Source organism: Saccopteryx leptura, chromosome 3 (assembly GCF_036850995.1).
Source record: "Saccopteryx leptura isolate mSacLep1 chromosome 3, mSacLep1_pri_phased_curated, whole genome shotgun sequence".
In the NCBI taxonomy this organism is placed as follows: Eukaryota; Metazoa; Chordata; class Mammalia; order Chiroptera; family Emballonuridae; genus Saccopteryx; species Saccopteryx leptura.
In genome coordinates, this window is record NC_089505.1 from 191,403,878 (window position 1) to 191,475,966 (window position 72,089).

General features: G+C 41.7%; 2 long non-coding RNA genes across 2 annotated transcripts; both read right to left on the reverse strand.

The window, feature by feature from the left end:
• Positions 1-12,565: 12,565 nt before the first annotated feature.
• LOC136397767 (uncharacterized) lies at positions 12,566-16,436 on the reverse strand. The gene is made up of 4 exons (XR_010749916.1): positions 16,354-16,436; positions 15,926-15,998; positions 13,165-13,933; positions 12,566-12,963 (listed from the first exon to the last, which is right to left on the reverse strand). It is a non-coding gene; the product is annotated as an uncharacterized lncRNA (long non-coding RNA).
• A 2,066-nt stretch (positions 16,437-18,502) lies between these two features.
• Positions 18,503-24,863, reverse strand: LOC136397768 (uncharacterized). Its single transcript, XR_010749917.1, has 4 exons — positions 24,677-24,863; positions 20,184-20,372; positions 19,869-20,078; positions 18,503-18,838 (listed from the first exon to the last, which is right to left on the reverse strand). It is a non-coding gene; the product is annotated as an uncharacterized lncRNA (long non-coding RNA).
• Positions 24,864-72,089: the final 47,226 nt, after the last annotated feature.

Below are 72,089 nucleotides of genomic sequence, written 5' to 3' on the forward strand. Positions count from 1 at the left end.
TCCCTTCCCATCAATGACTGACAGGTGCTTCCTGGGGCTTTCCCTGCATGTGGCTTGGTGGGTTCACAGAGCCAGAAGAAAGCAGAGTCACAGGGTTTGCAGTAAGCAGCCTCCAGATATAGAGGGGACTGTAGAGGGGACATGAGCAGAGCACTAAGGGCCTATCAAAAAAGTTAGAGAACCCAGACATGTTGCTGCTGGCCGAGCCAGGCCAGACTGGAAGCTGGAGAGAATGTGAGTAGAAAGTGGAGCACAGAGGAATCCCCTGAGTTGAAATAAGACAGATACTCACCTTTTTAATGGGACACCTGAGCCTCTGCTGTGGGTGGGGTGAAGATGTTACCTGCCCAGGTAATGTGCCTGGTCACTCTGGTCTCAATGGGACAAGCAGTACTATTGCCTTTCCTCCTTGTTATGGATTGAACTGTGTCTCCTAAAACTCGTATGTTGAAACCCTAACCCCCAATGTGACTGTGTTTGAAGATAGGGCTTGTGATGAAGTAATTAAGGTTAAGTGAGTCATAAAGATGGGGCCTGAATGTGATAGGACCAATGTTCTTATAAGAAGAGGAAGAGACACCAGAGCTCTCTCTCCTTTTGTGCACGCACAGGGCAAGGCCATGCGAGGACACAGTGAGAAGGCAGCCTGCTCTACGCCAAGCAGAGCATTCTCACTAGAAGCTGGATTTGCTAGCACCTCAATCATGGACTCTTAGACCCTGGTACTATGAGAAACAAGGGCTGTTGTTTAAGCCTCACAGTCTGTGGTACTTTATTATTGGCAGCCCAAGCCAACTAGCATATCCCTCACTCTTTCTAAGCACTCCCAGGAATATTTGGAATTTTGAACATGTCCTATTACTCACAGTTATGGGATAAATTGTAATTAACAGGAAATGCTGTAGCACATGGCACGTATATCAGACATTAAGTCTGTAACTGATTAGAGACATTTTGAGGTTCTGAATGGCCCAAATCGGCAGTTTCTGTTCTTTATACCCACAGCCACTGGTAGAATAGAGGAATTAGCCAAAAGTGGTCCCAAGGCTGTAGGCTCCCAGAATCTTCCTTCTCCTTCTCCCCTTCTCTCACCACCTCCTCATTCTTATCTCCTCTTCCCCCTCCTCCTCTTTCCTTTCTTTCTCCTTCATCAGACTACAGGCCATCTCTAAAGTGGTAAGTTGCTAAAAATTAAATGCAATGACAGAAACAAAAATGTTAAATTTATTAAAAAATAGACAAGTGTTGGGGGTGCAGTTGATTTTGATTTGTTTTAGGTTCTGGGTGCATGAGCCAGTGCTTATTTTCAGAGCTGTCCCTTCTACTTTTTTTTATCTTGTAACATATGCTTCTGTCACTCTCCTACTTAGAGGCCTCCATGAAAAAGAGGGAGCTGGACTATAAAGGCAGTTAAACATTTTTAAGGCAGCTAAGTGGAGAGTTGAGGTTTTTTTAATTTGAAAAATCTTTTAAAAATGATGCTTCATAGATAAAAGTAAAGTGGTTACCAAGGGGTTGGGAATGTGGGGGAGGAGAAAGGGGACCTGAGTGAATAGGGAGAGGGAGAGGATACGGGAAGGGTGCAAAGAGGGACAAAGATAAGGTGACAGAAAATGATTTGACTTTGGGTGATGGGTATACAATGTAATCAACAGTTCAAATGTTATAGAAATGTTTACCTGTGTACTTTTATTGATCAATGTCATCCTGTTAAAGTTAATTTTCTAAATAAAATTTTAAAATAAAAAAAAAGATGCTACATTTTATTTTCATTGAGTGATAAATAAAAATAAATAAGACAACCCCCCCTCCCCCAAAAAAAACAGGAGTTGGTGTATTTCACACTTGGAATTTCTAGGCATGGTCTATCAGATAGTCTCCTTCAACTGATACAACCATTTCTCTCCACCTCCATGCTTTTAGGCTGAGCCACTGTCATTTCCTACCTGGGCCACTGTAACAGCCTCCTTGCTCTTTCTGTCTCCCTTCAGTCAACTCTGAGCTTAGTGGCCAGGGAAACCTGGTAGAAAAGCAAGGTCAAGGCCCCCTCTAATCAAAGCCCTCTCATGGCTTCATGTCTCACAGTGGCTGCTGGGTGAGCTGCCCTCACCCCATCTCTCTTCTTCCTTTCCTACTACTTTCTACTCACTCACTCATACCTCTCCTGCTGGCCTGATCCCTTTGCTACATATTTCAGAATCTATGTATTCACTGTTTATTCTCTGTCTAAAATGTTCTACCCCAGTTATCTATGTGGTTCACTCTCTCACCTCCACAGGTCCCTGCTAACATGTTGCCTGCTACTGAAGCTTTCTCCAATTTCCCCCTTTACTCCCTGTGGTTCTTACCCAGTTTTCTTTTTTTCTCTTGTACTTCTCATATGCTGAATACTTCTCTTACTCATTTTGTTCACAGTCTGTCTTTCCTCAGTGAATGTGCCCATGGAGGGCAGCAATGCCTGCCAAATGCTCACACAGAACAGTGCCTGGCGCAGAACTGGTGTCCCAGACGGAGAGCTTAGTAAGTCTATGAAAGGCTTCAGGGTGGTGGTCAGGAGAGGAACATGTGTGGGGTTTCCCTCAAACTGGAGGTGTAGCCTAGAAGGCCACAGAGGCATACACTTCCACTTGCACAGTGCATTTCATAAACCTGTACTAGTTACCAATCATTAAAAAATTGGTGACTTCACATAAATCCAGGTAATTGGCATCCTCTTAAGAGGCATAGGAAGATCAGATGTGTCTTCCTCTCCATGACAATGATGAGTGAAACTGAGCAGTAGCCACCCACTGAGCACTTTGATGGGACACCTTCTCCTGCTTCTCTCACTTACCCAGCTGCTGGTCCATGGTTGAGTCTGTGGAGGCAGGAGGAGAGGAGGTTATGGGCTGGGGAAGTGGGGGCAGGTACCAGCCTCCATCCTAGATGTTACTTTATCAATGAAGGAAAAGTGTCCCTGGTATTTAACTGCCCAGGTTCCCACTGGCCACTACTCCCAGCTTTCTGGTCCCTCTGATCTTCAAGCTGCAGAACCCTTTGTCACATCCTAGCTCCTTAGCAATGGCAGCGTGAAAGGTAGGTAGTCAAGAATGGATGGAATAAGATGCAATTTGTCTATTGATAAAGTTCATGTGGTTCTCTACACACTTCAGAAGTGGAAAGCAGCCATAAAGCACTGTTTTGCTAAACTGGGTAAACCTTTGGTGTCATCAGCTAAGTCCTCCTGAGCACGTCTTATACATATCAACCAGGATGCTCACTGAACAGAACTAATTAAAAGGAAAAAAAAGACAAGAAAGAGTAAGTTTCCAGCATCTAAGGAGTTATTGTGATTAACAAGTAAAAGGGAAAATGATATTACTATTCTTCACCCTGTATTCATTATATCTTTTGATGTTATGTCCTTTTCTCACTCCTGCCTTACTGCATGTGGTTTTGCTTTTGGAAGAGTTGAGTCAGAAATACTAAATCAAGTTTCTGTTAGTAGATTTGGAAATAATGTAAGACTTGTCAATTAGTTCTATTATTTATGAATATTGCTCTTCCACCTGACATGCTTGCAACATTAAAAAGATACAGAAATGACCTATTAACACATATTAGTTACTGTCACTTACATGTAAGTTTCTTCAAAATTTAAAAAGCACACACAGATCTCCTGTCTCATCCTCTGTTATTAAGGACACTAACCCCATCATGAGGACCCCACCCTTATGACCTCATCTAACCCCAAATACCTCACAAAGGCTCCACCTCCAAATACTATCACATTAGGGGGTGAGGGCTTCAACATATAAATTTTGCAGGGAAAAAGCTTTCAGTTCTCATCATAGGCCACAGGGAAACAAAGATAAATGAGACAATGAAACCCTCTGGCACTCACAGTTTGCATAGAGATGAACACAAAATGCTCTGGGAAATCGTAGGGGTAACAACAGCTCTTGATGAACACAAGGGATAGTTCATTCAGGAAGTGGTAGTCACTGCTCCCTTGGCCCCCATGGCCAGTGCTGGTGGAGACTTGTTCTTCTCCATTTTGCTATCACACCATTCTTCTTGGTTCCCCAGAAACAAGAAAGGAGAGTACACTTGTATTCTAACATGTCTATGAACCACCTTCAGGACTCTGGCAGTCCTTGGGGTATGCCTGAAGGAGGAATGCTGAGGGGAAGGTGGCTTTCCCATGTCTATTGGGTGGAAGCTGTAACTTAGCATAGACAAGCCTTAATTATCTGGCACTGGTCCAGCCCAGTTCTAGGCATGCATCATGGGTCCAATCTAAAGAGATAAGTGAATAAATGAATTTGGAAATATGGGAGGCAGGAATGCTTCATGTCAAGTTATCAAGTTGAAGGGGTGCCTTTTGAGAAGTGTGAGAGAGGAATGGCAGAAATAGACCCCCGGACATTTGTCTGGCTGCAAACTTGTGCTAATGGACTAAGGCAAGGGTGATCACCCATATTTGTCTCTCCTTCTTACACCTGCTGGTACCAGAGCATAACTAACTATCCACTTTTCCCCATTTCTTCAGGAAGTGTTGAAATACTTTAGCAAACAGTAAACCTGCTGGCACTTCCTGGCGTCCCAGAGTTCCATGGGTCTTGCAGGCAAATTAGATCCAAAACATCATACGTTCTTTATTGTGGGACCATCTCATTTCTGCTGAGGGTGGGGTGACATCAAACCCTAAGAGCTAAGGACCCTCCCCATTCTAATATACCCGATGATTGTCAATGCTTCCAGAAGGAGCTTCTCTTAAAGGAACTTTGTCAATAACTATAACCCTTTAAATAAGTCACTGAATTCAAGTTTCCACATCTGTAGCAGGAGGGGATAGAATGAGATAGTCTGTAAGATAGTCAAGTAAAGAGAAGGATACCAGCATGGAGTCAGACTCCTCCTACACACATCGAATCCTGTGAAAAGTAAATTGAAAGGAAATAGGAAGGAGAGACAGCACATATTGAATTTCTCATTAGCTCCACTGCCTGGTTCTCATTAGTGAGCCTTCTGGGTTCTGGGCACAAGGGCCAGGAGTTATTTTTGTGGCTGAATAGCACATGTGAAATGTAGGCTATTTTTAATCCATATTATATAAGCTCCACACTTTACTATCTTATAAAGTAATGGGCAATGCTCAAGAAAAACCCCCACCAGAATGACGGGCTAATCCTTGAGGGGAAAATATTGCTGTTCTGCATAAGCTTTTGCTCTCTGCTTAATTAATCTCTAAAACTTTCAGGCCTTAATGAGAATAATTAGAGTTGACAGTACTGAGCTTAATGCACAGCTACAGACAACAAAAATCGTGTTCGGTTTATAAGCTTCCCCGAGCTTGCTGAAAGACAGGCTAATGTTATTTACAGAGTCTGGAGGAACGTTCCGTCTTGAAATGTGCCTAGAGCTCCCTGAGGACAATTTCTCTGAGGAGCAGGCTCTATAGCCCCCTACCGTACCCCTCTTTGTGGATTCCACTCTATAACAAGCCCTGGTCTAGACAGAACCTGGCTAGAAATTCCCTTAACCACCCGGCCAGACTACATTTATCATCACATTGAGTGTAATGCTCTTGCAAAACCTCCAGGCCTCTCCGGTTCAAATAATGAATCGAGGGAGCCAGAGCGCTGCGGTGCGCTTACTGTACACCGGTTGGCGTTGGCCTGCTTCTGGAAATGCCTCATTTTCCAGAAAAGCATTCATTTGTCAACAGAGGGATAATGCTAACACCTTAAAGACAACTCAGACAGAAGGCAAGAAGAGGAGGCCATGGTGGGCGCAGGTGCTCTGATTTGTTAGCCCCATGCTAACAATGGTGTAAATCTCCTAGGCGGCAGTTTGGACTCCCCTCCCCAGATGTAGAGTCTGGAAGCATCCCTTGGGTGCAGCAGCGGCGACTGAGTTTGTCTATCTGCCCCCTGGAAGCTTCTTACAGAGCAGCAGAACCAGCAGACAGGTGACAGGCTCTGGGCCTTTCTGCAGTGGAGCTGTTGGACTGGACACACAGACTTGGAGAGATGACATCTGGGTCCCTAGGAGTGAGGATGGGATTTTACACATTCAGTTGGGGGTAATGAAAGCAGGAAGCATGAGAGTGGTGGGCAAAGCTTCCTAAACGATCCTCCAGGGTTTATAAGAAGCATCATAATGTCCACTTGGAGACAGTTCTTTCTCTGAATCGAAACACAGCATGTGAGCAAAATGACTGCCCATGCTTCTTAGTTTTAAAAGACTTCAGAATTCTTGAAGATCTATGAGAATAGAGTAAAGGGGTACCACATGTTAGTAGAAAGCCATCATGGGACCCTTTACAAATAAAATTCAGGCCCTGGCCAGTTAGCTCAGTGGTAGAGCGTCGGCCTGGCGTGCATAAGTCCCGGGTTTGATTCCCGGCCAGGGCACACAGGAGAAGCGCCCATCTGCTTCTCTACCCCTCCCCCTCTCCTTCCTCTCTGTCTCTCTCTTCCCCTCCCGCAGCCGAGGCTTCACTGGAGCAAAGATGGCCCGGGCGCTGGGGATGGTTCCTTGGCCTCTGCCCCAGGTGCTAGAGTGGCTCTGGTCGCAGCAGAGCGATGCCCCGGAGGGGCAGAGCATCGCCCCCTGGTGGGCAGAGCGTCGCCCCCTGGTGGGCGTGCCGGGTGGATCCCAGTCGGGCGCATGCGGGAGTCTGTCTGACTGTCTCTCCCCATTTCCGGCTTCAGAAAAATACAGAAAAATAAATAAATAAAAAATAAAAAAAAATAAAATTCACACACACACACACACACACACACACACACACACACACACACACACACACGAATGTAAGGACAGGAACTTTGTCCCTGTAAATGGCACTAGGATAGAGAGTTTGTTTTTAATTTTCAAACAGGGATCTAAAACAGACTTCAAAGGCCATTTAAGCTGATAGTTTTATTTTCTCCTTGAGGAGGAGGAAAGATGAATAAGCATAAAGCCAGATCATTCTCAAAATAATTGCAGCCCTGACATATCTAAATGAGTTTGTAAAAGAAAATACAGTGGCAATTGATCTTATTAATTAGAGATGTACCAGGATCGTAATACCCACTTATTCACAGACTGCCTGCAGCTACAAAAATAAATAAAATAAAATAAAATAAAATAAACCACATTCTCTTGGGGAACACAGTTTCTTTCCCTCCCTGCCCTAGAAAGTCAGTGGGAGAGGAACCCCCCCCCCCCTTGTTATTGCTTTTCCCCTCCAGAGTGGGAAGCAGTCTTTCGAGAACAGTTGGTGCTGGTGTCCTCTCTGCCTGGAGAGCCCAGGGCTTACACTGTATTCTGCAATGCTGTGTCTAGTGCACTGGTTTGTCACAATTGATTGAACATGTAATCTGACAAACAAACAAACAAACAAAAAATGTGCTACAAGAAAATGGGAGAGTGTTTTTTTCAGCCTGTATGTGTCATTCACTGGTGAGTGATGGCAGCGGGAGCGCATGGCAGGTGGACCCAACTCTGTCAATTGCTCATTCTGTCTCCACACCCCCAGAATCCGATTTCTACTAACAACTGCTTAGCATATGGAATCAACTTGAATGCAACAGTCTGATGATAAAATGCAAAGTGGAAATTACCTCTGAAGGGGGCCCAGCCCTGAATCATTGGAGGTGAAGCTTTCGGTTGGCTGGATTTAAAGCTTATGTGCACTTTTCATGTGTTATTGCAGAAGAGTGAGAATGGGACAGATGAAAGAGAAGAGGAAAGGCAGGAGAAAGGGAAGAGGTGGAAGAATAATGAGCTAACTATTTAGCATTGGGAAGAATGGTTGATGCTACTCCAATGATGTCAGTGTGAGTGTGTGTGTGTATGTGCATGCATGTGTGAGTGCACAGATGTTTTACACAGATGTAGGCAGGGGAATCAAAATGGGAGGGCAGCCACGGTACCAACAGTTGTAAAGTGAGTGGGAGCCCAAGCTCAGGGCTGAGTAGGTCTCTGAGATGGACACCCTGTCAGGGACCTGAACTTGCCCATTGAGGAAAGGAGTTCTCTGATTTGCACTAAGGTACAGTGGAGGCCAGAGGTGCGCTGGCAGGCAGAAGAGTGGTGTCATTTGAAAACAAAGCAGGGCAACAGGTTTGATACTAAAAGTGACCCATGTCACCCTTTATCTTCCAACCTGTCTTGATAGAAAAACGCATGGCTCCAGATATATTTTGATATCCCCCATGCAAAATAAAATAAATAAATTGCTAACTAGCTAACTAAAGGAATGGACCTATCAAAAGGATACGACACTCAGACTACAGTGGCCACAAATTGACTTGATTGGAGTAATGAGATTACATTTATTATAAGATTCTGAATAATTTCAGAGAGGACCTGACAGCTTTCACTGGGTATAAAGATGCCAAAGTCCATCTTGCTTTGGTCCTACATCCTGAAGCAGAGCCTTCATTGAGGTGTGATGAAAGAATGTGCCTTCATGTCCCCGGGAGTAGGTACTCACCAGTTCTGATTCCTCTAATTAACTAGGCTATTAACTAGGATGACTGCACATGCAAGAGCTGCTGTGCAGGTGCCAGAGAACAAATGTTGTGGAAAACTACATGCCCAAGAGCAGGACTCCAGTTCTGCCTGGAATAGTCAACAGGCCCAGTCAGGGAGAAGAAAAGAATGCTCCCAACAGATCAAAGCCCTGAGTCTCTTAAAATGGAAATGAACATTTTTAAAAAGGCTTTTCTCAAGGGAGGAATATGTAGTAAATCAGAACTTTTGAAAGACAACTGGTACCTGTGCTGGTTTTGTATAACTTGCCATTTAATACAATAGAAGTTCTATTTTTGACCCTTTAGGGAAATATACAGCCCCATCTGAAATTTACAGAACAAAATAATTTAACTTTTTTTTTAATCTCATTTTTTTAAATAAATTTTTTGATGGAGACAAATAATCTGGGAGCTTTCTTTTTACAGCTTCATGATGAGGCCAGGTCATTTAACAAGAGAGAAATGGTTTTCTGTGCATACCAATTCATCTTAGTCAGTTTTTGGCAAGTTGCATCCAGCGTCTGAGATCTCAGGATCTGTGAAGAGAAGCCAGTGCATAGAATGTCAAAAAAAACTATTTTTGGATGTCCTTCGTAAGGCCTTGATGATAATGAAAAGCACTGATAAGCTCATTGCATATTGTGTCTTCTATGATGTGTGTATACACAGAGAATTTGAAGCCAGAGACTATAGTATTTCATTCATTCCCAGTGCTGGAGAAAAAACAAAAGTACTCAGTAGACATTTGAATTCAGTTTTTGGATGTTTTCTTTTTCTTTCCTAATCCCTGTAATCCTGGGTACACAGTCTATCCACAATATATTCTTGTCCACAGTCTTGTAAAATCTTACCTGTCCTTGATCATGTTTGGACTGAATACAGTTGATCTGTGAAAGTAGTCACAGATCTACTTTCTTATAACCAGAGCCTTGAATTGATCAAAGTCTCCTTCTACTGTTATTTCAGAGATAGAGCCTCGTTTTCATGAGTAGGTGCAGCAGATGCTGCAAGAGACGTCTTTCATTGACTCTCATCACTACATTCCATCTTTCTGCCGAGTCTGGAGAGTGACTGTCTCCACAGCATCCAGCTGGCATTCCGCGACACCAACTTCGATTCCAGGGCCAAGAGATGGCAGCATCTGAGGAATGACTCAAAGACCACATGGAGTTCAGTGTTTCATGTTTTCTTTGATTGCAGGCCAGTAAAGACCATGGCCTCACATAATTTTTCTGCTGGGTGTGGAACAGTGCCATAGGAAGATAATTCATGAGAACAAATTATCAAGTTTCTGCTCAGAACTGAATGGAAAAAAACTTGGTCCAAAAAAAAAAAAAAAAAAAAAAAAAAAAAAAAAAAAAAAAGAAAAGAAATCTTAGTCCAGCAAAAGAGACAAAAAACAAAATTTATATCTTTAGCTTTGGGAATCTACATTTATTATTTCTCTCACTTGACTTGAAAAAGGATAAAAATCTGGCCACAAAGCTCTTGTTGGGTTATACAATAAATAAGATTTTTAATTATGCGTTAGAGCCTGAGCCATAGTAGTAGCTAATATTTGCTTTGTGTTCCTCGGTTCATATGTATTTTCCCTATATATTTAAACTTCATATTATCCTTGAATGCAGATATTTTTCTTTTGCCATTCATTATTAACCGATAAGAAAATTAAATCTTTATGAGAGGTCACATGAACAGTACCAGTATGAGCAATTTAACCCAAGCCCTCTGAATCCTGGGACCTTTGTTTCAGCAACAAGGTGATTTGTTAAATCTTACACCAATTCTCCAGCACCACTGGGTAGCCACCATTCAATTCATTTCTGACACTACCCAGAGTTTGTATGAGATCTCATAAGTTCAAGGTGAAGGTTCCCAACAAGACTGAACTTCCTTCCAACGCCAGTTACAGGTGGGGTCCCAAGCTACCTACAATTCTCTTTGACTTGGCTACAAATTTGGGGTTTCCCACACCTCCTTTGGTTTGAGAATTCACTAGAATGACTCACAAAAAAACAGGAAAGTGCTGTACTTATAATGACCATTTTATTGTAAAATATACAAATGGACATTCAAACAAAGAGAGACATAGTGCAGGGTCTTGGGGAATGGAGGGTGATTCAGATTCCATGCTCTTTATTCAGAATCCAGATGTATCCCCTTCTGGCACATCAATGTATTCACAAACTTGGATGCTCTCTGACCCTCCTTGTTGCAGTATTTTCTTTCTTTAAATCAAGATTTCATTATATAATTATAATTGATTAAGTCATTGATTATGTGACTAAGCTCAATTTTCAGTCTTGTCCCTTCATGGGGTTAGAGGCTTAGGCTGAAATTCCAACCCTCTAATCATGTGGTTAGTTCTGGCCATCAGCCCTGCATCCTCAACCTGAAGCTATTTAGGAGCCCTAAAATGTGTCATCTCATTAGCATAAACTTAGGTATGGCAGAAAGGTGCTGATTATAAATAATAACAAGACACTTGGATCACCCAGGATCACCCAAGGGCTTTTGAAACTCTGTGCCAGAAACTGGGGACAAACACTGGTTATATTTTTTATTATATCACAGTGGTCTACAAGTAGGTAAATTTCAACTAGGGATACCCAACACCTTTCCTCACTCTTGAAGGTGCAAGCTGCCCCCAACTTCCAGATGTAGATCTATTCCCTTTCCTTGAATGTAGGCTGACCACATGATGTGCTGTGACTAACAGAATGCAAAGAAAGTGACATTCTACAACTTCTGAGCCCAACCCTTAAGAGAACTGATGCACCACTTTTTCTCTCTTGGAACCATTTACTTTGGAAGTCAGCAGCCATGCTTTGACTTAAATGTTTGCCTGACCTGTGGTGGTGCAGTGGATAAAGCATCGACCTGGAAATGCTGAGGTCGCCGGTTCGAAACCCTGGGCTTGCCTGGTCAAGGCACATATGGGAGTTGATGCTTCCAGCTCCTCCCCCCCCTTCTCTCTCTCTGTCTCTCCTCTCTCTCTCTCTCTCTGTCTCTCCCTCTCCTCTCTAAAATGAATAAAGAAAGAAAGAAAGAAAGAAAGAAAGAAAGAAAGAAAGAAAGAAAATAAAGTAAATGTTGAATGTTTGCATGACCAGAGACTATATTGAGAGAGAGTTTGGAGGAGGAGAGGCCGTCTTAGATGCTCCTTCTCCCACCAATCTCCTGGCTGAACATAGCCATGTCAGTTACCCAGCTACAGCAGGTAGAGAGGAAGAACTCCTAAATGATCCCAGTCAACCTACAGCATTGCGAGAAATCATATATTTTGGTATTAAAGCTATATATTTAGGACAGTTTGTTACACAGTAGCACATAACTGAAACATGGATCCAATGAGATCCTTCTAATAGTTTAGTATTTTGGCAACAAAACCTCACAAAATGTCCTTCCCAGAAGCTTCTCAGTTATGCAGAATTCTGTTATATAGAGAAGAATGCTAAAGTGAGGTCAATGTAAGAAAAAGATAGGGAATCATGTCTTGATTAATGTTTTAAAATTTATTTATTGATTTGAGAGAAAAAGAGAGACAGAAACATCAATCTGTTCCTGTGTGTGCCCTGACCAGTGATCGAACCCTCAACTTTTACATACTGGGACAATGTTCTAACCAACCAAGCTATCCGGCCAGGGCCGATTAATTTTGGTAGTGCTTTCCCCAGCATTTCTTTTATCTGTCTGCCTCTCATTGCCTTCCATGTACTTCCTGTGTCCTTCCAGTTCAGTCCTTTGGTGAACCTAATACAAGGACAATTGTAAACTAATAAAACTTCTTCCTAAACATCCATGCAAGGACTTACTTAATCAAGGAGTTTTTGTTACTCATTATTAGAACTATTTTTAGTCAACATTTTGGAGAACTTATAACTAAAGACCCACCAAAGTAGTGGAATTTTAAAAAGAAATCTACCATCTTCTATCTATCTATCTATCTATCTATCTATCTATCTATCTATCTATCTATCTATCTACCTACCTACCTATCATCTATCATATATATATATATAATATATTATATAATAGATACAGTTTTTCTAAAAAGTTCAAGAAAAGAGAATACAGTTAGTTGGCACTATACTCAGTATACTCCATACAGTCATTCAGGGACCCAGGTTCCTTCCATTATGCTTCAGTGCCATCTCCGAGGGTATGGGTCAATGTCGGGTTCTCTTGGTTCCTGAAGGATGATGTAAGTCATGTAGAGTTTGTGCACAATATTTTAAATCAAGGTCTGTAAATGACCCAACAGCACTTCTATTTTCCACTGAGAACTTTGTCATGTGACCATTTCTGGTAGTCATCAGCAGGGTAGCTATGTGCCCAGGGGGCATTTGATTATTGCAGAAGTCACATACTCAGCTTCTACACTTCTCCAAGTGAAGAAACAATGGGTTTTGGTAAATAATTATACATACTTTCAACAGATGTCTTACAGCATCTAAAGACAATTTCAAGAAAATTAGCATTAAAAAGAATTAAACAATAGCAGCATCATTGTAATAATTAGATTGACTATCAACAAGGCTTATATTTTGAAGGACTATAATTCATTTTTGGTATGTATAAAGACTGAAATGTTTGCTGTAAAAACTCATTAAATTATTTCTACTTATACTTAATATGCTACCCTTTTCATTACCTCAGTCTTATCCTGAGAGCCAGGAGTGGGCACAGCTCAGCAGCTTCTGGTCCCGAGGAGATATGGAATGATTGGCATGTAGCAGCTCCCATTCTGTCTTCTAGTTACTTCAAAATGACTCCCCAAATAAGTCTGGAGAGCTGCTTCCTTTTTTCCTTGACTTCCAATACCCTTGTATTTTCACTGGTGTGAAGTTGTGAGGGAAAACTTGCACCTCATCTTATTTTGTGTTACTTAGGAATTGCCACATATCAAATGGACATATTTGATTCAATCGCATACATTTAAATGTTTAAAATGTGAGGAGTGTTCAAGGGATGCCATTTTACTTAGCAGTCAATGCTAACATCATTTTTTGAAATGCTCCCCATTTCCATGATGTAGCCAAAGCTTTATTTATCATCAGATTTGCATTTTGCGATGTGTTTTAGAGGCAGCCAAATTCATCTAACAGCAAGCTCATTTAATGCAAGTACATTTAAATGTGGCTGCGTTAAAATGGACCACCCTGTCTAAATGCTCCTCCGGATGTAATTAGAAGAAGCTTGAGTTCCAATGATGGGGGAAAAGAGATAAACTGAATGATCTCTCTCTGCCTGGGTATTTGTTGATCATGCACCAATAAGACTTTATCATGAAATGATTTATGTTTAATGTAATTTCCCCATAAACAGTTTAATAAGATGTAGTTTAGGAATGACACACCACATTCAAACAGACATCCAAAATGAACAAATCATCACATTCCAGTTTCCAGCATCTCTTTTCTCTTCGAAAAAGAGAAAGTAGGAGAAGAGAAAAAGAAAGAAAGAAAAAAAAAAGAGAGAGAAAAAAACAGTTATGAACACTCTATACTTAATTTTGACTTATATTCAAAAGCATCTTGTTATCTCAGCAGCAAACTAAGAGTCTGTCCCTTCTCTTCACTTCCATCCCAGCTGCAATGATTGACGGTAATGTTACTTGGGAACTCTTCACAGAAAAAGTCACCATCCAAATAGGATCTGGTAGAATTAGCATGCTTGTCAAGTCTCTCAGCCCCTACACAATGAAGAACCTCAAAAGAGAGCTGCCACTTTCCAAGTCCTGGTGGATCCAAGCTTGGCACCAACCATTGAAAATAAAAGCCCATTAAGCTTGCAGGACATACTTGCACATTTTTGGGAGCCACCAAGTTTTAAAGAGTTGAGCCAGTTCAGTGGTTATATTACCAGACCAGGATTGCCTAGGCAATGTAAGTAGTTGCCATGGAAACCCCAATGCTGTGCCCATCAACAGCTTTACAATTTTGACGTTTCAGAAAGTGACTATTTAAGAATTTCAGTTAGAGCAGAAATATACACATTTAAGTGAACAAAATGCTTAAAAATTGTATGGGAAATAATTTAGATTTGATTTTTAATTAGAAGGCAGACCCCCTAAATATACTCTTTGTGTGAAATGATCTTTGAGAAGAATATAAAGAAAAAGGATGGCAAAATTCTTTTATCCACTTTCCTTTTTTGGAAAACAAATAGACGCCAAGAATAAATAAGTTATGAAAAATGATCAACAGATTTTTTTTTAAAACAGGGTAGCCACAATATGCCATGCTTATTAAGTTGGAACTCATGTATATTATTAAGAAAAAAATTTAGAATTGTTTTTATTTGCAACTCCCTGTACCTATAGAGTTCTGGCAGGGTATTCTCTTCACAACTCTGCTGTAAGAGATAGTAATCTTACTTTCTTTTTGTGTTAAGGGAAATTGAAGCTTCTGGGGATGGGAGATGGGCTCCAAGCAAGGGAGTGCTTAATATTCCAAATTGGGACCAAATTCCAATCTCATTGGACTCTGGATGCTCTTGAACTCATGGAGGACAGCAGCTCATATGACAACTGTGATATCAATTCATGCTTTAAACAGAAATTCAGGCCCCATTACAAAAATAATATGAAACAAGACATAAAGCCATTTAAGAACAGAACTCAAATCTATTAACAGAAGAAACAGGTCCTGTTACTAGAGATGCCCAAGGTAAATAATAATAATTTACACTAGTTAATACTACTATTAATACTAATACCAGAATCACTACTAAAACGCTGTGCTAGTTATTCTTGGTTAGTCTCCTCCAGCAGATCCATGTTCTGGAGCCCCAGGTCTGACCACAGAGACTGCATCACCTGAATGTGCCCTCTGCTTCCAGTGAGTTTGGGAGATGAAGACATAAGCAGGAGATCAGAGCGAGGAGAAGAGAAAGGTCAGTGTGTTCATTTCCTCAGTTTCTGACTCCCCTCTTCCACAGCTCCAGCCTCAGACTGTTGATGTCTTTGGTCATTTCTCCCTCCCTCATTAACTCCTAAAACCTGCCATCACCTTTGCAAGTAATACTGACACTTGATAGCTCTTCAGTTAAACTTTTTGTACCATCTGTGTCCTGCCCAGACCTGACTGTCAAAATAGCAAACATTTGTATAAATGCTTACTCTATCTTGGCCACAATTCTAAGCTTTATGGATATTAGCTCTAATCTTTGCAATAATAATCTTTGCAACTTATGAGGTAGGTGCTACTACTATACCCATTTTATAGATGAATGATTAAGGCAGAAATTGTTGAAATGCTTTTCAAATCTTCAGAAACCCCCTGTGAATTGGGGGTGGGGAACCGCACTAAAAGAGAGAAAGGTTGGAGAGAGCTCAATGGCTCCATGATTCAAAGGCACTCTCACCTCCCTGCCCAGTGGGTTTCCTCTCTCCACCCTGTCCAGTCACTTACCTCTGGTTTTTGCCATAGGATTCGATGGTACGGTTTTACTCTCCATATCTGGTTTTCTGCCAGAAGCTCTCACCTGGAGAACAGGATAGTAAAGATTCCCTGCTGCTGACGGCAGAGAGCAAAGGGCCCCCTGGTCTCTGTAGGCTTCTGGGAGAAGGGGAGCCGGAGGAACCCATGCATGTACACATACAATAAGAGTGTAAACGTGTTCAGTCCTGGCCTGGTAACACTGGGTGCCCTGTGATGGCTTTAATCAAGTAACTAGAAGTACTTTGGAGTGAGGGGAATGGTGAAGAAGGCAGGGAGATTCTTTTAGAAAACTGGTTCAAAGGTTTTAGAAGTTCTCACACCCAGAATAAGATCTTTTCCCACCAGCCCACCAATTACATCTTCTTCCTTCCCACCCCCCATGCTCCCTCCAGCTGAACCTTAGGCTGCCAGTTGCCCTTTTGGGAAATGTCCTTCTGTTTCTTTCCCAAGGTTTTCTTGGTGTCCATTTTAATTCGATGTTATATTCTGAGAGAAGAGAAGGAAACAGAGAAACACTTGTGAGGCGTCACTTGTTCTGGTCCACTGGTACCTGTGGGTGGATGTTTTTACTAGTGGTAACAGGGACACACTGCACAAGCACGAAGGGTCAGCTACTATCCTGGGCACTGGAACAAAGAACTGAAGCAAACAAACCAACAGACAATATTCCTGGCCTGGAAAGACCGTGAAGGCAAAGCGACTTCTCACTTGGCACTGAAACAAAGACTTGAAACAAAACCAAACCAAACCAAAAACATAACCAAATAAAATCACACAAAAGCATTATAGCAGCATCTCAGGCGCTACTGTTCTCCCAGAGCCTGGCCAGGTCCTGTCACATACACAGTGCTTACTAAATCAGTGAGTGAGTAAAGAAATAAATCTTTGATTCACAGATAAATGCATGCCTGTGGCCAGATATAAAGACTATCAAGGTATTGAAGAGGAAGAACTTAAGACAGGGGTCATTGCCTGCTCCCGTGGAGGTCCTCCTGGCCTCAGACTTCCTCTGTGTCTGTTGCACTCACGGCCTGAGGCTCAGGAGTGGGTGCTCATAGGTGTGTTTGGGAGGTTGTAAACATGGGAAGAGCTCATTCATAACACTCTGCTCCTCTCTCCAAACAGCTTACAGCTGCTGGCCTGAGTCAGGCTGCCTCTGCCCTCTTCCACAGTGATGGGCCTGGGGCTGGGAGGGGCATAGCCCACCTTTGAAGCAAGACAGCCTGGGGCACATGCAGCAGCTTTGAGCCACAGTCATCAAGCTGTGTCCCAGGTCATTCTACCACTTAAAGCTGTGAGCTCAGCCCTCTACTTCTCCTGTATCCTCATTTCTCCTGCAAAGAGGTCACGTTTAGCAGTCTTGTTTCATGGCCAACAGCAGCCTGGATCTGTTTCATTCATTTCACAGATGGGACAGTAAGCAAGAGGCTCAGTCTCTCTGAGGCCCCTCCTTGCACGCTGATGACTTTAGCAGAACACTGTAAACCACTCCGGGCTCTCCTAGGGCCAACTGAGGCCCAGGAGGTCTTGAGCCCAGGGGTGGACACAGACCTCGGCAATGGCTTTAACTCTCAGGCCAGTCTGAAGGGCTGGAGGATCCCTTCCTCCATGGAGAGGGCTTATGTTGACCCAAGGAAATCCTGGCAGGGCAGTGGAATAGGAAATCAACCCTGCTTTATTTTTCTTTCTTCAGCCAAAAAGATGGGCATCTAGAGCTTTCCCTTGGTATAGGAGAGGTAGCTGAAAAATATATATTTGGTCAGAAAAATATAGCATTACTTTTATAATTCATGCTGACCAGAGATCTCAAAACTGCTCACTATTTCTGTCATCAGACTCTGCAGTCCTAACTAACATCAGCTCTCTAATGTACCTTTCTATTTTAAAATGAGGTGGAAAGAAATGATTAATTAATCTTTACTTTTAAACAATTTTGAGATTTTTGAACTTCGATAGCTATAAGACTTTTGGTTAAAAATATTTTGACATGTTGATTTGAAATAAATTGCTTACATTATTTAAAACATCTATGCCATTTCAGTATTTACAATTATATAATGCATCAAAATGTAACTTTTTTCCAAAGAACATTTCTATTCTGGTTCATGGTTTCACTACAGCCCCCCGGGGATGAAGCTCAGCAAAGATACCAACCACTTCACTTTGAAAGAGACCAGTCACACAGACCCGGGGCCACCAGGCTGGCTTGTGGCAAAGCAGGATTTGAACCTGAGCCTGCCTGACTCTGAAGTATGTGCTCTTTAATTGAACTGCTGTATTGAAGTTGTAGTTCCCTTTAGAAACATCTGGTAAACTTCATTCCTTAGTGTCATTATAATTCCATGCAACCAGCATTCTCTCTGCCACTGCCAAGAAGCAAGCCCCGTGTTAGGTCAGGGGTGTGGAGATGAGTAGCTCACAGTCTACTTAAGGAGACAGGAAGCCACAGAGTATTCAGCAATAAGTCTTCTTCATTCTTCGTTCAATTAACTTTGCTAAGAACCTTCAAAACCCATATTAGAAACATTCATGGCAAAACCCACAACATGCACACATGCACACAAACTGTTACCCAGTTGGAGAAGGTTAGGTCAAGTAAACTTATATGAAGCAGGAAAGAATTTTGGACTTCATTTAATTAATTTCATCAGGGGTCACAGTCTGCCGTTAGATGAGATGCAGTCATGACTGCACTTCTCCAAGGAGAGACCTGACATCAGTAAAGTCATTAGGGACCCTTCTGGAATTTCCAAAGCAGTTAATGGAAGAAAGATAGGCATTCAGCTTCCTCGCTTGTGGGAGCCTTCAAGGACTTCAGCCAGATTGATTCCAGAGTCTTCCACCCTTCCTTCCGCAGCCTCTAACTTAGTTTTTGAGTAGGACCTACAATAGGATTGAATTAAATTTTAACGTTTTATATTAGAACATTTAAACTATATGTGTAAGTACAGAGAATAATTTCTACATGTACTCATCATCCACCACTCAGTCTCAATAATCATCAATATTGTACCTATTTCATCTCCTTTTCTCCTCTACTTTGGTGGGTTTTGTTGTTTGTTTGTTGAAGGTATCATTTCACTCCTAAATACTTGCAGGAGTTAACATTTTAAGCAGCAGTTAGACACGGGGACAGGGACCCGGCGCGACATGTGCTGGGTTCCCTCTGGTGCCGCCTGAGCTTTAAGGGCCCTGGTTTCTAGAGAATTTTCCTAATTAAATTGCACCTATTAATCTGAGTGTTGGCTTTCACAATTCCTTCTTGATAGTTCTTACTATGTTTGCTTTGAGAATAAGGTTTTGTACCTCTGTTTAAAAACAAGCCTGAATAGCCTGATTTGCTTTGAGAGAAAAGCAGAAGGAGCCAGTCAACATTTTGAGTGAATAAAGGAAAAGCATAGTCAGATGTGTGTAACTAACAGTCATTGAGCAAAGATCAGCATGATTTAAAAACAGAGGGAAATTTCCCAGACATTGAGATAAACAGATGCTGTTCATTGTACGGAATGCCCCGGGTTGCCCGCCAACCATTGCTAGTGTTAAATCACAGGATTTATTTTAGTATGAAAAAGGACTTTGGAGACAAATTGTTTGAGTCAACATCCTCTCATCAGAGGACATTATTAAGATTTAGAAATTCAGAGATAGTAGTAACCTTAAAAAAATTACTTAGCCACACAGTTTGCTTTGTAATGCTAATGTCTGAGGCACTAACCACTCTATAACTGCCTACAAATACTGATGGCAATATTAGGAGATGAAGAGAGACCTTTCCGAGAACTTGGCAAAGGGTGAGCTAGCCCTAAGCTTCTTTAACAGCCGAAGTTTTCTTCAAGGAAAGGGTTTGCTTCGTTAGTAACTGATACATGGTGGTCTGGTACTACATACATACTAGAACATAACACAAAACTACCTGTACAATAAGGAAATCACCAATTTCAAGGAAAAGGCCTCTCCAGTGGCATGGCTAGATCAGATCTGAGAGTGGGGCTGTCATGACGTTGGACACCCTGAGCCTCTCTGCTCTGGGAAAAGGCAGGCCTCACAAGACACAACTCCGACCCCACTGGAGGAAATATAATTCCAGACATGCATCTAGCTGGCAATAGGTAAGCTACAGGATCTAGAAAGATAAAAGAAAATGAGTTCACTCAGTATAAATGGTTCACAGAGGTGGGTATGACCCCAGCTGCAAGAAATCAAGCTTTGCAAGCTCTTCAGCCCTGACCTGCTTCTGATGCCTCCAAGTTTGTACCATGCCCATTTTCATTACAGGAGCTGGTGGTGGTGCCCAGACTCAGCTTTCATCTGTTCATAAAGGTGTGGTGCTACCTGAATGTCCCCTAGTGCAGATACTATTGATGCAAGAAGGTGAGCCACACTAAATCCCTCTATGCGTGGGGTGCTGGCTGCTGCCCTGTGAGAAAAGAGAAAAATAGCTCTCTGTAATATGGTTTGTTGAACATTATGGGCTACCTCAGAATAAGTTCAATTCTCTTCTGTGACTGGCCATAATTCAGTACTGCAATTCCTCTACTAGACAGATATTTTTCAAATTACTTGGAAGCGCAGAGATAGGCCCAGCCTGGAAACGGTCACGGAGTTCCTCCCTGAGTTAGCGCAGGTCCCAAAGGGGCAAGGTGCAGTGTGTGACCTGTTCCAGGAATACTCTTTACCCTGAAAAACTGAGCCTCAAATATTCTCAGCCTGCTGTCTCCAGGGTAATTAAAGGGAGAGAGTAAATCACACCTGAAACACAGCCCTGAGTGCTTAAGTCCATGTCAGTCAGCAAGACTGACATCCACACAGAGTGGAGGGACCTGGGGTTTGCATTATACACAGCACCCCATGAGATCATTAGGACGACTTCAAGTCTAGGGCTTTCTGGGTAACCACAGCCCCTCCCTTTTGCCCAAGTAAATGCAATCAGATTCAACTGGGAACAAATTAGGGAGGCCAAATAAAGCACACTTACTGAAAACCAGCAAGAAGTTCAACTGTCCGCTCTTAGAAAATATTAGAGACCATTTAGCAACATGAGACCATTTGTGATGGATATAAATAGGCCCTGAATGGAGAGGCCCAGGCTGGAGCTGAGGGCCAGCATCCAGGTGAGATCAAATGTGATCAAGGGCTTGGCCCCAGACTAAGCTGGGCTCGTGTAAGTCCCCATTAGCTGATGAGCGAAGACTGCCCGGCGAACCAGATGTGTGAAAATTGGCCAGGCACCAACTTTCCAAACCCATGACATGTTTTCTCAGTAGACTTATTTGTATAATTTCCCCTGTAAGAGGAAAAATGGCATTGGCAGCATTTTCCAAAAGCCTGGCATGGTGTCAATTTCAGTCCCTTAAAACTTAGGGTTCTAAAGGGGATCCGTAACTGAAGTCCTGGCCAGCCGTTTAAAAAAATAAATAAATATATATATATATGGTTTTTTTTCTTCCCTGTTTCCTTTTAGACCTCATAGTCACACCTCATATGTTAAGATTCTAATTTGTTTAACATCAAGGTGCTGAGCATAAAGGCACCACTAAATACTGATGGACAGGGCAGTTATTGGGAGCAATAAATGCGGTGGGGGAGTGTGGTGAGGGAGAAAAGCACACAGATGATTCTCATTTCCTAATAGGCGTTCTGCCTGGAAACCTGTATAAAGACCTGAAATATGTATTGCTCTAAGGACTGCGAGTGTTCAAAATGTCATCTTAAATTAGTAAGTGTCTTTAAATCTTCACTCTTTTGTCACGTTTTAGTAATGTTTATTACACACCGTAAATCTTACTCATACTCACATAAATCAAGCCCTTCGACACAAGGGAGACAAGTACTTCTCACTGATCTAAAATTCTGGAGTGGTGGATAACATCAAATATTATGACTGAACAAAAGAAAACTCTCCAGAGGAAACTGGTCTGGGGGAAAGAACAACAACTTTTGACCTCCATGAGTAAGGAAATATCTCTAAAATTCTGTTCAGTGTTTTTAGGGGTTCAAATAAATGGTTTGTGTTTCTAACAAAAAATTATTAAATGAGAGGTGGGGAGGCAGAGAGACAGACTCCTGCATGTGTCCTGATGGTATCCACCCGGCAAGCCCCCTGCCAGGTAATGCTCTGCCGCTTGGTGAGAGCTATTTTAGCCTGAGACAAAGCCATGGAGTCATACTCAGCACCCAGGGCTAACTTGCTCAAACCATCTGAGCCATGTGTGGGAGAGGAAGTTAGAAAGAGAGAAGGCGGTGGGGGGGAGAAGTAGATGGTAGCTTTTCCTGTGTGCCCTGATGGGGAATTGAATCCAGGACTTCCACACTCCAGGCCAACACTCTACTACTGAGCCAACCAGCCAGGGTCTCTTAATGAAAGATTAAATAAGTCATTTCAGATATGCCTACATTTCAGACCAATTTCAGTAAGTATGGTAATAGTAACACTATTAATAAAGTAAGTTGACCAGTTATAAAAATTTGTTAAGATAGTACCCTAAAAAGGAGTAAATTATGATGCATCAGGGTTATCTGCAGTATAATTTGAGCAGCTGCAAGAGCTAAAGGTGTGTGAGAAGAGAATTTGGTTAGAAGGCTTGGCATGGCTTCTCCCAGACTTCCAGGTGTCAGAGACCAGGGAAACCTTTTATAATTTTTAGAGACCAACATATGTGTGATCGCTTTTAATTTTTCCAAATAAGGACATTTTTAAAAAGTCATTATTATTATTTGCATACTCTAAACAGTAGAGATCCCTCTATTCACAGTTTTAAAAATTAAGCAAATTTAGCTTAAGGGAAAACTGACCTATGGTTCTTTATCATTTTATGGTAAAATGTTCTTAGCAATGGAATGCCAACAATCACTTTGGAATTGCTTTGGGTTTCAGGGCAACCTATGTCCAATCCCAATGAGATCAATATTTTAGGAAGATATTGGCCACCTTGCACCTTGGTCACATGAACTCTGCCCCAAGAGGTGTTAGTCTGCTGACAGCATGGGTCCCTGATCACAGGAACATGCAGCTTGACTACCTCGGTGTTGGGGACAGTTACCCGTTAATTCTGTTCTGCCGGGGAGGTCAGACATGGCTTGGTGGAAACAATGGCTGGCCGAGGTACTCTGACTAAGCCACATCCTCCCTGAATGTTATAAAGTCCTTGTGCTTCCAAGTTTTAGTGCAAGAGACGCCATTCTTGTAAATCAATGCTGACCAACCCCCTCTACCCTGGATAGACTAGAACAAGGGTTGGCAAACTTGGCTGATCAGAAGAACAATGTAGAAATCATTTTAAAAATGCAACTTTGGGTCCCGACCTTGGAAATTCCAATGTAGTGAATCTGGGGGATACTCTACATTAAGCTAGAATTCTTAAAAATAAGACTTCCCAGTGACTCTGGAGCCTCGGTCACAGACCACAGTGTGGAGCCCTTTCTCTCCTGGGTCCTCCTGTCCCAGGACAAACTTGGTATCATAGCTCTTATAAAACTTAAGGAACATACTGGATTGCTTTTCTCCCTTGGCAACTGTCTCACCCCTGCACTGAAGCATGCATGCACATGCATACACACACATACACATCCCAAATTATAAAAACTTTAGGCAAGAAAATGACTAACTCATGTTAGCTTCCACAGTAGCTAATGTAGTGCCTGGCAATTCATAGGGACTAACTAAATCAATCTTTATACAGTGTATATCAGTAAATGAGTCCTTTTAACTCTGTAGTTCTGCATTTCTCTCTTCCCCATTGATAAGCAGTGAACCAGGGAAATAGAAAGTTTAGGCTCACAAAGAATGATAAATAGGGAGCTAGGAGGCCATGACATTACAGAAAGATCTGGGACTGAGTTGCACCACTAGAACTAAGGAACCATAAGCCACACACTTTAACTTGCTTCACTCTAAAATTCAATGAGGAATAGGTGGACATAATTTTCTATAAAAAATTAGATACTGGCCTGCATGTTTTGTAATACTTAAGTCAAGGAATTATATAATTTTAAGGAAAACACAGTTCCAGCCTAAAGGGGTGCCCCTTAAATTAAATTTTTATGATTATTCTTTTAAATAAAAAGATTTTTGGATTTTTCTCTTTCTCAGTAGTACCATACATTTCCTCACTGATGACATATAGAGCAATTACACAAGACTTTATCTGAGTTCTTATTAAAGATCTTTCTTTAAAACATATATCTTGTGTCTGACCAGTGGTGGTGCAGTGGATACAGCACCTAGCCAGGACTCTGTGGGCCCCAGTTCAAAATCCCGAGTCTCCAGCTAGAGAGTAGGTTTGATGACTTGAGCACAGGCTCACCAGCTTGAGTGCTGGATCATTGACATGATCCCAAGGTCACTGGTTTGAACTCAAATGTCATTGACTAAAGCTCAAGGTCAGTGACTTGAACCCAAGGTTGCTGGCTTGAGCAAGAGGTCACTGGATCAGCTTGAGCCCCCTTGTCAAGGTACAAATGAGAGGCAATCAATAAACAATTAAAGTGAAAAAACTACAAGTTGATGCTTCTCATCTCTCTCCTCCCTCCTTCTCTCCCTTTCTGTCTCTTTCTGTTAAAAAAATTTTATATATGTGTGTGTGTATATATATATAGTGACTGATGTTATCAGTTGTCACTAAATCAGCTAATAACCTAAACAACAACAAATAGAAAGCCAGTCAAAAGACTAAAAGCCAAAGTACTCATCAGTTTTAAAAGATGAGAAATTTTAATACTCACCCTAGCATTCAGCACACATCCAGACTGTGATGTGAACATTGCCTTCATTTAGTGGAATATTTTCAGCGTAAACTGAAGTTAATATAGATTGGTGTCAACTACCACCTGTCAGATGAGGCTGGAAATCTGTGTCACCATGTGAAATGGACCACAAGAAATAAATAACCTCCAAAGTGGTCGTCCACAAATATTGACACACAGGGCCAGGAATCTACATAAGTGATAGGCAACGTGGCGTGGACATAAACGTCAGGGCTTGCACATTTATGAATCCTGGATGATCTACTTTTCATAAATCTGCTTAGCACTAATGACTGGAATGCATTTTTAATAAATTAATTTTGAATAGATGGTGCTCTGGAGAGGAGTTGGGACTTGCTTTCATGTTATTAATAGTTAAAATGGAAGCATCAATTTAGGCTCACATCTGCCGCTGTTGTCATAGAGTCCAACCAAAATGACCCCCACGACAGATGACCCTGATCTGTGCAGAGCTGTGTAGCCCTTAAAACTCTTCAATGGATTTTCAAAGACATTATCATTTTTGACAACTGACCCATTATGTTGAGAGTATCTGTTTTAAGCTGTTTCTCTTATAGTCCTGACAAAAACCATCTGATCCACACACCACCCCCTTTGTTTGGTTCCCACTGCAGATCTGCGAGGCAGCTGAGTGGTGCTGGGGTGAAGCGTCTGTTACGATGATGGTGAAGTTTCAACTGAGACAAAGAGGATAGGGTCCACGTGCCTGCTTTATCCAACTGACCTAAAAAGAACAAAGTCTGCATCAATGCCTGCAGGTTAATCCTTAAGATCCCAAACTTTCAAACATAATGTGTATATAAGTGTCAACGTGTTTATAGGTCTGCAATGCCTAAAATTGGGTGAAGCCAGTGTAAGAAAGAGTGAAAGACCTCATTTGGTGGCTGCAACTGCTCCACAACACCTTTCCTGTATACCAGGGGTCCCCAAACTTTTTACACAGGGGGCCAGTTCACTGTCCCTCAGACCATTGGAGGGCCAGACTATAAAAAAACTGTGAACAAATCCTTATGCACACTGCACATATCTTATTTTAAAGTAAGAAAACAAAATGGGAACAAATACAATATTTAAAATAAAGAACAAGTAAATTTAAATCAACAAGCTGACCAGTATTTCAGTGGGAACTATGCTCCTGTCACTGACCACCAATGAAAGAGGTGCCCCTTCCAGAAGTGCAGCGGGGGCCGGATAAATGGCCTCAGGGGGCCGCATGTGGCCCGTGGGGCTGTAGTTTGGGGACCCCTGCTGTATACAGGATGCAACTGGATCTCCGGAGACCTAATTCCCTGTGGTCACAAGTATGCAAACTCCCAGAATGCAAGGTTGTTTCTGCTGTTGACTTGGAAACAGGCAGCACCTATCCCATGGTGGCACTTAGTAGGTACTTGGTACATTTGTGTTCAAGGAATGATTAATAAATGGATTCTCTGATTTCTGTAATAAGCAAAATAGCTTCACATTATTTTAATACCCAATGTCATTGTCAGTCTGTCCCCGTTTTTTGCAGTGACCTATCTTCCCAGACAACTTGGATGGGTGTGATAATTACCGCTTGCCTTACATAAATAAGAGATAATCGTTTTCCTTACATCCACCAAACTCTCAGGGATATCCAGGGAATGTTTTCTGCATAAACACGATGGCCTCATGATATCACCATCAGCACTGTACTGAAAATTAATGACTATTTCATAAAATATTGAGACCTAAGACTGGCACTTAAAACAAGATTATTCTTTTCTTTTCCCTTAAAACCGCTCCCTATTAGATAACTGCCAGAGCTCAGTAATGTTGTGAAATAAACCTGCAAACACTTTGAGATCAGAGTGACATGGCAAGCCTAGCTCTCACACGGGTGGCTGGTGGCTGCTTGGTTATTGCGCCCATTAGCATGAGTTAATGAGTAAGCATTCCCTTCACTGTCACATTCCTCTCCTGTTATTAGCCAAAACCTGAACTTTAGCTTAATTGCAGGAGCTGGCCTGCCCCTGGCAGATGAGGGCATGGTCTTTATTGTTGTGATTGCATTCAAAGTGCTAATTGGGGGGTACTGTGACAGATAACATGCCCCCGCACCACAGAGAGTAGTAGGTGGGGTGCTGGGAATGCAAGTCAGAGATGAAAAAGCGCATCTTCAAAAGCCCCAAGGATTTGATTTTCTTCACACTTGCTCAGCTGTACACACTAAACCGGATTTCCAAGTACAAGAGGATGTTACATACCTAGCTTCTCACATTTGAATTTAGTCCCTCACCAACTTTTCTGAATTTGGAATTGATCATTTCACTGACTCAGCATAAACTTCCCCCCTCCTTGCCAGCCCTGGTGAATTCCCTACATCTTTCTGGAAGCTTCGGTTTGCCTTGCCAGAGATTTTGCTTTTTTTCCGCACTGAGCCAACTGGAGAATCAGAAATATTTGAAAAGAAAAAGACATGAGTTTTTGTACCTGCAACTCTAATTTCTGATTTTTAAGTTGTGTTAAAAACTCTTTTATTTGCTAGGCACTTTGCCTTTGGAATATTTAGGATCTGCTCAGCTTTCTGTATTTAATTTACATGGCTCTATTACCGTCCAGATGCCATTTCTTTATGCTCACATTTATTTATCTTAGAAATGGATACAATCACACCCTATGTCCTCCTACTGCCTGTATCAATGAGGAGTTTTTGACTGTAAATGACAGTGAACAGCCCAACGGGGTTAAGCAAAAAAAAAAAAAAAAAAAAAAAAGATTCTTGACTTGTGTAATTGAAAAGCCCAGGTAACGGGTTGGTTTCAGACACACTGTGATTCAGAAGCTTAAATGTCCTGGGCACTTGTTTTTCTCTTTCTCTCAGTTTATCTGTGTCCTCCTCAGAACTGCTGCATTTGTAGTTGGGATCTCCCTGGAGGGGTCAGTGGGTTGGGCTGTGGCCTCACAAGGCTTTCCTCTGAGTCTTATTTCTAGTGGAGAAAAGAGAAAGTATGATTCCTGGAACTGAGTGGCATTGACCTTGACTGGCCAAACTTGGGTCATGTGCTCACCCCTGAGCCCTTCACTATGGACAGCAAGCAGGTAGAAGATGCTGATTGGATGATCCTAGATCACATGTTTCCTACCCAGACAGAGTCTGAGATGGCCTTCTTTATGAGAACAATAAAGTGAAAGTGTCAGGTGGGTGGGGGGTTTCCCAAATAAAATTAATGTGTTATTATTGCTCCAAGATAGGGAGGTGGATACTGGGTGGCATACACAACAAATACCCACTAAACTGCCACAGAAAAAGGAGCAATAATTGAGATAAGTAAAGCACTTTGTCTTTTGAATTAAAAAAACTGTATAAATTTACAAGATGCAGTGACATTTTCTTTTTTTCAACCTTGACATGGAGTGATAGAAGTAGCATGTCATCTGAACTAAGTGTTTTCTGGCATTTGTCTGAGTGACAGTGTTGTGATTAAATTGATATAATGTTACAAAACTAAGTTCAAACTGAGAATATGGTTCTGCCAGATTGAGGTCTTTCTTTGCAACTTTGCATTTCTCAGCATGGGCTGTTGTAAAAAACTGAGTTTGTTGTAATAAATTGATAGGCATTATCTCATCGTGTTGTTCTTGCCTACTATGGACTTTGCGAAGAAGTCAATTAGAGAAGTTCTTTTGCCAGTATCATAATGAGTAATGGGAGCATTTACATGATTGCTAATGGCTGAGTTTACATGGTGCCTCAAAGCATCAGTGGGGATGTTTGGCAGCAGCACATTAGGACTGTGATTATCACTATAAATTAAGTTTATGTTGATATAATTAGCAGTTAAAAGCTAAAGTAATATTTATACTGATACAAGTTCTATTGAAGCCATACTAGTGCAAACAGACTGTGACTGTTGATACAGTGGGAATCATTCGATTGTGCAAGGCATATTTTTCTAGAAGTAAGATATCCTATTGGGATATAGTTGGCCAAATTTTTTCTGTAGGTTCAAGGTCCATGACTTAGCCAAACTGTCATCACCAAGGGTTCGTGTGACCCTCCTTGGGAGCTCTGGCCTAGAACCACTCATGCTGGAAAGAGAGAGGAGGAGCTGAAATGGAAGGTAATGTCTAGGTAACTGACTGTCAGTCCAGCCCGGCAAGGATGCACACAGCGTTTTGCCACTTGTGGATCATTTGTCACAAGGGCCACCAGTAGGAAGATGAGTTGTTTCATTACAAGAACATGTTCTTCCTTGAGAATCTCTGGCTGGGGCCAAGAATCTTGGACATGTAGGTTTTCTTTTCTGCCTTGGAGGGGTGTGGTGGGGGGAGAGGTTGAAAGATGTGTAGCACCTTGAAATCACCAGCATGAGGATGGCTTTTCTTTCCCCAGAGGGGGCCTGTTGACTCCGGGTCTTCAGGAATACTCTGTAAAGGTGCCAAGCCACCCTGGTTTCTTCTTCCCATGCTACATAGTTTACTTGTACTTTCCTAATCTGTGAGACTATTCCCACACTGAGGGAATTTTCTCTACTTCAGTGATAAGGGGACAGGGTGGGGTAGGGTATGTGACTTTCAAAAAGCCTTACTGCTTCGGATCAGAAGCTGGTTGCCTTGAAGCCATTCTGCCCCTGAAGTGTTCATTCAGTCAGCAGCTTTTTAGTCCTTCAACACATATTGCTGATGACCTGCCACCTGCACTTTCCTGGGAGCTTTGTATGCATTGGTGACCTGAGTAGGCCAAGACCTCAGCCCTGTGGAAGCCTGCATTTCAGGTCTCTCTGAAGAGTGTGTGATCCAGGGAGGAACCTTGGGCGCCCATCACATGTTTGCTCCGAGCTCTTGTTGTGGGTCTGCTTGGGTCAGCACGCTGTCCAGAGCCTTTTACGGTGGTTTTTATGTCTTTCTTTGCCTGTAAAATTGGAGGGGCTAGTTACTTAGCACTTTTAATACAAAAATGGAGAAAGTTGGTAGCCTTTGCAAATTCAGGGGAATAGGAAATGATTATGGCAACTGGCCTTCAGTCTCTCCTTGGGGCAAGAAAAATTGCTTATTGTGACTGATGAAAAGAGAAAGCGAGATGACTAGAATCCTAAACCCTGAATCCAGCCTTGCCCCTCCCTCTGCTTTGGGTTGCTAACACAGTGGTGGAATTCAAATAATTTAACAACTGGTTCTCTGCCTTAAGGACTGTTTTAAGTATGAAAAATGATATACTGAAAGGTAGTTTATTATTTTATGCATTTAATGCTTAAATAAGAACAAAAAAAGAGGTACACAAAACTAGATTATAAGTGTCCTAAAATATTAATGAAAGAATATTAAATAATACCTGACATAAAACAATAAAAGTGTTATTTATGATATTTCCATATTGCTTTTTTTTTTTTTGTATTTTCCTGAAGCTGGAAACGGGGAGAGACAGTCAGACAGACTCCCGCATGTGCCCAACCGGGATCCACCCGGCACGCCCACCAGGGGCGATGCTCTGCCCACCAGGGGGCGATGCTCTGCCTCTCCGGGCGTCTCTCTGTTGTGACCAGAGCCACTCTAGCGCCTGGAGCAGAGGCCAAGGAGCCATCCCCAGCGCCTGGGCCATCTTTGCTCCAATAGAGCCTTGGCTGAGGGAGGGGAAGAGAGAGACAGAGAGGAAGGGGGGGGGGGTGGAGAAGCAAATGGGCGCTTCTTCTTTGTGCCCTGGCCGGGAATTGAACCCGGGTCCCCCGCACGCCAGGCCAACGCTCTACTGCTGAGCCAACCGGCCAGGGCCCATGTTGCTTATTGATTGGCCTCCTCACTTGCAATTTTTTTCACCTATGGACAGAATTATTATGAGCACTTAGAATACACTGTCGCACAGATGAATGTTAAAAAAGAGTAAGGAATGTGAATTTGTAATTTCCACATTGGGTGGCTACCCACGTGCCCACCTTAAAGAGAACCCTGTTTACAAGTGACATTTTAACAATCAGTTCTAGTTCTCTGAACTCAATTAAAAAATTAGGTATTGGTTCTGCTGAACCAGTACACACTGGCTGAATCCCACCACTGCAACCAACATTTCCTGAGGATCTATTAGTACCTATTGCAACAGGTAGCTTATATGCATCATCTCATTGAATACTCACAGATGCCCTAATGCAGTGGACACTGTATCAAACTTTTTTTTGTATTTTTCCGAAGTGAGAAGCCAAGGTGAGGGGTCAGGGGAGGCAGACAAATTGACTCCCCCATGTGCCTGACCAGGATCTACCTGGCATGCCCACCAGGGGGCAATGCTCAGCCCCTCTGGGGTGTCGCTCTGCTGTAATCAGAGCCATTCTAGCACCTGAGGTGGAGGCCATGGAGCCATCCTCAGCACCTGGGCCAACTTTGCTCCAGTGGACCCTTGGCTGCAGGAGGGGAAGAGAGAGACAGAGACAAAGGAGAGGGGGAGGGGTGGAGAAGCAGATGGGTGCTTCTCCTGTGTGCCCTGTCCTGGAATCAAATCCAGGACTGCCACACGCTGGAAGACACTCGACCGCTGAGCCAACCAGCCAGGGCCACTGTATCTAACTTTTAAATGATGAAACCAAGACCTGACCTGTGGTGACACAGTGGATAAAGCGCCAACCTGAAATGCTGAGGTCGTTGGTTAGAAACCCCAGGCTTGCCTGGTCCAGGCACCTACAAGAAGCAGCTACTATGAGTTGATGCTTCCTGCTCCTCCCCCTCACCTTTCTCTCTCTCTCCTCTCTCTAAAATCAATAAATATCATCTCTAAATGAGGAAATTGAGGAGAAGATGATTAACAGGTCCACATAGATTCTATTTATTGATATGGGAATCAGACCCTGGCCTGCCTTACCCCACTGCTGGGCTGCCTCCTGACCTTCCTCACTTGGGCAGGGTGCAGTCAGAGGAAAAATGGTGAGCAGCCACCAACTCCTCCTCACCGTGCTTCCTCGGGAAGCAGTTCCCCTGAAAAGAACACAGGTGACCAGATTTTCAAGGGGAAGCAGGAGAGAATAGAGAGGCGAAACCTGTAGGAAGGAGATTTCTGTTTTCTGCATTAGAAAAACTGCATGAGTGCTAGTGGTCTCTAACATGATATGAAACTCCCCCACACACACCAAGACAGAGAAAGTTAAAAAGTACAGATGCAGACATTTAAGACTAAAAAAAAAGAAAGAAAGAAAAGAAAAAAGGGGACTGGGGGAAGATGCTGACTTCTAAAGTTTTGAGGTTTATCCAAACCAGCAGTATGTGAGAGAGGGGTTCAGTGTTAGAGGCCATGGGTGCCGAGGCTGAGCAGGTTCTCTGCTCCCTCTCCAGGGACTCTGGGCGATCCCTGGGGTAAGGAGTGGAAGGGTGGAAAGGTATATTTATTCCTGAGCTCTACCGAGCTGGGAAGGAGTAGGACTTCAGGCACCATTGGAACACGGCCTGGGCAATATTTGTTGATGTCATTTTCTCCAAATTAAACTTCTTTTAAAAACAAGAGTGTTTTAAAACCACATGATCCTATCAATAGATGCAGAAAAGCCATTCGATAAAATACAACATCATTTTATGTTTAAAACACTCAACAAAATAGGTATAGAAGGAAAATATCTCAGTAAAGGCCATTTATGACTAACCATCAGCTAAAATCATATTAAATGGCAAAAAACTGAAAAGTTTTCCTCTAAAACAAGGAACAAGACAAGGCTCCCCACTCTCTCCACTCCTATTCAATGTAGTGCTGGAAGTTCTAGCCAGAGCAATCAGACAAGAGAAAGAAATAAAAGGCATTCATATTGGGAAAGAAGAAGTAAAGGTTTCACTTTTTGCAGATGACATGATCCTGTACATAGAAAACCCCAAAGACTCCACAAAAAGACTATTAGAAACAATAAACCAACACAGTAAGGTCACAGAATACAAAATTAATATACAGAACTTTATTGCTTTCTTATATGCCAACAATGAAACTTCAAAAAATAAACTCAAGCCCTGGCCAGTTGGCTCAGTGGTAGAGCATTGGCCTGGCATGCGGGAGTCCCGAGTTCTATTCCCAGCCAGGGCACACAGAAGTGCCCACCTGCTTCTCCACCCTTCCCCCTCTCCTTCCTCTCTGTCTCTCTCTTCCCCTCCCGCAGCCAAGACTCCATTGGAGCAAAGTTGGCCTGGGCACTGAGGATGGCTCTCTGGCCTCTGCCTCAGGTGCTAGAATGGCTCTGGTTGCAACAGAGCAATGCCTCAGAGGGGCAGAGCATCACCCCCTGGTGGACATGCCAGGTGGATCCCGGTCGGGCACATGCGGGAGTCTGTCTGCCTCCCCGTTTCCAACTTCAGAAAAATACAAAAAAAAAAAAAACCTCAATAAAATAATTTCTTTTATGGTTGCAACAAAAAAATAAAATACCTAGGAATAAACATAACAAAGAATGTAAAGGACCTATATAATGAAAATTACAAAGCATTGTTAAAGGAAATAGAAAAAGACACAATGAAATGGGAAAATATTTCTTGCTCTTGGATAGGAAAAATAAATATAGTTAAAATGATCATATTACCCAAAGCAATATACAAATTTAATGCAATTCCAATTAAAATTACAATGTCATTTTTTAAAGAAATGGAACAAAAATCATCAGGTTTATATGGAACTATAAAAAACCCCGAATAGCCAAAGTAATCCTAAGGAAAAAGAATAAAGCTGGGGGCATTACAATACCTGACTTCAAATTATACTACAGAGCCACAATAATCAAAACAGCATGATATTAGCAGAAAAACAGATACTCACACCAATAGAACAGAATAGAGAGCCCAGAAACAAAACCACATGTATATGGTCAAATCATCTTTGATAAAGGAGCTAAAAACACACAATGGAGAAAAGAAAGCCTCTTCAATAAATGGTGCTGGGAAAACTGGAAAGTCACATGCAAAAGGATGAAACTCGACTACAGTTTGTCCCCTTGTACCAAAATTAATTCAAAATGGATCAAAGAACTAAATACAAGACCTGAAACAATAAATTACATAGAAGAAAACATAGATAATATACTCATGGACCTTGGCAATAGAGAACATTTTATGAATTTGACCCCAAAAGCAAGGGAAGTAAAGGCAAAGATAAATGAATGGGACTATATCAAATTAAGAAGCTTCTGCACAGCAAAAGAAACTGACAACAAAACAAACAGACAGCTAACTAAATGGGAGATAATATTTTCAAACAACAGCTCAGATAAGGGCCTAATATCCAAAATATACAAAAAACTCATAAAACTCAACAACAAACAAGCAAACAATCCAATAAAAATGGGAAGAGGACATGAACAGAACCTTCTCTCAGGAAGAAATACAAATGGCCAACAGATATATGAAAAGATGCTCATCTTTATTAGCTATTGGATAAATGCAAATCAAAACTACAATGAAATACCACCTCATTCCTGTTAGATTAGCTATTGTCAACAAGACAGGTGCTGGAGAGGCTGTGGAGTAAAAGGAACCCCCATCCACTGTTGGTGAGAATGTAAAGTAGTACAACCATTATGGAAGAAAGTATGGTGGTTTCTCAAAAAATTAAGAATAGAACTACCATATGACCCAGCAATCCCTCTACTGGATATATACCCCCAAAACTCAGAAACGTTGGTACATAAAGATACATGTAGCCCCATGTTCATTGCAGCATTGTTCACGGTGGCCAAGACATGGAAGCAACCAAAAAGCCCTTCAATAGAAGATTGGATAAAAAAGATGTGGTACATATATACTATGGAATACTACTCAGCCATAAGAAATGATGACATAGAATCATTTACGATAACATGGATGGACTTTGATAATATTATATTGAGTGAACTAAGTAAATCAGAAAAAACTAAGAACTGTATGATTCCATACATATATGGGACACAAAATTGAGACTCATGGACATAGATAAGAGTGCAGTGGTTACCAGGGGGAGGGGAAGGGAGGAGAGGGAAGGGATAGTGAGAGGGGAGGGGCATAAAGAAAACCAAATAAAAGGTGATGGAGGGCAATTTGACTTTGGCTGATGGGTATACAACATAATCAAATGTCAAAATTATCTGGAGATGTTTTCTCTAAATCTATGTACTCTAGTTGATCAATGTCACCCTGTTAAAATTAGTTGTCTGAATAAAATTATAAAAACAATAACAACAAAAGAGTGTTCTAGGTGACAAGGGAGAATGGTGGGTGGTCCATTCTAGGTAATGATGGGGGCTCAGGTTGAGTGAAACATGACACCCTCTTTACGTTCCTCTATTTGCCAAAAGTAACAAGTGTGTGTCCTACATGAGGATTAGAATTTGCTGGAACACAGTGGAAAGCCCCAACTTCAGAAACTTACCAGCTAATGTTAATTCTCTCTTGGGTTAGTCTCACCTGACAGTTGGACCAACTCTGCCTCCACCTCTGTCTTTGTCAAAGGCACATGTATAGTCAGAGTGTTCTGGATTGAGGTGGTAGAGCTGGGTACCAGGCCCCACTGTGCCACCAACAGGCTGTGTGAGGTGGACTGTGGACAGGTCACCTTGTGGTCCGAGACAAGATGAGCTCTCACCAAAGTCCATTCTCTTCAATCCAAATGGCCACAGTGTTGGATGACACACACCCTGTGCCACCACACATGCACACTGATACACACACACACACGCACACTTCCTTTTAGTGCTCAAGGAAGTGAACAACTTATTTTCAAGATAAAAAATAAAGTCCCAGACCAGTCTTTTCTTAAACTCTGCTCAGGCTGCCATTTCTCTGGTTAGCTTATGATTTTAAGAACATTCTTTGACCAAAGTTTTGGACATAATTTTTATCCCCTTTTCTTTTACCCAGTTTGCTAAATTGGCTCTGTTCCACATGGCACAGAAGTTCAAGATCTGAGATTGTTATAACAATCTATATTCCCCTCAAAAAATAAAACAAAACAAAACAGCCTGACCAGGTGGTGGTGCAGTGAATAGAGCATTAGACTGGGATGCAGAGGACCCAGGTTCGAAACCTCGAGGTTGCCGGCTTGATCATGGGCTCATTAAGCTTGAGTGTGGGATCACTGGCTTGAGTGTGGGATCATAGACATGACCACATGGTCGCTAGCTTGAGCCCAAAGATCACTGGCTTGAAACCCAAGGTCTCTGGCTTGAGCCCAAGGTTGCTGGCTTAAGCAAGGGGTCACTCACTCTGCTGTAGCCCCCTCTAAAGGCACATATGAGAAAGCAATCAATGAACAACTAAGGTGCCCCATCAAAGAATTGATGCTTTTCATCTCTCTCCCTTCCTGTCTGTCTGTCCCTATCTATTCCTCTCTCTGACTCTCTCTCTGTGTCTCTGTCAAAAACAAACAGAATAAAACAAAATAAAAACCATGAGAAGACCATGCCAGGAGTCCATTTCTACCCCTTATTCAAAACTATTGAATATACCTAAGTTTTCAAGGAGATCTGAGAAAAAGGGGTGGGCCCAAGTTTGTCTAGTGTGTTTTTAAACCAACTTAGCCAACACCCTGACACCACAACATCTCCCTAACTACGGATGTGTATACCTTTCAGGCCCAGGAGACTGCCTACTGACCCCTCCTATGCTGGAGAGTGAGGTTGCGGTGGACCCAACCCCCTCTGTAGACACTGGTAAGTCTCTGAAAAAGAGTCCAGGAAGAGGTAGAAAGGAACAGGTAGATACAGATGCTTCTTTTCTTATGAAAAGGGAGCAGGCCAGGGCTTGCTGGGTGGAGGGTGTGAGGTTCAAATGCCTGGGCCTGACACTGCTGTCTCTCAGGCCGCGGGGTCCTTCCCAGTGACGGTGGGGACTAGTGGTCTCTGACTCACAGGCTGGGGTAGGACTGAGTGTGTTAATACATATGATGCTCCTAGAAAGGGCCTGGCACCCACCAGAAGAAAAAGCTACATGTTAGTTGTTATCGCCTCTCCAAGCCTTATGTGGGTCAGCCTCTGGCTTCATTTCCACTGGGATTTCTTTCCTTTACATCTCAGCTCTTGGTCCTGCCACCTTAGGCTAAGACTTTGTACTGACAACAATCTTTGGGAATTCCTAGCAGAAGTCTCTTTCTTTCTTTTTTTTTTTTTTTTTTGTATTTTCCTGAAGCTGGAAACGGGGAGAGACAGTCAGACAGACACTCCGGCATGCGCCCGACCGGGATCCACCCGGCACGCCCACCAGGGGCGACGCTCTGCCCACCAGGGGGCGATGCTCTGCCCCTCCGGGGCGTCGCTCTGTCGCGACCAGAGCCACTCTAGCGCCTGGGGCAGAGGCCAAGGAGCCATCCCCAGCGCCCGGGCCATCTTTGCTCCAATGGAGCCTTGGCTGCGGGAGGGGAAGAGAGAGACAGAGAGGAAGGAGGGGGGCGGGTGGAGAAGCAAATGGGCGCTTCTCCTATGTGCCCTGGCTGGGAATCGAACCCAGGTCCCCCGCACGCCAGGCCGACGCTCTACCGCTGAGCCAACCGGCCAGGGCCAGAAGTCTCTTTCTTAGCTCTGCAGTCGTCAAGTCACATTACTCAGTTTCAAAAACAAACAAAAAAGGCCAGTCCACACCACCCCCTAAAATCACTTGGAAACACAGATATTAAAAGCCTGTTCTCTGGTGTGGAAGGTGATTTACGGTCTGAGTCCGAGCCCTCCCCCCAACAATAAACACAGAAGAGGAAGGGGTTGGCTGGCAGGAGTTTCTGATAAAAAAAGTTTATGCTAATGGTGGCCTTACTGTTAGGGTGCTGCCCTGTCGCCAGAGCTGGGGGATATTAGCCCACTTTAGAACCTCCCCCCCACCAAGAAAGTGCCCGGGATAGGTGCCATCTGTTGCAGCTTTGCCATGTAGGTAATCGAATGGTCAATTCATTAGGGTGGAGCCACAGACAGAGCTTGGCTTTTGTACTTGGAAAAAGGAAAGGTACCCAGAACTTCCTTTCTGTTGGACTTGCACTTCTGGACTATCATTTGTAATTGTTTCTAGAAAAAAAATGTATATTGATTGTTGAGTCTTCCTTTGATGGTGCTTCCTGTAAGCTTACAAATAAATCAGGCTTGAACCTAGCCTTATATTAGACACACACATGCGCACCCCCCCCCCCCAAATAATCCCCTCCACCTCCAACAAATTGTTTATGTGCTAAGGTCCTGTGTTCCTGCAAGGCTTCAGTTTATTTTAATGGACAAATAATAAGTTCTTCCAAAAGGGGTATTTAGAATGGAAATGCTGATGGGTCCTCTAACTGTGACATGCCGCCAGGCAGGGCTTTGACACGGAGAGATGAGGCACCTGAGGGATTGGATGCCTTGCATCAGGATGACAGGCGGGAAGGGGCTGCTGAGCTCAAACACTGTGCCTGGGCCCAGGGGTCTCACATTAGTGCTATAATCAGCAGCACAAAGCCATGTGTCCTGGGCTCGTCAGAAACAACATGTTGTAAAACTTGTTTTCAAGGCACTGACATTGTCATGGTGTTTATGGCTTGTGCTCTGACTGATTTCCTGCCTCCCCAGGTGGGTTCAGAGTATTTGTTTGACTCTAAGCTAATATGCTTAAAGTCAGCGTTAGAGGTGGAAGGAGTCTCAAAGGTCATCTAATTTCTAGAAGCCTGACTATGGGCTATTGGGACTAGGTGTCCAAAGGAACAACAAAGCAGCCTTGATTTTTCTGACTCTTGTCCCCTTACTCATGTAGTATCTACCAACAGTGTCATCCAAAGACTCCATCTGTCAGCTATTGTCATCTAGCCATTTTATTCCTCTGTAGGCACCCCCACTTGGTGACAGCCTCTGCCCCCAGAGTTGTCTGAGGATTGCCTCACACTGCACCATACTTCTGGAAAACGTCCACACTGCCTGATGTTCCCAGAGGTCTGTGGCTTGGAATGCCAGAGTAGAATCTCGTTCCCTCCACCCTCTCCTGTCACCTGTGAACATGGACTTCAGGATGGCATGTGCTCTGTGCCTCTTCAAAAGAACAGCTGCTTCTACTTAACTTTTGACTGTGAGTTAACAGACATGGCTACTGAAGTAACCACCTAAGTGCCAGGCCATGTGAGGTGGGCCAGGCAGCACTGCTGACACACTGACTCTTATCTCAATCCCTTGGGCACCTGCTAACCTCTTTCCTTTTCCTTAGTTCAAAACAAAACCCATGCAATCAGATTCTGCAAATCGGGTCATTTTTGACTTGTCCACCAGTAACTAGACATGTCACACTCTCTGTGAAAAATAGCATTATTTGAAATACCAGTAAGAAGCCCAAGGCCCGGAGGTTGCAATGTAATCTTACGTGTCAGGAATATCTTGGGGTTTTTTTGTTTTGTTTTGTTTTTGTTGTTGTTGATTTGCACTGGCTTCAATATTTTTCCCCCAAGGCTTTGGTGGCCTGAAGTGCAGGGATAAAAATTAGACACCTGTGCCACCTGCTGAGTCAGGGCCCTCTTTCCTGGACCACGCAGGTATGACAGCAGAACCCCTCTGGCCCCTCTGTTCAGAGGGGTCTCAGGGACCAGTGCACACAGTGACTGTCTCCTAAGTTCCCCAGCTCCTCAACTCCTCCCTGCATGTGAAGGAGGGGCATCTGGCATCTCTGAATTCTCTGAGGATCTGCTATTGGATTCTCCCCAGGTTCTAATAAATCCATGAAAAAGGCAAACATGTCACAATTGATGATGAAGAGAGAGTATCTCAGAAGACATTGCTGTCTATTAGAAGTACTTATACAAGGGTGGACATAGCACATGGTTGAACTGAACTGAGTTCGTGAGTTTTAGGCAGGTCAATTCTCTGAGTGCCAGTTTTATCATTGGTAAAATGAGGGAGGACAATACTTCTGCTCCAGGGACATCCTAGAAATCAAGGGTGAGTTAGGTGGCCTGCACTTGCACATCCCTGTTCACCACAGTGTTATTTGCAATGATCAAAAGCAAACCAAATGTTCACGAGTGGCTGAGTGGATAAACTGGTATAGCCATACAATGGAATAGTGTTCAGCCTTTAAAAAAAATGTCATTCTGACACATGCTGCAACATGTTGATTTGCACTGGCTTTAATATTTTTTCCCCAACATGAACTTTGAGGACATTACTTGAGCAAAATAAGCCAGATACAAAGGGGGAAACACTGTATATAATTCCACTTACATGATGTCTCTAGTTGAATTGATACAGGCAGACAGTAGAATGGTGATTGCCAGGGGCTGAGAAGGCAGGGGAATGGGGAGCTATTGTTTAATGGTATAGAATTTTAGAATGGGAAGATAAAAAGTTCTGGAGCTGGATGGTGATGATGGTTGCACAACCCTATGAATGTACCTACTGCCACCAAACTGCATGCTTAAAATAGTGTGTTTTATGTTATGTATAGTCTACCACAATAAAAATAAAAGTAGGAAGCATACTAGCATAGTGTCTACTACATGGGTGGATGCTCAGCAAATTAACATGCTATTTCATCATCTTTAAGAGAGTGGATGCTTATACCTGGCTCTACTGTGACCCAGCTGGGAAAATTTTTAGCCCACTCTGTTGCATTTGCTTCATTTGGAACAGACACTGACATACCTACCTTCTTTTCTCTGTGAGAGCCAAAGAAGACTGTTGGATAGGTATCGAATATTCAGGATATATTTAATGTAATAGCAACAGTAGCAGTAATGAAGCTAAGAAAAATGAAGAGTTTGTCAATTTGCTCTCTGGAAAGAGAATTTTCCATCCCTCTTCACACTCACCCCCCGGTTGGATAGCTTGGCTTTATCCGGACAAGGAAATGGAAGGTAACGTCTGAGCATGCATGAGGACCCATTCTTCTGTTTGGGCTTGCAATATACAGATACTCCTCTTCCCATTTGAGGGCATTTTCTCACAGAAAATTTTCCCAAATGAGAAAACAGATTTTCTTCTGTACTAAAAAAATGTAGCCCCAGCCTGATCCTCCCCCAAAATGGTCACTAAGAAAGCAAAATGCGTCTAATGCTAACAGAGCCTTAATTCATTGCGTCCAGAGCCTGTAGCATTTTTTACTCACTCTGCAAGCATAATCAAGGGAGCGATTCTGAGCCTTGTTAATCAGAAAGGGCCCTTTAAAAATGTCATGCTGTCAATATAAAACTTTACTAAATTGCATTATAAATGCCAGATTCAGTCAACTAACACATTTAACACCGTTTCTTAAGTACAGTTTAGATTTTATCCATGCCAGGGAGAATGAGAAAAATTCCTCGGTAGAGCCAAAGCCTGCCGCTTCATTGTGTTATGCTCACTGCCCCCAGAGAGGAATTAGAAATATTTTATTTCAAATCCAAGCCGCACTTCCAGCGCTATTATCAATACATTGTCCCTTCCTCAAAGTTGCTGGCTTTAAAACTAGATGATTCTCATAGCTAAGAAGGTTAGAAGAGATGAGTGTCTTAGACTTATTTTTCAATCAGCAGAGAATTCCTATAGCTGTTGTTTCATACCAGAGAGGAAGGATTCCTCATGAGTCTAGGGCTGAGTTATGTGTGTGTGCATAGTTTCCATGGGAGAAAAAAAAAAAGCCTTCTTGATAACATCTGAAGAGTCCACGATAGCCTTTTACCCCAAAACCATCTTGTTTTGAGGAGGTTTCATTATCAGAACTAGCTCCTGCTTTCTTCTCTCCTCCCACCAAATAAAGCTATTTGAATAATTTGATGGTGTCTTTTTTCTGTAATCCTGTTCAAAATGAGGCTAGTTTAACTGGAAACTTCGAGCTCTAAATTTAACCAAACAGCACAAGAGAAACCATGTCTGAAAATGGTCACCAAACATTATCATTTCTGATTTTAAAGGATCTTATCTCAAGAGAGCTAAATGGCTTTCCATGGTGCATGCATCAGCTTAGTCCAAGGCAGAAGGTCCTAAGAATTGACATGGTCCTGACCTGCGGTGGTGCAATAGATACAGCATCAACCTGGAATGCTGAGGTCGCCGGTTTGAAATCCTGGACTTGCCTGGTCAAGGCACATATGGGAGTTGATGCTTCCTGCTCCTCCCCCCTTCTCTCTCTCTTTCTCTTTCTCCTCTCTTCTCTAAAATGAGAAAAATATATAATAATTAATAATAATAATTTAATAAATATATTAAAATAAAAATGTACATGTAAGGGTAAAAACTTTTAAATATTAACTAATTTTCCCCTTTTCCCTCTGCTTCTTCTTTCTTTACCTGTGGTTTTCTTTTTTTTTCCTTTCAAGCTAGACTGTTCTACACTCATTATCTCAAGAAGCAACCACATCAGAGAAGCCTGAAGTATTTTCCAAGCCTCTGAATTTCAGAAGACTTGTCCTCAGAAAGAAGTGCAGTGACTTTGTATGCATCTTAACATAGCTAGCATTTACTGGAAACTTTCTATGTGCCAGGCAGTACTGAAAGCATGTTTTTATCTCTTTTAATTTTTATTAAAACCCAATAAAATGGATACTAGTATTATCATCTCTACTTCACCGATGAGAAAACTGATGTCTAGAGAAATGGAGCAACTGGCCCCAAATGGTGCTTCTGGTGCTGAATGTTTGTGCCCCCCTCCCAAATCATACAGTGGAATTCTAACCCCCACCCCCCAGGTGATGGTATTAGGGGGTGGGGCCTTGAGAGGTGATTAATCCTGAGAGTAGAGCCCCCATGAATAAGGTTAATGTCCTTACCAAATACACTCTGTAAAAATCTCTCACTCCTTCTGCCATATGAGGTTACAACAAAAAGATGACCATCTGGGAAACGGGCCCTCCCCAGACACTGAACTCTGCAGGCACATGACCTTGTTTATAAGCCACCTGGTCCACTTTGTTACAGCAGCCCTGGTAGACTGAGACAGTCAGCAAGTAGCAGAGCTGACTCACTAATCCAGCCGTGTGTCTCCAGAGCTCACGTTCCTGGCCCCTGCGCCACTCTGTTGGTTCCTGTGCAGGAAGTTCACTGGGGAACACACTCAGTGTGACCACCTGCGAAGAGGAAGGGACTCCAGCAGGACTGGGTAGGAGAAGTTGGGCTGTGTGATAATCTCAGCAAAGGCCTCAGCTGACCAAAGGAAGAGCTCTGAAGGTGAATGGCTCTCAACATTGTTCCAAGTGGGGGCAAGGTGTTTGGGTCTGTATATGCCTTCACCCACCAGTCGTTGGGTGAAGGATGCCCTGAGAAGGGCCATGACTTTGAGTTGAGGCAACTCTCTTCAACTGAGAAAATTTCCACGAGGGTTTCCAGCTGAGGGCACTCTGTCTACAGCACCCCCATACCTGCAGAGAGGTCCTTCAGCCCTGAAGGGGGCTGGATGAAACACCACAGTGTCCGCTCCATACAGGAAGATGCCCGGGGGAGTGTGATTGATAGCCTTGCCTGATCCCACAAGGGAGCACTAAGCATAAATTATGTTTTGGAGTTTGTGCCAACTCAAAATTAGAGAGCTAGGGTTTTACACATCTTCACCCATCAGTCTGTGGCTAAAGATCACCCTGGGAGTGCGAGGGTTGGATATAAGCTCCCAGACACTTCAGGCTCTGCATGTGTGTGAATAACACAGAGGCAAAGTGGCTCCAACAGCCCCAGGGAGGGGCATGAAATGCAAGTACATGCAGAGCCAGGGGATGGATCTGAAGGGACAGCTGAAGGGTCCTTGTGATCTGGCGAAGGCCCCCAAGGATGCACTACAGCTTCTATACATCTGAAACAATTCCCCAAGCCGAAGGTAAGCCTGAGTCAGAAGGAAGGTGGGCAACTCAGAAAGGGCCTTGTATCTTCTAAGAGAGCCCTGAGCCTCAGGTGAGCCTGAGGGATAGGTAGGAGAATGTGTTCCTCCCTCTCAGGGGAGCCTGGCAAGGCAGGGGGACCCTGAAGCAGAGGGCTGTGGAGGGTCTCTAGCTGGGGTGCCTGCAGCCTCTCAGAGTGGGAGCAGCCAAAGAATGCCATGGACCTGGGAGAGGCAGGCTGGTGGCTGGAGTTCCCAAGTATTCAGTGTCACAGGAGCAGTAGAACAAGCCTGTGAATGGGAGAAGACAGAGCAGTGGGGTAACAGGGAGGATGCAGCCTCCATACAGATAGATATGGGGGCCGGGCCAGTCAGTGGGCATTTCCAATGGATGCCAACATTAATCTGAAGCAAAGGGGACCCACACTCTGCCTGACACCTTGGTGGGAGAACATTGTCACCCTGGAATGTACATCCTTAGGAGGAATGAGGGACCCTGAACTGACCAAGAATATGTTCCAAGTATTTGTACAGGCAAGGCTCTGAATACAAATAAAGTTAAAGGAAATGAAAGAACATTAAATTTCTTATCTACATGCATTTATGGACTGAGCTTGTTGCTGTCACATGTAGTAACCATGAACAAAATCTCTTAGACACCTGTAAACATGGGTGCTTTAGAAGACAGGTGTTTGTGATGCCTGTTTTAGCTCAGCACAGTCACTGTTGTGGACGTCTTCTTTTTCTTACAGAAGGAGGAGCTATACTGTGATGTACCATGCAAGGACTGAATCAGCCGGCCAAGGGAAGGAAGGTTACTCTATGGGAGAAAACGGGCTTTTTGACAATGCTGGGAATATATATCTGCAGGTTTGACATCACAGCTGCCTAATTAATGCAGAACCACATGGACATATACATGTGTGCGTGCACGCACGTGCGCGCGCACACACACACACACACACACAGTCACAGTGCTAAGCTAGCATATAGCTTTAGTATTTTTGTTCAGTTCACTGTAGCATAAAGAAGGAAGGAAGAAAAGAACTAGTAGCCTCAGAAGTGGAGTGTGTGCATGTGTGTTTGTGTGTGTGTGTGTGTGTGTGTGTGTGTGTGTGTGTGTGTGAACATGCACCCACATGCTCCTTTTTTTCACCCGGGGTCTCAGAGCTGTAGTTTACCATTTGAAACTTTTCTTGTCTAGTTCAAAGCCCCCTTCACAAGTTCCACAGAGATAGGGAGAACTATGAAGAGTGAGCTGCTGCTTGGAAATGAACAGAGAAGTGACTGACTTTGGGCTACTCTAGTGGGGTAAATGAAGTATAAAATACAATTTAAAATTAAATAGGTGCTTTATGTGCAACACAATATTGATTTTGTTTCCACAGGCCGAAGCTGAAGAATGGTGTACGGTCCCATTTGTGTGTGTGAGTGCATGTGCATTGTGTGCATGTGTGCACATGTCAGACAATTTGGGAAGGATATAAGGGTGAGTCTTAATTTAACTTAACTGACAAGAAAAAACTTCATGATTAATATGCTAGGTTTTCAACTCCCCTTGGTCTTCAACTAATAACTCTTTCCTCCCTCCTAACCTGTATACTTTAAAAACTCTTGTCAAGCCCTTTCAAAAGAGTCACAGTCCTCCCAGGTGGTGACTGACATCACCCCTTGACTGCACACTCTGCGCCTGGTCCTCATGCATCCCTCCTTTCCCTGGCACTGAGTGACAAGACCGGCACTTGACATGCAGAACCACGAAGTTACCAGTGCCCTCCCATCGTTTTCGCACCAATATCCCTTCTGCCTCTCCAGAAAACACAAATAAGATGTATCAGTCACATATAGGGGCTACTGGCATGCTTGATCCAAGGTGTTGTTTGAAAGAGACCTTCAGTTACACATGAGCGGAAAGTGGGAACTCTGACATCTTCACAATGGAGGGCCAGATATGGCCCTGAGCAAGACTGGGAGAGGAGGGAGGTGTGTCTTCTCCATCCTCAGCATCACTTTCTGTGAACATCTGTGTACACCTTTTAAACACTTTCAGCAAATCTTGCAAAGCCCCAATCGAACCCCTGGCCTCATATTTTCTAGAATCTTCTATTGAGCACAAGATCAGATGAACTCATTTACACTAAGAATTTAATGCATCTGAAATTCAAAGAAAAACCTCTTGGAAGACAGTTTTTCAGTGTTGACAGGGAGGGAGAGAAAGGGCATTCTCTCTCACATCTCCTGTAAGAAAGAACTTGGTGCATTAAAGTCGTAATCTGTACATCCCTTGACTTAGTAATTCCCTTTCTAGTATTGTACTTTATGTTAATGAAATAATTGGGGATATGCTCAAAAATGTATGTACTTAGGTTCACTCCAGTGTAATTTCTTATAACCAAAAATGGAAAATGACCTAATTTCTCTTTTTTTAAAGAATGCACTAAAATTCTATAGAGGAAAAAAGGCAAGATGAGTCAGCTTCCAGAAAGGAAGAGGGCTGGTGATACAAAGATAAACCTGCCTCATGGGACTTTTGTTAGAAACACAACCAGGTAGCTTGCTTTTGACATTAGTGGCTTGGGGCAAAGGATAAATAAAGGTCCACATTCCAGATGTCTACATATTTAAGTGTTATACACCATGCTAACAAACAGTTCTACCTTAACAAGTATACCTTGAAAGCAAGCCGCAGTGCTAGACTTCTCAGGTTTTGTGCCAGAAAATGCAGCACTCAGAAATCCACACTGTCATCTCAGGTCCCTGATCCCTAGCCATTCTCTCTTTTCACCTTCTGCTGTACTCTGCATTTTGAAGGACCTTGCTTACATATCACACATGTGTGAACTCACTAGCCCACCCATTCAAGTCCATCCTCACTCCCTGAAAACAAGCACTCCAGCCTCCTCTTTGGATTTAGGGGTAAATATACCAACACAGGGAAATACTTTTGAGCAGACAGACCCAGGGAAGGGGTCCACACAGGCTCTCAAAAGGGCTTGGGCCATTTGGGCTGGGAATTTAGAGGTCCTGGCTTCCTGGAGTCTTGTTTAGAAGGGGAGAGTATGAGTTTCAGGTGGGCACATCCATTATCCCCTCTGGGAAGGGCTTGGATGGAAGTGGGGTGTAGCAGGGATCTCAAGACAGGTGCTCCAAAACACGGCTGTCAAGACAGGAACCCCCTCTTGGCTGAGCTGAAGATTAATAATGCAACTGGACCTCGGGAAGGGACTTGTATTAGCTTCCTTGTATGTCATGACAGATTACCATAAACTTCATGGCTTAAAACAATAGTGGTTTTCTTCTCTCATACTTCTGGAAGCCAGAAGTCTGAAATAAAGTGTCATTAGGGCCATAGTCCCCTTGGAGGCTCCAAAGGTGAATCCTTGCTTGCCTTTCCAGCTCTGGTGACTCCAAGCTATCCCTTGGCTCGTGGCAACATAAGTCTAATCCACCTCTGCCTTCACATGGATCTCTCCTCAGTCTCTTTTTATAAGGACACAAATGACTGGATTTAAGGCCCACATTAAATCCAGAATGATGTTATCTTGAGATTCTTAACAAATTACATTGGCAAAATCTTTATTGTAAGGTTCTAAATGGATATGAATTTGGAGTGACACTATTCAACCCACCCTAGGTCTAAAACCTGAAAATAAAAATTGAAGAGAATATGAGAAATTACTTTGCTTCCATCTCTTGTCCTTGCTTCATTCATTTGTTTAGTCAACTGTTTATTTATGCTCTCCTTCCCCATGAGAAGATATGGCTACACCACAGCTACCAAAACTTGTACATAACCCCACAATAAACTAGGAGTCTATAGGCCCAATTCCAAATTCTTGGGAGAGAGAATTTCCTTGACCTTTTATCATGGGTCCACCCCAGACTGATCAGTTTTCACAAGAGGAATATAGTCAAGGCTATGTCATGGCTTTGGAGCAATTAGTTTTCTGGGTTGGCTTGTGGGCTGAATGGACACTTTGAACAGTGTCTAATACATAGAAAATTGGTTAAATTACAGTACAACCATATAAAGGAAGACCATACAACTATTAAAAATTGTGTTTTAGAACAAATGCTAATGGCAAGGTAACATACTGATAATTAAGTGGAAAAGCAAGTTATAAACAATATGTGTGTAATATTGCATCCATGTTGTTAATGAACACACACAGACTCTCAGAGAGACATATACACATAGAGTTAAGGGTAGAAGAATGTACATCAAAGTAGTTAAATTACTATCATTAGTTGATAGATTATGTATAGGGTTTTTTTTCCTTTCTTTTTTTTCCCCCAACAATTTACTTTAAAATTGTTTACTATCTTATTCAGTATGCTCATGGAAGAATTTCTAATACAAAATAATGACTTGTTAATAGTGTAATTTAAGACATAAATGAAGGAAAATTGGGTATAATAAGCCTATTGGATATTTGCCTAATAAATAGAAAAAGATTGCTCAGTTTCTGGACTTTAAGTATAAACTTTGTAGGCAAAGGGGCAGCCATATTCTTCCACATGGAACAGAGGGGCAGGGAAAGTCAGTAGGAAGAAAGAAGAGAAAATAATAAAAGTTGATGTTAAAACAGAGACAGAGAATATAAACACAGATACTCTAGACAGCTCTTCAGTCTGATATAAACTCTCCAAAATCTGTTGACCTTACTGTCTTAGGTTTGTTCTGATGATTCTTTATATTTCTTTTGTTTGAACTAGAGTTGATTTCTGTTGCTTGTAAATGAAATGTTGATCAATACAAGACCCTTCATAGTTCTTTCAAATGATAACTCACAAATGACTATGAACAGATACCTCTCAGCAGAATTCAGCAAGTAAAATCTTTGCCTCTGGATAAAGCTATGTTCTTGGGTATTTCAGCTGCAAGCCAATGAATAAGAAAAGTTATAATAAAAGTCAGAGGCTGATGAAAAAGAACATATGAACAGGAGGCATACTGAAATGAAAGCCATGGGAGGGTGACAGGGAGGGCCCTGTGCTGAGAGGGTTCTAGAATCTAGAATGCCACACAAGTCTCTTCAGAAGGCTCCTCTCCCTGAGCATTGGTAATCTTTCGCTTAGAGTTCCATGAATAGTCAACTTGCCTTTTATTAAGGTCAAATGAACTCCAAAATTAGTTTTTACTGACTTTATCTTCATAGACTTCAAGTTGGCCAGCATACCATTCCATCAGTCACAGTAACCACATGAAGGCCTAAAATACTGGATCTCTGGGAGAGCTGTTACTCCTTAGCACCACCTCCAATGAATAACCACAGACTAGGCACCCCCAAGTCAATCTCCTTTATTGACCATGATCCCAAGCCTGTATCTCACTGAAAGTTTCATTTCCCAGTATTCTCTATGAAAATGTATTCCAAGGGCTATTAGAAAAGTCAGACAATACTTCTGCATGGCCTGTCATATCCTAACGTATTACTATCACTGTTTAAGAATAAATTTCACATTAAAAGATCATTATCCATTGAATAAAATAAAAATCCATGAGTCTACACTAATTAAACTCTTAAAATTTTAAAAGGAAAGTGGAATGCCCTGTAATAAATTCAGAGGGAATGATGAAATTGGAAAATTATCATTTGGTAAACATCACAATTACAATTGATTCAAGCAAGAAACATCAATGGATGCTAAAACTGGTGGGTAAGAACTTCATGACAAACAAGATTTTGACTTAATTGTAAAGTGTCTCCCCACAAAGTTATTATTAATTACAAAGAGGGAAACAGTCACTTGTAGGTGGAGAAGCCCAGTAGACGAACCATTAACCAAGTGACCACAGTTAGGCTCACCACTAATCAGACAAATTGGTATCATGTGCCTTCTGATACAGTGCACTATGGAGTCACATCCCTTCTGTTACATTCCTGCCAAAAGCACATAATCTAAATCTATTCATGGGAAATGTGAGACAAATCCAAGCCCAGGTGCATTCTATAACAACATCAAGGTCATAGAAGACCAAAAAAGACTTTAGAACTATTTTAGTTTAAAGGAGACTAAAAGACAACTAAATGCCCACGTGATCCTTGACCAAACACTGAACCAGAAAAAAAAACTTTTTCATTTTGTTAAAAAGGACACTATTAGGATAATTTTTAAAAAATTTGGACAAAGTCTACCAATTAGACAATACAATATTATTCAAATGATTTTGGGGTAAAGGGACATAATTCTTGCAATTTAAACACATAAAATAGAATTATATACCTTATAAGATATAGTATCAAAATTATATATGGATTCATATATATCTATATCTAGTTATCTATCTTCTAACTTATCTATCTATCTATCTATCTATCTATCTATCTATCTATCTATCATCTATCTATTTATCTATCATCTATTATTTATTCATCTATCCAGAGAGAATGACAAACAAATGTGGAAAGGCAAATTACTAACATTTTAGAAATCTGAGTGAATTTCTTATGGGAACTTTTTGTTGCATTACAACTTTTCTTTAAGCCTGGAATTATTTAAAAAGAAAAGAAAATACCATACAGGCCCCTAAGGCCCAAGCAGTAGCAGCTCATTTTTCTGATAGTTGATAAAATGTCATTTTGCTCCAGCAGAATGTTAGCTTCAACTTCCTCAGGGTGGTGTCTCAGTTCATTTCCCAAGTCCCAGTTTTACTCACCCAGCTGCTGGGTGTTTGTCAGCACTGGCCCTTGACCCAGGCTGTGGGTGCACCAAAGCCCTTCCCTGTCCATGTGGGCAGTTGTGTTTGGTACAGGGCAGGGAGCTTCTGCAGTCCTAACTCAGGAGGCCAGGCTGTCTCCTCACATCTTCCCAGCGCAATAGCGACAAGGGGCTGTCCTGGGCTGCTGGGCAAGAGGAGGTACACCGCTCCCTTCCAGTAAGACCTGAATATGACAATGAGGGCAGGAGCCTAGATGGAAGTGAGGGGACCAGCCCAGCCTCTGTCAACCTTCAGAAACATTTTTAAAAGTGCTATGGCTTGACCTGTGGTGGCACAGTGGATAAAGCGTCGACTTGGAAATGCTGAGGTCGCCGGTTCGAAACCCTGGGCTTGCCTGGTCAAGGCACATATGGGAGTTGATGCTTCCAGCTCCTCCTTCCTTCTCTCTCTCTCTGTTTCTCTCCCTCCTCTCTAAAAATAAATAAATAAAATAAAAATAAAAAAATGATAAAAGTGTTATGTTTCCCTAGCCATATATGTCTTCTAGGTTCCCTAGCACTTTAGAAGAATTAATCCTTCCCTACCAAAATTCAGAACATCCCTTACTCACCCCCCACACACGTGCACACATACACACACGTGCACCTGCACACATGCACATGTGAACACACAGTTACTGAGAAGTCCTCTGCACACATGTCATCCCAATCCTACACTACTCAGCCCCCAGATTCTTTAGCTTTATTGGGCTTTCCTGAGGAATCGTGACACTTGCACCAAGTCTTTCTCCTCTGGAAAGAAAGAAGGAAACTGAATATCAATGGTTCACTGTGACATCTGGGTACAGTTGTCAATCAGGAACACTTAGCAGGATCCAGGTGCAAGCAGGGCAATGCTGGTTTCCCAGGAAGTTATATGTGCCCAGCATAAGACATCTGTGTCTGGTTTTGTCAGACACATCATAAGCCTATGGAACATATATGCTGATGGTAAATGTCCTTCACTGTTAGCTGTCTCTTTTTAGGGTTTTCAATAGGGCAATATTTTTCCTACATAAGAGCAAGAAAATATGTGTACCAATGTCCCTGAAGGGAAATTAATGAAACACTTTAGCCATGATGCCAGACGGTGCAGTTACCATGCCGCTGTTCTACATGGCTTGCTCTGGGTGTGATGCAGAACTGTCAGGAGCCAGGCCTCAGATACTCCGTGATGAGAACTCAGTGGGTGCCTCTTCAAGTCACTGTCTGGAAGAGACTAGGAGATGGAGTTGTCAGGGACTAACTCCTGGAGTTGGTAGAGAGATGATCATGTCTGGGAACTAGTTAAGTCATGAGGCAAAAGCTGGCTGGCTAATGGTGACTCACAAGCACAAGGCGCCCTCTAGGTTGGGGGAGAAGGCACACAGTGGGGCCAGAGATGGCACAGGTGATTTACGAGGGCAGTTGTTTGGAAGGGAACTTTCAAGAAAATGCTTTTTCTTGAAATACTGAACTTGGTTAGAGGTGTGAGTGATTAATACAGGGTCCTCTGCTTGAAGGGTGGTGGGGGACAGTGATGAGCACCCCACTTGGAGGAAACCAACCACAGTGGACTAGGGTAAAGAAATGCTGTCCTAGGTGCTCAGGGAAAGGTTGGTTTCTTCTAAAGAGCAACAGGGGGGATCAACAACTGGTTCAAGCCCTGTGACTCCCCGCAATTGTGTTCTGTGGAAGCTGTCCAAATCTTTTCTTAATTTGGGTTTGTGTGGATTGATACCCTGGCCATTCATTACATAAAGACAGTTCATCGCAAAGTCAGACTCAGCAAGGCTTCTGGGGTGCATACACACCCCTGCAATTGGACATTGTAAAATCCTATCTTGTTGCCCATTTGCATGAAGTTTCACTTTAAAACCTTGTTTTAAAATGACTGCGAATCATCTTCGGGCAAGACTGGAAAACTGCTGGTGCAGTTGGCCAGATTGTGTTCTCCAATTTTGGGTCCAAAGGTCATCTTAGTAAGTCACTAAGTTTTCCCTAAATAGAGGTCAAGCATTTGCCCAAACTGCAAAAGCTCCAAATCTCAAAGAGAGTTCTTAATTTCAAAATAGTGTTTCACAACGGTCAATTTGTCATATGCTTTCTCATCGCAACCTCACAAGAATTTTTAACAAATGTCCACTGTCTTTCAACAAATATTTGTATGTGTCCCATAGCACAACGTGGGAGAACAGACAAACTTGGTCTCTGCCCTCACAAATTTAGCCTATCCTGAAAAAAAGACTAATTATAAATGCTACTGAATTCCAAGGTGGAACAGCAACCTTTCTAGAGTTTTACTGAGGACAAAAATGAGGCTCAAGAAGTTCAAAGATAATTTTTCATGCCAGAACTAAAGGAATGAGTTATTGCCTTTTTTTTTAATATGTCATTCTATTTCTTAAGGTATGTAGCTTTAATTTGATTATTTTATTAGATAACGTTTCTCTGTCACACAAAGATGAAAGAAATTTACTTATTAAATCTAAACAGTTTCCTTCACCTGTTCTATTTTTTGTGCCCATTTTTTGCCATACTGGTAATTTCTGATAAAATAGTTTTCATTTCCATTACACAGAATTTCAGTGGCACTAAAACTTGGAGAAGGCATGAGTAAATATAGCTTCCCAGATCCATCCTTTTCAACAACCTTTTGCCTATTACTGAAAGACTCACAGAAGTTCCATTTGTCTCTGTCTGCTCATTGTCTAGCACAGTGCCTGGCACATAAAGCTAGAGAAATGTGAAATAAATGGATGATTGGTGTCAACATTGATTTTAAAGAAAGAAAATCCTAAGTTGTTCTTTCTTCAGATAGTGCATGATCTTAAATTACATAAAATGCCCTGATTATTCATTTGAACCTATACAGCCTATAAAAACCAATGTCAAGGTGAAATATTCTTACTCTTATATATAAAAATTATAATTAGCCAAGCTAATTAAGGAGGACTGATTCCCAAATAATTCCCCAAATTAATAGTACCAGAATTGTTATATTAGAATGACTCAAAAGATTTTTCCCAAAAGGAATGGTTTAGTTGAGAGTGAGCCAAATTGTATATACACATATTTGGAATCACCTTGAAGCATTTTTCAACGTGCTGTTGACAGTGTGTCTTTCTTTCATATATATGGATTTCATTTTTATTTAGAACACATAGTCAATATTTGCTGTGATGACAAAATTACAATTTCAGACTTTTTGTTCTACTGAGGGGTGGGGAATAAAGGCCCGGGTGAAAAAGCAGCAGCCAAACAAATAGGAGAGAGGAAAGTAGAGAGTTCCAGAACGAGTTGGGCCAGATAACTTTGGGCAAAAGGTAATTGAGTATGTTTTGCGGCCTTCCAAGGAGTTCTGTGCTTCAAAGTTGTTTCACATCATGTAATGAATGCTTAAGCATGTACTTAGGGCTCTAAATTAGCACCACTTGGCTTTCATCCATCCAATGGCATGTTCCTCGTGTCCAACAATACCTTAGCTCATGCTGTATGGTTGACCCATTTGGAAATCCAGGAAAGCGATGTAATCAAGTCCCATGCATACAATGATTGGCAGGGACTTGTAGCATCTGTCTGTGTGTTTGGTTCCACTCCTAGATTCCTTTCTACACAGATGGCGGCTTAAGACATTTGATGAAGTTGAAGCATTGTGTTGTGAGTGCCTTCTAAATCTAAAAATTAGTTCTACCATCAGAAGGGAATGCTTGATGAAAGATGGGTCAGAGTCATTCAAAATGACAGGCTGCATTTTGCAGAATAATCTTGTTCTCTTTTTTTATTTATTATCCAATAAACTGAATGTTCATGGGAAAGAAATTTCAGTCACCCTAATATTTATTTGTCTTTGGAATTTATTTTCCTACATATATTTATAGTAGCACACAGCCTCTGCAGGAAGGATTGTAAATAAAAATATTTTACTACAACTCTTCATTACAAATGTGAGGAAACTGAAGGACAAAGAGCTTAAATAACTTGTTCAATATATACAGATTAGTTAGTGGTCAAAGCTAAAACCCAGGACTCAAGATTCCCAGCATTCCACATACGATTTTTATAAACTCATGCAGACATTCTAAATAGATTTCTCTCTCTCTCTCTCCCAAGCTTATTCTTATTTGAATATCATTTTCTTTTGGAACTAATTACAAATTTACAGTTTAGATGCCAAGCTAACCCCCATTATTATTGCTTTGGGATCTATCAGGATAAATATAAGAAGAGATCTTCTGACTAAGCTTTGTCAAGCTTCTCAGGAGCCACAGCTCAAATATGTGTTCTTGTGAGTGTGTATACATGTGTGGGATATGTGGCTCATGTGTTCTTGTGGGGTATATTTGGAGGGGGCAAGGTATCTTCTCCTCAAGCTTCAAAGAGATTATTTCCTTCTTTACCTACTTACATAGTAAGTTTCTGGTAAGACTGTTCAAAAAACAACAAGAAGTACTTGTGGTGTCAGGCATTACTGTCACACAGATACCTTCTCCTGAATCCCAGAAGAAAGCATTCTGTTTTAATTATAAAGTATTCTCTATGGCATAAATCCTGTATCACTGACACTCCTGTAACGATGGGTTTTCCGGTCCACAGGCTCCGTTCATTATGTAGTGGCTGCTTTTACTTATTGGCTCACTTGCTGGTATGCTTAATTATCAGTGTGGCTAACAGACATTATATACACAGCTTCATTCATTTTATTGTTCATGTGTCTGAAAGTCATAACTTTACAATAGAGCAATATGTTGATGCAGAAAATTTATCAGTTTAAGCCATAAGCCTGGATCCTTCAAAAATGAGACATCAGACAAAGCCACATCAGAATATTACTTTTATTAATAGATAAACAGACTGGACTATCTCAATGCCCAATCTGCAGACCCGGGTATCTGAGAGTATCCCCTGTCCACCCTTCCACACCCCCAACACACTTTCTGTCCTGAAATCAGGTCCTTACTTGGTAGAATAGAAAATATGGAAAGTGTTTGGCCTGATCAGGTGGTGTAGAAGTGGATAGAATATCAGACTGGGACACAGAGGATCCAGGTTCAAAACCTCGAGGTTGCCAGCTTGAGCATAGACTTATTTGGTTCGAGTGAAGCTCACCAGCTTGAGCCCAAAGTCACTGGCTTGAGCAAGGGGTCACTCTGTCTGCTGTAGTTCCCGGTCAAGGCACACATGAGAAAGTAATCAACGAACAACTAAGGTGCTGCAACAAAGAACTGATGCTTCTCATATCTCACCCTTCCTGTCTGTCTGTCTTTATCTGTCCCTCTCTCTGCCTCCTTCTATCCCTGTTATGCACAAAAAAAATAAAGTGTTTGGATTTAAGCTGTAAATTCACATAAAAATGACTTGGTGAAGGTACTTTATTCTTCTTTTTTAATTTTTAAAATTAATTTTGATTTATTGTATTAACATGGATTGAAGTGTCCCATTCAATATAACACTCTCAACCTGCCAATCACATGCCCCCATTATAACCCTTTTGTCCCCCTCCCTATGACTCTGGGATTTTTTGTCCTGTTATCTATGTATTATGTATATATAATTTCACTAATCCCTTCACCTACTCTGATCCCATCCTCTCATCCCCCTTCCATCTGACAGCTGTCCCTCTGATCCCTGTGACCTCACCTCTGCCTCTATTCCACTCCTCAATTCACTTTGTTCCTTAGATTCCATATATAAATGAGATCATATGATATTTTTCTTTCTCTGCCTGGCTTATTTCACTAACCGTAATAATCTCCAGGTCCATCCATGCTGTCACAAAAGGTAAGATTTCCTTCTTTTTCACAGCTACATAGTATTCCATTATGTATATGTATCACTGCTTTTTAATCCACTTGTCCACTGACAGACACCTGGGCTGTTTCCTGATCTTGGCTATCATAAACAATGCTGCAATAAACATGGGGGTGCATTTCTTCTTTTGAATTAGTGATTTGGTATTCTTAGGATATACTTCTAAAAGTAGGATAACTGGGTCAAAAGGCAGTTCCATTTTTAATTTTTTGAGGAAATGCCATACTGTTTTCCACAGTGGCTGCACAATTCTGCATTCCTACCAGCACTTATTGTGTGTTGATATTTGTTAATGAGCACCATTCTGACATGTGTGAGGTGGTATCTCATTGTGGTTTTAATTTGCATTTCTCTGATGATTAGTGATGTTGAATATCTTTATTATATGCAGCTTAAGTGTCTGTTTGTCGCCGATAGCTTATTGGTTGCTTGCATAACTGTACTAGCCAATGGGGTGAAGTTGCCATGGCTGAACGCAAATTGAGCGGGTCAGGGGGAAGGTGAACATTTGTTTGCATTGGCAATCATCTGTTTTACATAAAAACTACATCTTAACGTAATTTCTTTTAAGAATGCCTCCTAGAAAATACAGCACTGAAGAGGAGAGAAAAGGAGCTAAAGCTGCACAAAAACGGCTTTCTTGACAAAAAGAAACCACTGAGCAGAGAAAGACAAGGCTTGCTTCAGTCGCAGAACAAATGCGTCTTTCTCAGCAAAATGAGACTGATGAGCATAGAGAAACAAGGTTTGCCTCAGATGCAAGACAAAAAAGCCTGTCTCGACAAAATGAGTCCCTTGAACAAAGGCAGGAGAGAAATGCAAAAAAACGACAGAGTAATGCTGACTGAAACACAAAAAGGATTAAAACAGTTTCAAATGGAGAAACTTTAATTTTTGAGCATTCCTCTGGTGACATGAATATTAAATGTGAACACTGTCAGTCCTTAAACTTCAAGTTAGAAACTAATCAATTTGACCAGGGCAAGAAAGGATTTTCTCAATGTTGCAAGTACGGAAACATTGTAGTTCCACTAATTGAGAATTATCCACCACTCTTGAATAAATTATTGACTAATCAGCATCCAAATAGCAAACAGTACATGGATAGCATTTGATCCATTAATAGTTCGTTTGCTTTTGCATCCATGGGAAACAAACCAATTGACTTGCCTGGACCAGGACTTTATTGCTTTCGACTTCATGGTCAAGTTTACCATCAAACTGGAACTTTGCATCCTAAAAATTCTGATGTAGACACACTAAATGATGATGTCTTAAATATCATAGAAGGGAATGACACGACATATTTAAGTGTTGATTCCGTTGTAGCTGATAATAAAGCGAGTGCCAACAACTTTCCAACGGAATTTTTAAATAGTCTGTCACCTTCTGGCAGGCATGCTACCTCACAAATTGAGGTTAAAGATTGGAGCAATTATTATGCTGTTAAGAAATCTTAACACCAGAAGGAGTCTTTGCAGTGGTATAAGACTAGAGGTTCTCCAATTGAAAAATAATGTCATAATAGCTAAGTCTTTGACTGGCTCCTCTAAAGGTGAAATACATGTCATTCCAAGAATTGATTTGGCTCCATCTCAAACAGGGTTGCCGTTTCAATTGAGACGTAGACAATTTCCTGTAAAACTTGCCCTTGCTATGACCATCAATAAGTCTCAGGGCCAAACGCTTAAGCGTGTTGGCATTTTTTTACCTGAGCCTGCATTTGGACAAGGTCAACATTATGTTGCCTGTTCAAGAGTTCGTGAAAGAACGGACGTATAATTAAAAATAATTGATGGTCCTCTGCAAGGCGAGCTTAAAAATGATGGAAAGATTTACACAAGAAATGTTGTGTACAAAGAGATCTTTGACATGTGAATTAACATTTTATTATTTAAATCACCTTTATTTATTGAGCTAGGGGTGGCTCTTAAGAAATGTACTGCCAGTGGTTTCCTTCATTGCACTCTACTTTAAGCAATTAAGCAAGTAGAAGGGGGAAACCCCGTGGGGCACTAAGCAAAGGGGCATCCTCGCCGCCTGCCCTGGGTAATTCAGTTTGAATTAGCAGACACCTTTGCACAAATCATTTTAATTACAATTTATAATATCTAGAACAGCGGTCATTTCGTATGACCACCGGCTTTCTAGATTTTTCATATGCCTATTGGCTATCTGTATGGTCTCTTTGGAGAGTATCTATTCAGTTTCTTTGCCCATTTTTAAATTATATTGTTTACCTTTCTGGTGTTGAGTTTTAGAAGTTCTTTATAAATTTTGGTTATTAACCCCTTATCAGATGTATTGGCGACTATGTTATCCCATTGTCTGGGTTGTCTTTTTATTTTGTTAAAGATGTCTTTTGCTATGCAAAAGCTTTTTAATTTGATATAGTCCCATTTGTTTATTTAGTCCTTTATTTCACTTGTCAGTGGAGATAAATAAACAAAAATATTGCTACAGAAGACATCAGTTTACTGCCTATGTTTTCTTCCAAGATGTGTATAGTTTCATGACTTACATTTAAGTCTTTTATCCACTTTGAGTTTATTTTTGTGAATGGTGTAAGTTGGTAATCTAGTTTCATTTTTTTTAGCATGTACCTGTCCAATTTTCCTAACGCCATTTATTAAAAAGACTTTCTTTACACCATTGTACGCTCTTACCTCCTTTGTCAAATATCAACTGTCCATAAAGGCATGGATTTATTTCTGGGTTCTCTGTTCTGTTCCATTGATCTGTATGCCTGTTCTTATGCCAGTACCAAGCTGTTTTGATTACAATAACCTGGTAGTATAACTTGATATCAGGGAATGTGATATCTATCACTTTATCCAACATTTTCAAGATTGCTGAGACTACTTGTGGTTTTATTTGGTTCCATACAAATTTTTGGAATATTTGTTCTATATCTTTGAAATATGTCAGTGGTATTTTAATAGGCATTGCATTGAATTTATAGATTGCTTTGGGTAGTATAGACATTTTAATCATGTTTATTCTTTCTATCCATGAACATAGTATATGCTTCCACTTGTTTGTATCTTCCTTGATTTTTTTTTAATGTCTTACAATTTTCCAAGTACAAGTTTTTTACCTCCTTGATTAAATTTACTCCTAGGTACTTGATTTTTGTTGTTGTTGTTGCAATAGTGAAGGAGATTGTTTTCTTAATTTCACTTTCTGACAGTTTATTGTTGGTGTATAAAAATGCCACTGATTTCTCAATATTAATTTTATATCCTGCTACCATACCAAATTTATTTATCAGGTCTAGTAGTTTTTTGACTGAGACTTTAGTGTTTTCTATGTACAGTATCATGTCATCAGCAAATAATGATAATTTTACTTCTTCTTTTCCAATTTGGATGCTTTTTTTTGTGTGTGTGTGTCTGATTGCTGTGGCTAGGACTTCCAGAATTATGGTGAATAAGAGCAGTAAAAGGGGCCACCCTTGCTTTGTTCCTAATCTTAAGGGGATTGCTTTTAATTTTTGCCCATTGAGTATGATGTTGGCTGAGGGTTTGTCATAGATGGCCTTTATCATGTTGAGGTATGTTCCCTATATTCCCACTTAGCTGAGAGTTTTGATCATGAATGGGTGGATCATGAATGGGTACTAGATTTTATCAAATGCTTTTCTTGCATCTATTGAAATTATCATGTGGTTTTTCTCCTTCCTTTTGTTTATATGATGAATCACATTGATTGATTTGCGAATATTGTACCAGCCTTGCCTCCCCAGAATAAATCCCACTTGATCATGGTGTATGATTTTTTTCATATATTGCTGGATCTGGTTGGCTAATATTTTGTTGAGGGTTTTAGCATCTAGATTCATCAGGGATATAGGCCTGTAATTTTCTTTTTTTGTGTTGTCTTTGCCTGGTGTTGGAATCAGAATTATTCTCGCCTCATAAAAGGAGTTTGGAAGTCTTCCTTCCTCTTGAATTTTTTGAAATAGCTTGAGAAGGATAGAAGTTAGTTCTTCTTTGAATATTTGGTAGAATTCACTTGTGAAGCCATCAGGCCCAGGGCTTTTGTTTGATGATAGTTTTTTGATAACTGTTTCGATCTCATTTGTTGTAATCAATCTGTTTAGGTTTTCTGATTCTTCGAGATTGATTTTTAAAAGATTATATGTTTCAAGAAATTTGTCCATTTTATCTAGGTTGTCTAATTTTTTGGCATACAGTTCTTCATAGTATTTTCTTCTTACAATCCTTTGTATTTCTGTTGTGTCAGTTGTTATTTCTCTACTCTCATTTCTAATTTTATTTATTTGAGTCCTTTCCCTTTTTTTCTTGGTGAGTCTGGCTAAAGGTTCATTGATCTTGTTTACCTTTTCAAAGAACCAGCTCCTGGTTTCATTGATCCTCTGTATTGTTTCTTTAGCCTCTATATTATTTCTGCTCTGATCTTTATTATTTATTTTCTTCTACTTCCTTTGGGCTTTATTTATTTTGTTCTTTTTTTGTGGTTGTTCTTTTAGGTTCAAGGTTAAGTTGTTTCTTTGAGTTTTCTTGCTTCTTAAGGCATGCCTTTAATGCTATAAACTTTCCTCTCAGGACTGTTTTAACTGTGTCCCATAGATATTGAGTTGTTATATGTTCATTTTTATTTATTTCAAGGAAATTTTTTATTTCTTCCTTGATCTTATTGTTAAGCCATTCTTATTTAATAACATGCTATTTAGCCTCAAAGTGTTAAAATGCTTTTTAGTTTTTTTTATTGTAGTTGATTTTTAGTTTCATGCCATTTTGATCAGAGAAAGTGCCTGATATGATTTCAATCTTCTTAAAATTACTAAGACTTATTTTGTGTCTTAAGATGTGGTCTATAATAGAGAATGTGCCATGATCACTTAAAAAAATTATATTCTACTGTTTTGGGTGAAAGGTTCTCAAGAAATAAATTAAAACCAGTTGATCTAGTGTGTCATTTAAGTCCACTGTTTCTTTGTTAATTTTCTGTCTGGAGGATTTATCAGTTGATATTAGCGGGGTATTGAAATCCCCTACTATTATAGTATTGCTGTTGATCTTGCCTTTTATGTCCATCAAAATCTGCTTTAACCTGACCTGTAGTGGTGCAGTGGATAAAGTGTCAACCTGGAAATGCTGAGGTCACTGGTTCAAAACCCTGGGCTTGCCTGGTCAAGGCACATATGGGAGTTGATGCTTCCAGCTCCTCCCCACCTTCTCTCTCTGTCTCTCTCTCCTCTCTTTCTCCCTCTCTGTCTTTCTCTCTCCCTTTCTCTCTCCTCTCTAAAATGAATAAAAAAATTTTTTAATCTGCTTTATATATTTAGGTGCTCCTATATTAGGCACATAAATATTTATAATGGTTATATCCTTCTTTTGGATTCCTCCTTTTATCATTATGAAATGGCCTTCTTTATCCCTTACTATAGCTTTTGTTTTAAAGTCTATTTCATCAGATATAAGTATTGCTACCACAGCTTCTTTTTCATTTTTATTTCCATTAAATACTTTTTTCCATCCCTTCACTTTTGGTTTATGTTTATCTTTTGTTCTGAGGTGGGTCTCTTGTAGACAGCATATGTATAGGTCCTGTTTTCATATCCATGCAGCTATCCTATGTCTTTTGACTGGAGCATTTAATTTATTTACATTTAAGTTTACTATAGATATGTATTTATTTATTGCCATTTTATTCTTTAAATCTACAATCCTCTTTCTATTTCTTTTTTCCTTTGCTCTTTTAAAGCAGGCTCTTAACATTTCTTGCAGTACTGGTTTGGTTGTAGTAAATTCTTGAGTCTTTTTTAATCTGGGAAGTTTTTTATTTCTCTTTTAATTTTAAATGATGGCCTTGCTGGATAAAGTCATCTTTGTTGTAGGTTCTTCTTTTGCATTACTTTGAATATTTTTTGCCAATCCCTTCTGGCCTCAAGGGTTTCTGTTAAGAAGTCAGATGTCATCCTTATGGGGGCTCCTCTGTAGGTAGCTAACTGCTTTTCTCCTGCTGCTTTTAGTATTCTTTTTTTTTTTTTGTCTCTTAACTTTGGCATTTCCATTATAATGTGTCTTGGTGTAGGCCTCTTTGGGTTCCTCTTTAATGGGGCTCTGCTTCTTGAACTTGTGTGACTTTTTTTCCTTTATCAATTTAGGGAAATTTTCAGCTATGATTTCTTCAAACAGGTTTTCTATCCCTTGTTCGTTCTCTTCTCCTTCAGAAACCCCTATGATGTTGTTTCTGTTCATGTTGTCACTGATGTCTCCTAGAGTTTTCTTAATCTTTTTGAGCCTCTTTTCATTTTGTTCTGCTTCTGTGCTTTCTTTTATTTTGTCCTCTAAACTTTTGATTTTATCCTCTGCTTCATCCAGCCTGCTGTTGATTCATTCGAGAGCAATATTCATTTCTGATATTGTATTTGTAATTTCTGACTTGTTCTTTTTATGATTTCTAAGTCTTTTTTGATGCGTGCTATCTCTTTATTTAGGTATTCATTATGACCATTTATTGTTGCTCTAAGATCCTTGAGAATCTTAAAAATCATTATTTAAACTCTGAGTCTGGTAGTTTGGTTACTTCCATTTAATTTAGTTCTTTTTCTAGGAATTTCTCTTGTTGATTTATTTGGGTTGTATTTCTTTGTCTGCCCACTTTACCAGTGTATTAGGTAGTGCTGTCTGACTTTGAAATTTTTATGGTGTCTTTATGAGGAAGATGAGCTCAGTAGTACTGACCTCCAGGCCACCTGTTTTTCTTGCTTTAGGAATGCTTCCTGAATCTACATATTTTCCCTCCTGTTTTATGTGAGTATGGAATATGTTTGGTCTTTTTGTGGTTGCAGTTACCCCTTTAGGCTGACTGATTCTAAGGGTCAACCTTGATCATGTGTATTTACACATTGTGCAGTATGTTGTTGGGCGTATATATTCTTCACAGTGTCTGGTGTCTGCTGGACTCCTCCTTTCGGTGTGCTGCTTGCATAGTTAGCTGAGTCTAGTGTCAGTGCTATCCACCACCCACTACTGGTTGTGTTAGTTCTAGGTCTTCTTGGGTTGACATCAGTCAACCATGTGCCATAGGCTATCTGTCTGGAACTACTGCTCTGTTAGTTGTCTGTACCTGCATTTTCTGTGCCTGGGTAGTATGGGAGGTGTGAATCTGTGTATAAATATCAGCTTCCTCCTGTTTAGAGATGACAGCAGCTTCCTAAAAGCCCCAAGCTCCATAAGATTTGCCTTTAGTTTTCAGTGCTCCACCTCCTCTTGTAGCTGCTTGGTCTTTCCACAGAGTCTTGTGTAGAAAGACTGTGTAGTGTGGGCTCAGACTGGCCTCACCCAACCAACCCCTCTACAGGTTGCAGGCTTAGTGGGTTAGGGTAGCTGAGGTTTGGAATACAATGTGTGTGGGACTCCCTTCTTCAGGGGTTTCTTGGTCAGGAGCCCAGTACTGGGAATGTAGCCCCTATTCCAGAACCTAATCCCTCAGCCACTGCTGGATACTCAAATTTTATTTCTCCACAGCAAGGTAAGTAGCAGGTTCTGATCAAGTGGGGCCAACAGTCCCCTTTGCAGAAGTTATTACAGTTGGTAAGACCCTGTTCTCAAGGAGGAATACTGAGAGAGTCCTCTCTTGGGGCTGACTGTGCTTCTCCCAATAGTGGCTAAGTCCCTCAAACACATCCAACAATAGGCTCACAGGGACCCACACTTTTAATGTCCATGCTCCAAGCCTCTCTTCCTTACCCCTGTGGAATCTAGCCCAGAAGGGCAGGATATCCAGCACACAGGTTGGCTGACTGTGAAGCTCCACCCTATCCAATGCACATGAGCTACTGTGCCAGTGCTGATCACAGAGAGTGGAATTTGCTTCAGCTTTGCCAGGTATGAAGAGCCCTCCCTTAGGATACCACTCTAGCAAGAATTGTTAGGTCCTGAATTGATGCTGCCATTAGCTGTCCACTAGATGTACCAGCCCTGGGCTTTCCTGGAGGAAACTCAGTGCAGACCTGTGGGAGACACTGCCTGTGACTGGCCCTCAGCAACCTTCTTGGAGCTACAAGCAATACAGAGTTTGTAGCTGCCTTTGCTGGGCCCAAGTGCACCTGGAAATACCAAGCTACACATCTAGGCTGGCTTTTACCCACATTGGGCCTGGAGAAGGTCCACTTAAAAGGCCAAAGTTCCCTGAGTCCCGTCTCCTGCATCCTCTGTCTGCTGGCTGCTTGTTGGGCTCAGCCACTGAAAAAACTCTGTTAGAGTCTAGAGCCTGTGGCAATTCAGAGATTAGGAAGGGTGCTGGGTATGGTTCCCTCCCCTCAGCACCAGGTGTCAATCTGTCCAGACATTTATCAGAGATCTCAGTAGGGTGTGGTCCCAGCAGTCTGGTGGGTGTGGCCTCTAAGACACAGAGGTGTGGTCTGCCCAGAGTCTGGACAGTTTCTACTGAGTCTCCCTTGAGGTGGAAGCACCAGTCTTAGACTCAGGAGCATGAGGAGGGAAGCTCCGGCCTCAATGCCAGAAGACTGAGTCACTGACGTGCCCCCTGTTTCCTGGCTTCTCAGCATGACCCAGTCCCCGTGACTGGAGCAGGAGAGACTCCTGAGGGCAGAACAGTTGCTTTTCCCCAGGCTGATGCCATTCAGAGGGGATTGCTCCACCCAAGAAAGATGGTGACTGAAGTATTGGAGAATGACTCAGCACAGGGGTTCTGGTGGCTGTCACCCACAGTGTCTCTTCCTGGGCATCTACCTTTATATTCTCTTCATGCAACTCCAGTCCTCCCAGCTTTCCCTCCACCAGAACCTCGGGTAAGAGGCTGTGAACAAGATTTTATGCATGGGCCCTCTAAGACGGAGCCTACCTCTGCATCTCCAAGAGCTCTATTTCCTTCTCACAGACAGAAACCCTTGTTCTTTTCACTGCCAAATGCTGTGTGGGCACCTCTTCTAGGCTCTGGAGCTCTAGATTGGGGTCCCAGGCCTGGGATTTAGGACCCACACCTCTCAGGTGACACTTCCCACAGTGAGAGTCCCTCCAGATCCCCAGATGCCACTTGCTCCTGGGAGCAGGGCAGCCCTTTTCACGTCTCTGCCCTTCCTACACATCTTGGTGTGGCTTCGTCTGTGATCCTTGGTTATAGACTCCTCTTCGTTTAGTCCAAAGTTGGTTTTTCATGATGCTTATTCTTACGTTGTAATCCAGTTTGATCCTGGGAGATGGCTATTGGAACATTCACCTACTCCATCACTATCTTGGCAAGGTAGTTTATTCTTAAGTAAATAACATACTTGAAAATATCTGAAAATTCTCTTTCATAAGCATATTGCTTTTCTGGCTCAGCCTTGAGATGAACTACCATGGAGAGGTAATCCAGAGAGTTCTTATTAGATAATTTGCTAGAACAAGATAGACTAATTAGCTCTTTCCTAAGAGTTAATTTTGAGGTTGGAGAGACCATGAGATTAGTAGAACCTGAAGAGGGAAAGGAAATGTTACTGAGGAGAGAGAAGAAACAGAACAGCATAGTGATGCACAAAAGAAAGATACTGATAGCAAACTGATCTTATGTTATGAATTAAAAAGAGGCATAAATAGCTAAAATATGGAATCTGAAGACATTTTGTTCCTGACTTGTTTACTTGCAAATAATGCAATGAAAACATAGTACATATCATAGGCTTCTTAAAGGAAAGTTTGTGTCTTACCAATTTCTGCATATCTGGCGCCTAATATGGAACCTAGCACATTTAATCACTTTTTTTGAGAGAGAGAGAAAGAAGAAGGGAGAGAGAGAAGTTTAATCACTTCTTAAATGTTTATTGTTTTCCAGTAAATAAATGAATGCTTAATGTACATACATGTGTAGGTACATTTCTCTACCAGAGAAAAAGTTTTCCTAATTTTTTTAGGTTGACACATTCTATGGTATTTTATCTAAAATTAGATGCTATTGTTATCTACAATGCATGAACCTAACCATACTGAACAAAGAAATTGTCCTTCTCTGAATTGTGATGCTCTTTGACAGAGATTAAGATAAATATTTAACCATCCTTCCCCATGTACTGGTGTATCTGTGTGGGAGCCCTGAGCTGGCTAATTCAACACTGAATATATACATCAAACTACTTATCCCTCAGTACAGAAGACATTAAAGTTGTTACAAAAAAACAAAACAAAACAAAAAACCAACATTGTTCTTTTTCACCATTAATATAAAGCAAAACAAAAATCTGGAAGAGTATTTTGAGACATCAGTTTATAAAAAGATTTGACATACATACATGAATTTTATGATGAACCTCTGATGTTTGTATAACTATGCACTAATAAAGCTGTATCAGAAATTCTTTAAAGAACAACAGCCACACATACATTTTGCTGTTTACCTGGAGTTAACAAACCAAAAAAAAAGGTACAACATTTCCTAATCTATGAAGTTTCCATTCATAGAAAGGGCTACATCAGGGGGGAAAAGTCAGTCATAGCAAGGCCTTATACTAACCAAATGAACCAAATCAGAAAAGGACACAACTATTTGCAATTTAACCAGCCAAGTTAAACATGACATGATTAGGCCAATCTCTGAGACCAAGTTAGTAGTAATTGCACCTTGTTTAATTTAGCCAATTAAAGACCAAACTCTTTTCTAAATGGGCTATTTTCAAAGTAATCACACTTTGCACTCAGAATTTTTCCAGCTTGCCATTTTTAATTTAGATATTTGACTACTTAATTGATATATGTGTACATGAACACATACCTAAATATCTGCACATAATATAAAATTAATATGCATTTGTATTAGGCAGAATAATTGGCTTCTTATTATAATAGGCTGTGTAACCAGCTCAAGGTCATATATGTTTTCACATGTCCAATAGCTTCCAACATCTGAAGAAAGTAAGCTTTAAAATATGTTGCCTAAGGGGAGAGTCCTAGAATATAATAACTATTATAACGGGTAAAAAATAACCTAAGCAACTAGGGTTTTAATATCTAGAAAAGGTAGAAAAGAAACTTAATGTTCATTTTCTACCAACTAAGTGTATCTTGATTTACTTTCACCGTGAGCCAGTTAATATTTATTTAATGCTCATTCTGTGCAGAGAACTGCTCTTATATAGATGATTCCAAACCAAGCCCCCCAAATTATCTCTGTGTTTAGAGGCATCTGCTCCAAGAAGAAAGCAAGAAGAGACACAATTTATATGGAGCATAAGTACAGAGTGAAATCTGGAATTAGTTACTCAACTTTCTACAGTGGGCTAACAGTATAGACATCAGTGAGAAGACCAGAGTCAGAAAAGGGAAAAGAAACAGTTGGGTGAAGGAGACTGGCCTAGCTCTATGAACTGAGTCTGATGGAGTCAGTAAAAAAAAAAAAAAAAAAAAAAAAAAAAAAAAAAAAAAAAAAAAAAAAGGTTTCCAATGAAAGGAAATGACTGAAAGTTAAATTTGTAAAAAACAAAAACAAGTGCTCTAAACTAAGGGAACTAACTATATCTTTCCAATGCCCTTGAGAATTAAGGACAGATGTGTTTTCCACAAAGTGTGGATTCACAGACATAGGCTAGATCTAACATTTTCGAGACCTAAGGATATTTTCTGTTTCACAGAATAAGTAGTTGCTTTAAATCTCAACACCATGTTGTATGCATTATAGCTAATTTTTACACTCAGCTTTTGCCCACACATGTTGTGTTCTTTATGAAGATGAAAACCTTAACACTGTCACCCGTTTTGATCAATGGGATAACCTTATTACAAAGGGTAAAGTTAGAGCAGAAGTGAAATTAAAACTCCTAACCTGAGGTAAAGTGGTGGGGCTCCGTGGAGGCAGGGGTGGGAGAAACACTGGATTCTTGGCTTCTAGAAAAAAGGAACTCAAGCCTCTCTTTCTTGTCCTTGCTTTCCTTGGGTTGGGTGTTGGGTAAAGAGAACTTCACTCTCAAAAGAAGGTGTTACTGTCATTGGTCACATTTTGTAATATTTCATTGGCCGACAATGGGGGTAGGAGGAATGGATGAAGGCGTTACATGTTAAAAGATAGACTTGTCCCTGGACTATTTTGGAATGATCCCTCTTTTACTTTCAATTTAGATGTTCTTTCTTCTCCCATGGAGCAGACCCGTGGCTCACCTAGGAAAGCCTGGGTCCAAAGACCTAGGGCAGCTTCATTCAAATGGTGACCAGGGTTCTCGCTTGCTTTCTGGTTATCCCTGGAAGTTTGGATTGGCCTTTATCCTCTTCAGAGTGATATGATATGGAGGCTTAGGCTTAGGTTTAAGGAAAGAAACAGTGGCACCATGCCTTTGTCTGCTGTGATTCTAGGCAGAGTGCACTTAGACAGGATCTGGCCATCCCATACACTGCGGTTTGAGGGCTAGAATCTCAGCTAAAAAGAAAGTGTTGCTTAGCTTTGCACGGCACTTTTCCATGCCTTGTAGAAAAGTAAGACTACTTGAGGACAGAACTTGCATATTCTAAAAATTTCTGGCTCAAATATCAAACTACTTAAATAAATTACCATAGTGGTCATCTTTTTTTTTTTTTTTTTTTTTTTTTTTTTTTTTTTTTCATTTTTCTGAAGCTGGAAACAGGGAGAGACAGTCAGACAGACTCCCGCATGCGCCCGACCGGGATCCACCCGGCACGCCCACCAGGGGCGACGCTCTGCCCACCAGGGGGTGATGCTCTGCCCATCCTGGGCGTTGCCATGTTGCGACCAGAGCCACTCTAGCGCCTGAGGCAGAGGCCACAGAGCCATCCCCAGCGCCCGGGCCATCTTTGCTCCAATGGAGCCTTGACTGCGGGAGGGGAAGAGAGAGACAGAGAGGAAAGTGCGGCGGAGGGGTGGAGAAGCAAATGGGCGCCTCTCCTGTGTGCCCTGGCCGGGAATTGAACCCGGGTCCTCCGCACGCTAGGCCGACGCTCTACCGCTGAGCCAACCGGCCAGGGCGTGGTCATCTTTTGATGTCACTCCAATCTTTATTCTCCAACAGACGTGGGTTCTGCAATCACTCTTACACTCTACTGTGCAACCTTGAGCCAGGTGTTTTTTCCAAAACACTTTACTTTCAGTGATAAAGCTAGATGATTGATCAAAAAAGAAACTTAGCTTGATACCATATGACATGTTACTTAATCAACATTTGTTTTAACTACTTATATTGAGCCCTGACTGCATGTAAGGTATTGTGAAGAGTGCTGTAGTAACCAAAGTCGACAAGTCATGGCTTCTACTCTCTAGGTAAAGGCAGGTCCATTAAAAAAATGGTTGCTAAACACAATTGTAAACAGATACACCCAGCAAGCTTCTGTCTTATCACATGCAAGAGATGGCATTGAAATGGAGGCCATGAGTTGATAAAAAAAAAAAAAAAAAAAAAAAAAAAAAACCCTCTAAAAGGGAATTAACTTTGTGACCAATAAAGGGGGAAAAATAAAGAAAGGAAAAGATAGTGGCACATAAAGGTAAACAGTGTCAAATAAACAAAAGTACTGCCCTTTAACTCTTTCCATTCCATTAAGAATCTGAGCGTAGTAATCCTAAGGATATAGTAATCATGTCTTTTTACTCTCATGTATTGACATCTTGGGGCCTTGCTGAGGAGGGACTGCCCCACCCAGGGCTTGCCAATTTCCAGAGATAGGAAAAGATTCACCTGAGAGCACACTTTTCATATGCAAACCAGCCAGTCCAGAGCCCACACCCCAAACACCTCTTTTGTGGGGTTCTCTCACTCTGGGTCACTAACCCCTGCCCTAATCCCCCCTCCACCCCCATGACCAGTGCAATGGACTAACATTTGTGCTCCCCTCCCCAAATTCTTATACTGAAATTCTAATCCCAACATGATATTTGGAGGGACTCTTGGGATGTAATGAGGTCATGAGATGCAGCCTTCAAAAATGGGATTAGTGCCCCTAAAGAAGAGTGCAGCGAGCTAGCTTGCCCTCTTTCTGCCGAGTGAGGAGACAATGAAAAATTTCAGCCCTAGAAAGGTGCTCTCTCTGGAATCCAATCATGCTGGCATCCTACTATCTGACTCCCAAACTCTAGAACTGTGAGGGAGAAACATTTGTTGTTTAAAGTCATCCAGTACATGGTACGTATTCTGTTATAGCAGTTTAAAATAAGACAGCCAGATACCAGACCTCAGAGTCCGCAGAAATCATTTCAACTAGTCAATCCTAGGCCTGCTCACCATGTCTCACCCATTTTTTCCCACAAAAACCACAATAAGGGCTTTGGCCCCTGTTTTTCTCTTGCTCTCTCCACCTCCTGACAGATCCTGGCACTTCCCTGTGTCCCCTCCAGGCCCCGTGCCAAGGCATGCCCTGTGCCACCCTCTTGGGAGCTGTGGATAACAGGCTATTTTTTCTGTGGTAGTCTCCAGATCTGTTGGCCACACCATACCTGAATAATAATAAAATCTACGTGTTAAAACAATGGAAGGCTACAAAAGACCAGAGGGCAAATAAAACAGAAGAGACAAGGATCTCAGAGGAACGGACAGAGTCTAACAGTGCAGCTGGAGATAGTGTAGGCCAGAGGCCATGCCAGAGGGGCCTGGGTGACTCAATCCTGAGTCTCAGCCACTGTGAGTGCCTGCCCAAACATTGGAAACTAGAACTTAGGCTGCAGAGGCTACTTTGGGTCTTGTACTTCTTTGCCTCCTTATTGTTTATTATATGTGATTTCCTGTTGAGTACATTTCTGTCTCCTAACCTTGTGGACAGAACGCTGGCCAGAGTTGATGAGCTTATTTACACTGTATCTCAGATATTCCTGGGATTGCCAGGCTGAGGAGAGCATGGTGGTCAGCTAGAGAAGGAGGCTCAGGGGAGGGAAGAACATGTTAACAATAGAAGCTTCTTGCACCCCGTCACTCTGTTACTACTAATGCTATCTTTATCTTCTGAAAAAAGAAACCTGAGCCTCCTACTCTCCTATTGTAGATACTTTGATTTCCACTACTTCAGGGACACTGACTAGACTTGCATTTACCCAAAGTTTTTCACTTAGTAGCAGGGTGTCTACTAGTCTATAGGGTGACTTTGTGCCCATTTGAAAAATGCACCCACTTTAGGTGGACCACTTAGAAAAAGATGTCCCTTCCCGGAGGGTCTGCAACCTGAGCCCCAGGCAGGGCACAGACTTTGGGGTGGCCCTGGCTGTTGTCTCACTTTTATGCCCACACTGCCCAGCCATCTGTGGAGCTGGCAGAGCACAGACTGAGCGCGAGGGAGAGAACAGAGGTGGGGAGGCTGGGCCAGGCGTCTGTCAGGGCGGAAGGGCAGCTTGTGTTTGCTCCACAATGTTGAGTAAACCGTGGCAGGCAGCTACTCCCCTCTTTTAATATCAGGCATTGAATTATTCAAAAGTGCTTTGATTGGAAAGCTGGTCTTCACCACTCCTATTAGTCAAATGGCTAAAGCATAAATTGGCTTTCAAAAAGTAGTTAAAAATGAATTTTATACTTTAAAAAGGAAGGAGAGAAGATGAAGTGCCAACCACAAATCTTCACAATGGAATACCCAGGAAAGACAGACAGTAATGATAAATAGCCTTTGTATTGAAAATATGCCTGTCTGTGAGTGGCTCAATGCCTCTTTCCATATTTTTAAATGTACTCATCATGCCTATTAACCTGCCCGTGAGATGGGGTGGGAAGGTATTGTAATTCCCATCGTCATCATCATTATTATTATTTTATTTTTTTAGTGAGACAGAGAGACAGGAAGGGAGAGAGATGAGGTGCATCAACTCATAGTGTGTTACTTTAGTTGCACATTGCTTCTCATATGTGGCTTGACCAGAGAACTTCAGCCAAGCCAGCGATCCCTTGCTGAAGCCAGTGACTTTGGGAATAGCCAGTGACCATAAGATCAGGGTGTAGAGATATATAAGAGAGCATTTATTATAGGAATTGGCTCATGCAGTTATGGAAGCCAAGAAATTCTACACCCTGCCGTCTACAAGCTGGAGACCCAGGAAAGCAACAGTGTAATTTATACAGTCTGAGTCCAAATGCTGGAGAACCAGGGGAGCCAATGGTGTTATGCTTGAGTCCACCCCCCCCCCCCCAAGGACTAAGTTGTATCAATGTCCAAGGGCAGGAGAGGATGGGTGTCCTAGTTCAACAAAGAGAGTGAATTTTTCCTTACTCCACCTTTTGTTCTATTTGGGCTTTCAACCGGTAGTTGATGCCCACACGCATTGGTGAGGGTGCTTCTTC